Source organism: Protopterus annectens, chromosome 2.part0 (assembly GCF_019279795.1).
Source record: "Protopterus annectens isolate FY-2018-M chromosome 2.part0, PAN1.0, whole genome shotgun sequence".
NCBI classification, from domain to species: domain Eukaryota; kingdom Metazoa; phylum Chordata; order Ceratodontiformes; family Protopteridae; genus Protopterus; species Protopterus annectens.
In genome coordinates, this window is record NC_056728.1 from 869,415,859 (window position 1) to 869,487,947 (window position 72,089).

The following is a 72,089-nucleotide window of genomic DNA, read 5'->3' on the forward strand; positions in this document are numbered from 1 at the left end:
AGACAAGGGGTAAGATCTGGTTCCGCCTTGCTTGTTGATGTACCATACTACTGACATGTTGTCTGGCTGAATTACAATCGTCCCCATAGGTAGAGAGCCCTGGAATGCTGGCAACACCAGACGTACCGCTCTCATTTCTAGGACTTTGATGTGGAAGTGGTACTCGTGTTGTTGCCAAGTTCCTTGAACAGTCTATCCCAGATAATGTCCCCCCACCCTATCTGGGAAGTGTCTGTGGTCACTGTGGCTAATGGTTGGGGAAGCATGAACGGCCTGCTTATCACCTGCGTAGACTGAAGCCACCATTTCAGATCCTTCTTGCAGGTCTCCATGATGAGGATTTCATGTGACATGGGTAGATCTTGCATGGACCATTGAGCAAGCAGGAGCCACTGTAATATCCTCATGTGGAAATGCACCAAGGGAACAAGTGTTATTGCTGCCATCATTGAGCCCAGGACTTTGAGAACAAATCTTGCCTGAATCTTTTTTCTCCCAATTAAGACTGAAACCTGATGTCGAATGGTTGGTGCACTCTCCTGAGGCAATTTTGCTATCATGTCTCTTGTATCTAAATCTGCCCCTATAAATGTAATATATTGACAGGGCAACAAGGCAGATGTTTTTGTAGTTTATAGTGATGCCTAGCTGTGAGCAGAGGTGAATTGTGGTGTCCCTTGCCTCGGTTATTCAATGCTTGGTGGTGGCGGTAAACAGCCAGTCATCTACATATGGAAACACCCGGAATCCTAGATGCCTCAGGTGAGCTGTGACTACTGCCATCCATTTGATAAACACCCTGGAGGCTGTGGTGAGACCAAAGGGCAGAGCTCTGAACTGGTAGTGACTGGCTCCCAGACTGAAGCGTAGATATCTCCTGGATCATCTGTCCATCTTGATATGGTAATACGCATCCTGGAGACTGATGGAGCATATCCAATTGTCCTTTCCCTAGAAAGGGACATATGGACTTCACTGTCACCATCCAGAACTTCTGTCTTCTTGACAAACTTGTTGTGTTTGCTGAGATCCAAAATGGGCCTCCAGTCCCATGTTTTCTTTGGAACTAAAAAGAACCTTGATTAAGTTCTGGATTCAATTTGATCTGCGAGGACTTCTTGGATGACTTGTTTTTCTAGTAACCTTTGAACTTCTAGGGTTGCTTGTTCCCTTAGATTGGGTACCACATCTGGGATGGATTCTTGTTTTCTGGGAAGAGGTGACACGGAGAAAGGAATACTGTATCCCCTGGATATTACTGACTGTACCTATGTGTCTTTTGTGATACTTTGCCAGGCTTCTGGGTACAGTGACAATCTGCCCCTGACTGCCTCCAGAGGTGGACAGGAGGGCCTCCTTTCAGGAGCGTTGGAAGAGCCTACCAGAGAATGTATCTCTGTTGCCCTGACTCTGCGGACCCCCTCTGCCACGAGGACAGCATCTCCCATTACTGTTTCCCCCTGCCCCTGGGGGAAAGTCACCATGTGCATCAGGCAAAGCTCCCTGGGATTTCCAGAACCACATTTGCCTGCCTTTTTGACCTTTGGGATAAGGTCTAGTAGGCACGGAGAAACTTACTCCCATGGCAGAGAGAGTTTTGCCATCTTGCTTGCACCATGTAAGAGTCTCTTTTACCTTGGGCCTGAACAATGACGAGCCATGAAATGGGGCATTGGTAAAGGAGGAATTGAAGGGCTCCATGAACTGACAAAGGCGCATCCAGGAATGTTTCCCTAAGGCGATTCCTGTGCCTGCTGCCCTGCTCGCTCCAGTGGCTGCGTAGGAGATAAGCCACATGGAGGAGTTAACTATGGAAGATAAGGTCACAAACTGGGAAGCAGTCCTGTCTGAAGCTCCCGTAGCTGTAGGATCCTGTAGGGAATCTTCTAGCTCTTTCAGGAGATCCCTCTGGAGATGAGTAAAATGGGACAAATAATTCAGTGACCTAAGGGTAAAGGCTGCTGAAGGAAACATGCGCTTCCTGTACATGTCCATCGTATGAGACTCCTTGTTTGGAGGATGGACAGAAGAAGTTTCTGCTCATTCCTTCTTTGTGCCTGCCGCAACCACCATAGCATCAACTGGCACGTTCTTAGTCAGGAAAGGTTTGTTTTCTGGTGCAGTGATAAACTTATAGAGCCTCCACAGAACTGATTCCATACATTCTGGGGAGCTCCACGCCTTTTGACTTACTACACCTAATAGCAAGTCGAAGGGTGGAGACACCCAAGAGGTGGAGGGTCAGGAACCGAATGCGTCCAGGTACACAGACTTGTCTTCAGAAAGGGAAAGGGATTTCCACCACCCCTCTGCTTGAGGATTTCCAGGATGTATGAAAATGAGACATCCTTGGAGGGGGACCGTGGAGACCCATCTGTGTCCTCCAAGTCTGTGTCTGATGTCAGAGACTCAGGGGAGTCCAAATGCTTCCTCTTACAAGTCCTCTTCCGAGGGGTGCTCTGGAGAGGTTTTGGAAGAGGGGGATCGCCCGAAGGGGCATCCTGGGGCATTGACTCCCTACGCTTGGGGAGGAGGAGGAGTGGTTTGGAGGTAGACACTAGCCTGGAAGGGGAAGGAGCAACTGGAGCCAAGGGTGGAGTGGTCTGAGAGGACGGCACACTCCTCATCACCTCGAAGGCACCACGAACGATAGAGTCTCTCGCTCTGAAGAGCCAGGAAATCTCCCCTGAACAGAGGGTGATGGCTACGAGGCCGATGTAAGCACTGAACTCACCTGTGCTGAAGCTTCTAGTGGAAGAGTAGGATCCGAAAAAGGTCTGATCTCGCTTCCCCCCAGAGCCGATGCAGGATTGTCGGCCCCCAGATCCCTTGAAAGAAGCTGGTATCGATGGGATTGGAGCTGATGTCGGACCTGAAAGAACTGGGGTTTTTGGCTCCGATGGTTCCACCACAATGACCTCCATGCACTCTGGCTCTGAACTCAGGTGAGTCAAAAGAAGCATCGATGACAAAGTAGGTTGGACAGTCGGCTCCACTTCCATATGGGCTGGGCTTGATAAAAGTTTAGCTAAGGCCGGTGTCCTGAGTAGCCTCTTCACCACCCTCTCCACATCATCATTTGAAAGGCCCCTGGCTGATCAAGAGGAATGGGTGGACGATCGGTGACTGCCCACCACAGACTGGAAAAGTGGGGACTGTGGTACGGAATGCACTGGTTCCAAGGAGGGAGACCTGGTTCTTTTATGGCTGCTAGACTGTTCCAAAGACACTGATGGAACCGAAGGAGATACAGCCTGGTCAGACCCGACAGATTTTGAATCCGACGAACCTGAAGGTTTGTCTTTTCCCCTTGACGGTCCCAAGGTTGGAACCAATGAGGATACCAATTTGGAGGGTTTGTCAGCTTTTCCTGCCTGATTCTCTTTTATCGATGTCTCAAAAGACCCTTTAAATTAAAATTAGTTTATTCTTATGCTCCTGCAGGACTCTAGAGCTGAATCCAAGACAAATGGAACAAGAGTGCTGCAGGTGAACAGCTCCCAAACAGTATACACAGCTAGTATGTCCATCGGTCAGAGACATTTTTTGGGTGCAGGAATAGCACTTCTTGAATCCAGAAGGCTTGGATTCTTTCAATGCTTCCTTAGACATATTTATCAACAATAAAAATACCAACAAGATACAATAACAAGGTACAATAACAAGAGTGCAGCTAATAGGAGCAAAAGGAAGAAACACTCAGCCAAAAGACAGCGAAGACGTGTTTTTTTTTTTTTTTAGGAAAGGGAGAGTAGCGGAAGGAGGAGTCTCCAAGTCAAATGACAACTCCTCTAACTGAGGAGATGCCTCTAACTCAAAGGGCTAGCTCCTTAGACCAACAGAAGAGAAGGGGAATAAGGGAAAGCCCTCTAACTTAAACAGGCTGAAAATACAGAATGAATCCTCTAAATTAAATGGATTTGTTAGTTAGGTAGAAGGGGAATATTAAGCCTGAGAGGGGAAGAAAAATGATGGCCTCAACAATAAACAGCAACTAAGAAGGCAGTAGATAGAGGAACAGACAAACAACGGATTCTACTGACCTACCGAGACAACTATGCTATGAAAAAACAATATTTTATATAAAACAAACAGAAAAAACAGTACAGCTTAGCCTGAGCCAGTCACCAGCAATCCTGAAGCTTCAAGCAGCAAACAAGATCTGGGTAACTCTCGCTAGGCATGTTGGGATAGGGTCTAGCCAAGAGCCAGTGGAAGCTCTCGAGCTTTAGAATGCGGCTGAGTTGGAGCCAAGGATCGGCTCTGAACCCAACCAGCAAGAATGAAGGTGAGATAGGGACAACATAACATCAGCCAGTTAAATGAAATTCCTTCAGTTTCTGTGAAGTTGAAGGTGAATGTGCAGTATGTGTGTTAAAAACATCACTGTTTTTCTCTGTGCACGCAATAATGCTGGAGACATACTTAACTCTTCTGGGTAGCAATAAAACAATGCAGTCAACAAGTAATTACACTTCAAAAGTGAGGCCTAAAATACATCACAGGATATTCTGACATTTAGAGCTTCTAGGAGTCTGGTGGCTCCCACTCCCCAAATGGTATAAATGGGTTGACACAAGGACTCAGTGGTGGCCTATGCTGTCAATTGCACCCATTTTAAAACCAGCCCTGCTGTGCACCAAAGTTTGCTGCAGGTTGTGTAGGAGGCTGAGGATGGTGTGGGAATTACTTCTTTAATTTTAAGAATCAAACCTTAGAGGTGTGTACAGGAGGTCATTAAAGTTTTGTTGGAGGTGGGGACAGTGTCATCACTGTTGCTTTTACTTTTCTCACAGACCTTAAAGGTGTCAGAGGTGTACAAAGGTATACTCTTTACTACAGCCTGTGTAGGGGCAGTGTACTATTTAGGAGCAAACTGATATACATTATTGTTCTCATTACTGTTTTCTCTTTCCTGACAATCACATTAGACATGCATCTTGTACTCACTTATCTAGAGGAAAATAGTTTTTTATTCAGGCATGTCCAAGGGTCAGCTCCCAGTGTTCTCTCCTATCTGATGAATCTGGGCATCTTGAGGCAATGTAGAAATTGCCTCATGTACACAGACAACCCTCTCCTCCTACCACCCAACACTACAACCTGTGAGAGATGCACTTATCTAGCCAAACTGGAGGTAAAGCTCTCTCCAACCAAGACTGAACTTGACAGTCATGAGAAGGTAACATTTGTACCACACCTCACTCATCACATAGTCTCACTACATCTACACCACCAAAATCCACACAAAGTAACACAAAAACATTTGCGGAGGCTCTCAATAATAATCTGTCTAAGCAACAGAGACCTCCAAAGCAGAAACGCAAGCAACCTCCATCCCCCAACACAACCCAAATGACACATAGCCCACAGACTCAGTGTGCCACTCAACCACAGCCAATAAGGCAAAACAACATACCCAACACACTAGTCATAGGTGACTCTATAGTCAGGCACACTGATGTCCCACTCACCAGGCTAAACCAGGAGAAGGTTACTGTCAGCTGCCTGTCAGGTGCCAGGATCCGCCACATAACCCATGCACTCAAGTCACTCCACAACAAGTACAAATATGACTCTGTCATTGTCCATGTTGGTGTGAATGACCTGAGATGTACCTCCCTGGACTACATGAAAAGAGACATGGAAGACCTCTCCAATCTTGTAGCCCAGGCAGGTATGACCCTAGTCCTGAGTAGCATTCTGCCATTGCCCAGAATGATACCGCAGTACAAGGACAAAATTATTGACTTCAACAATTGGCTAAGTTTCTGGTGTCATTCTAAGGGGATCCAGTATCTGCCTGCTTGGGATGACATGGTCAACAGTCCATGATTCTTTGCCACAGATGGCCTGCACCTGTCACCCCTGGGATTCCGGATACTGGCTAAGGCTCTTGCTGCCCCATAGTGCCTTTTTTAGGCAAGGTTCAAATAACAAATTCACCACCATAACAGGAACAGACAAGCAAAAACTGAGGGTAATGCTACTCAATGCTAGAAGTCTAAATCTCAAAATGCACTCACTCGAGGCACTCCTTAAAATGGAGAACAACGATGTCTGTGCAGTGACTGAGACCTGGTTCAAGGCTCCAGAGAGCACCCCTGCACTTCCAGGCTATAACTCATACCACATTTTTTGGCCATGTAACCTGGACTGAAACACCAAAGGCGGAGGTGTGTCCATATTCATTAAGGATATCCACACCACCAGGCTAGTTGCACAGCATAATACATCCGAGGTTATCCAAGTGCAACTAACTCTGGGCAAAACTGAAATCCAAATTGTAGCTTGCTACAGATCCCCCACCATGCCCCAGGATTCCCACTCCTCTTTTCTTGATGTACTGGAAAATATTAGGGTTCAACCAAACACCCTAATAATGGGCGACTTCAACTCCCCCACCATTAACTGGGAAAACTACTCATGTAACAACTCCTTAGTTCAATGCTTTCTGGAATTCATAAACTACAATGTCCTGGATCAACTTATCCACACCCCCACCAGGGGCAACAATATCCTAGACCTAGTCATTACCAACATGAGTGACCGGTGTTCCACACCTGAAGTCAATTCCTCGTTTGTCCGATCTGACCATAAGCTAATCACCCTTGATATCCACATCCCGCCCCAACCCCCCATTAAGGAAACCACAGTAATAAATTTCTCCAAAGCCAACTTCATGCTTCTTAAGACAGAAGTGGTGAACTTCATGACACCCATGCAGATGGACAATACAGTTAGAACTGCTGAATCCTACACAAATGCACTCTATAAGCACTTACACGAGTGCATGGGTTGTGCTATCCCAAACAGAACCAAAACGCTATCCTCCAAAAAAAGGAAGCCAATCTGGTGGTCCCCTGCCATAAACAAACTGTAAAACAGAAGGAAGAAACTGTTGCAAAAGAGAGTAAAATCGGAAGAGCTCCCTGGTCAGCCTCAGTAAGAAGCTGAGATCCCTTATAAGATCCTCCAAAGCTAGCTACGAAAATAAAATCGCCACTAATTCCAAGGACAACCACAAAGCATTCTATAGCTATGTCAAGAATCTCAATGGCAACACCCAGATCTGCTCTGAGTTACAGCACAAAGGCACGAAAATTACAGAACCAACTGATATTGCCACCATCGTGGCAGATAGGTTCAGTGCTAACTTTACCCCCCCCTCACCCCCTAAAGGGCCCATATCTATACAGGAAGAATGCAGAGTCCCTGTAATCACAACTACGCAGGTAAAAACTGCACTCTCCAAAGCCAAAAACACAGCATCCATGGGACCAGACAACATCCCAGGCTGCGTTTTACATGAACTTCATAACGAACTGGCTCCCACTTAAGCACCACGTTCAATAATAGCCTTGCATCAGGCTTTGTGCCCACTGAATGGTGCACAGCAACAGTTATCCCACTCCACAAAGGGGGAGCCACCACTGATCCTGGGAACTATCGACCTATTAGCCTGATGAGCCTGGTCTGCAAGGCCATGGAACGTATCATCATGGAACTCATAAACAAAGACATTGGTAACCTCCAAACTCTGGATCCCACCCAGTTCGGGTTTTTAAAAGGCAGATCATGCCTCCTGAACCTGATCGACTTCTTTGAGGCAGTCACCAAAGCCGTAGATGAGGGTAAGGTGGTTCACACAGCCTATCTTGACCTCGCCAAGACTTTCAACACCATCCCCCATTTTGGAATTACAGCTAAACTCACTAAACTAGGTATAAATCCCTACGTCACAAGATGGGTTGCCAACTGGCTCACTGACAGAACCCACACTGTAAAAGTTGCAGACTCCAAATCTGACCTCAAAGCAGTGACAAGTGGAGTACCACAGGGTTCCGTCCTGGGACCTCTCCTGTTTGACATCTACTTCTCTGAAGTACAGGCTAACACAGAAGGCCTCTGGCTAATGAAGTTCGCAGATGGCTGCAAACTAGGAGCCATAGTCAAGTCCCCAAATGATGTGGACATCCTACAGAAGGGCCTTGCTGAGACAGATGCCTGGTGTCAGAGCCATGGCCTCAAGCTCAATGCCAAAAAGTGCAGTGTCAACCCCTTTGGTAAAATCTCTGTACCCATGAACTACCACATAGGCAGCAATCTACTTAATACCGAATGCGTGATAAGAGACCTTGGGACTCAGGTGGACAGTAGTCTCACCTTTGATAGTCACATCGCCACAGTAGTCAGGAAGCCCTTCTATGTGGCACACCTCATCATAAAAGGGTTCTCATCCAGGAAAAAAGAGGTCATTGTTCCCCTCTACTCGACACTCATTAGACCCATTATAGAATACAACGTCCCCTTTAGAATGTACCTCACAAGACATCTGTAGCAGCTGGAAAGGCCACAGAAGTACCTCACAAAGAGGATTACTGGCCTCAAACAAATGCACTACACTGACCACCTCAAAAAAAACTACAGCTTTACTCTGTAGCATATTGCCTACTCCGAGGTGATCTCTGCCTAACATATAAAGCTATGTCAAACCCAGAGATGTTGGACATGCTACACCTAAATAAATCCCAATCCCTCTGAGCTACACGCTCTAGGGACCTACACCTTGTCACCACAATAAACAGGACATGCTGGAGGGATAGATTCCTGTCCCATAGACTTCTCATACTCTGGAACAGGCTATCCATCTATGTCAAGGAAAGTTCTTCATTAGCACTCTTCAAGAAAAATCTTGATGAGTGGATGGGAAATAGGAAATACACCCTGGGGATCAATTCTGTGTCTCTGCTCGACAGTGGCACAGGAAAATAACTTTCTTGGGTGGCGTAAGCCAGGGAACCTTGTTGGCTAGGTCTACGTAGGCCCTTAGGCCGATAGCCTAGTACCTACCTATGAACCTATACAGGTGGCTGCCCTTGGGGTTAGGGGTGTGCAGTGAGGAAGCATGTTATTTACATGCATGTCAGCAGTCACCTGAAATACATGACTATGGTGATCTGAACCTCTGCTTTCATCCCAGTCTAACACCAGATGGATGCAGAGGCAGTAGCTGTCTTTTTTTTTTGGGGGGGGGGGGCAGGCAGTATCCCCAGAAAGTATTTTTGTATCCTCAAAATAATTGTCTTGTTAGTTTATTGTCATCTACTATTTTGTCTGTCTTTGAAAATTAAGCATTGGGTATAACTTATGACTTCCTTGAAATCCCCAGGTTTTTACTTCACGCCAGCCATTTGATTAAAAGATTGGAAAATACTCTAAAATGCATCCATGACATCTATTTCCCTTTGGCTTCTGGGAGCCCCTGTTTAACTGAGTTATTTCCTAAATGGTTACAACTGTGGTAACTTGGTCAGGAAAGTTGTGTTGAAAGGATGCATGGAAAACTAAAGTTGAACAGCAACAATGAATTTCTTTCTTTCTTTTTTCTTTTTTTTTTTTTTGAGATGCAATTCTAATTTTTTTTTCTTTAGAAAAAAACATCTTTATTAAATTATCATGTGTGACACAGACAATCTTACATTTATATAAATGAAAATAAATCATAGTGGCACAATCTCATTTGCAAACATTATGCCATACAAACCATGCTAACACAACTGTAGCTGCAAACATTATACATCACTTTTAATATATCCAGTCATTGTCAAACAGTGCATAGCTCATTCGAATAATGAATTCCTTTCCTTCATCATAATTTCTGTTTAAGTCATCACTGGATGAAAAGTTTGTGCGGATGAAGAGTAAGATAAATTGTGAGAAGAAAAATGTAATGTACATGGTGCGGGGAGCTTGGAATGAGTGCCATTTTTACCCAAGTCAATTATTGTGCATAGAATTGTAGTAAATCAATGTTGCAAATAAATGCAAGTAGCTGTGAATGTTCCTCTGTGAGATGGACCAACATTATCATGGTACACAGGCCTGTCTTAATGTAAGATCACTGTAGCTACATTCACTCTGCTCAAAGTACTCCTAGCAGCGTAACTAAAAGGTTCCTTAGGAGGGGTGGCAGTGACAGGGTGATACTTAGAATGGAAGTTCCCAGGACCCCCCAACTTGATATTTCCAGGGACCCCCAAAATGCTAACATGGGCCCTGATTGGAACAGGAATGCTGGAAAGAGAGGAATGTTTGCTAGATTTCATAGAAAAGAAAAAGACAGAGAATATACTGGAAAGGAAATGGGAGTTTTAAGGTGATCATTTCTTTTAACTGGCTGAGGTATCCTAAGTGAAGGGTAGTATGTAGAAAGAGGGTAGAGAAGGATCAACAAGATCCTGTGCTTGTAGTGGAATAATGTAGACAGTACTATGAAGAATTATATCAGGTGCAGAACAAATGGAGACAGAAAGAACAGTAGCAATTTGGTTTTCATTTCTTATGTGGGCCTACCCAAACTTAGCAATGTTGAAGGTTAGGGTCTGATGGCACAGGTTACTCAAGAAGAACAGGCACAAGGTGTACAGGGAACATACTCAAATGTAAACAGTAGGAAGTGGTCATTTGCCAATTGAATTTTTAAGTTTGCAAATGAGAAATAATAAGTCTAGGCTGATTATGCAAGCAATAATGTACAAATGGATGGATATTTCAAGGAAATAAAATCCTAGATCATCTGTTATTATTTATATATACACAGAGACAAATGCAGAAATGGGTGAGGGGGGACTCTCTCATACAGATATCGTACTGTGATCAAACAAAAAATACACAAATAACAACATCAGTAATTTATCATCTATAAACATGTCATTCAAAGGGGATACAGTGTCTGTCAGCCTGGGATGACATGCTCGACAAGCTACACTGCTTCGCTAGAGACAGCTTGCACCTGTCACCCTTAGGCTTTCGAATACTGGCCAAAGCTCTTGCCACCCCCATACTGCCTTTTTTAGGCAAGGCTCAAAAGACAAACCCACCACCATAAACATCACAAGTAACAAAAAACTGAGGGTAATGCTACACAATGCCAGAAGTCTAAACCTAAAAATGCACGCACTCGAGGCACTCCTCAGTATAGAGGAAATCGATATATGTGCAGTAACAGAAACCATGTTTAAGGCTCCCAGAGAGCACGCCAGCACTACCAGGCTACAACTCATACCATACATTTCGGCCACAAAACCCAGACCGAAATACAAAAGGCGGGGGCGTATCCATATCCATCAAGAATACCCACACCTCCAGGTTAGTGGCACAGCACGATGCTTCAGAAATTATCCACGTGCAATTAACTACGACCAAAACTGCAATTCAAATTATAGCTTGCTACAGATCACCCACCATGTCCCAGGACCCCCATTCTGCATTTCTGGAAACACTGGGAAACACAAAGGTCCTACCAAACACCCTAATATTGGGTGATTTCAATTACCCAAACATTAACTGGGAGAACTACTCAAGTACTAATTCCATTGCCCAACATTTCCTAGAATTATAAACTCAAATGCCCTGGATCAGCTGGTCAACACCCCCACCAGATATGACAACATATTGGACCTGGTCATCACCAACATGGGAGACCAGTGTTCCACACCGGAGGTCAACCCCTCGTTGGTTAGATCTGACCATAAACTAATCACTCTGGATATCCACATTCAGCTCCCACCCCTGGTCAAAGAAACCACTGTGAAAAACTTTTCAAAAGTGAACTTCACGTTACTTAAGACAGAGGTGGAAAGTTTCAAAGCCCCCATGCTAAAGGATAATGCTGTCCAAGCTGCAAAATCCTTTACTAATGCACTCTACGGGCACCTACAAGAATGCATGGATCGTGCTATCCCAAGCAAAACCAAGACTCACTCCTCCAAGAAAAGGAAACCAGTCTGGTGGTCCCCTGCCATAAACAAGTTATACAATAGAAGGAGGAAACTAGTACAGAAAAGAGTAAAATCCCAAGAAGGGAAGACATCCCTGATCAGTATCAGCAAGAAACTACGATCCTTCATAAAATCATCCAAGGCTAGCTTCGAAAGAAAAATTGCCAAAGACTCCAAAGATAACCACAAGGCATTCTTTAGCTATGTCAAGAATCTAAGTAGCAATTCTCAGATCTGCTTGGAGTTAGTGCAGAATGGCACAAAATACACGGAACCGACCGATATCGCCAACATCCTGGCAGACAGATTCTGTGCAAACTTCACCCCCCCTCCCACCCCCAAAAGGGCCCATAACCATACCAGAAGAATGTAGTGCCCCTGAAATCACAGACACTTAGGTTAAAATAGCCCTCTCCAAAGCCAAAAACACAGCATCAATGGGACCGGATGGTGTCCCAGGCTGCTTTCTACACAAGCTCAAAGATGAACTAACACCTCACCAAAACACACTGTTCACACTCAGCCTCTCCACAGGCTACGTGCCCATAGAGTGGGGCACAGCAACGGTTATTCCGCTCCACAAAGGTGGAGCCACAACAGACCCCAGGAACTATCACCCTATAAGCCTGACTAGCTTGGTCTGCATGGCTATGGAGCGCATAATCATGGATCTCATTAACAGAGACATTGGGAACCTTCAAACACTGGAACCTACCCAGTTCAACTTTGTTAAGGGCAGATCATGTCTACTAAACCTGGTGGACTTCTTTGATACAGTTACCAAGGATATAGACGAGGGAAAGGTGGTCCACACACCCTACCTAGACCTCGCAAAGGCCTTTGACACCATTCCCTATTCAGGTATTCTAGACAAGCTCACCAGCCTGAACATAAACCCCTATGTCACGAGTTGGGATGACAACTGGCTCATGGACAGAACCCACATGGTAAGAGTTGCGGGAGCTAGGTCTGACTCTAAACCAGTTACAAGTGGTGTTCTCCAGGGCTCAGTCCTAGGACCACTCCTGTTCGGCATATACTTCGCAAAGATAGAGGCAAGCATAGGAGGACTATGGCTGACTAAGTTCGCAGATGACTGCAAACTTGGGGCTATAACTGACTCTCCGGCTGACACTGACATCCTCCAAAAGGGTCTCACTGAGACAGATACCTGGTGTCAAAACCATGGCCTCAAGCTAAATGCCAAAAAGTGCATAGTCATCCCCTTTGGAAAAAACAAAGTACCCACAAACTACCACATAGTTGGTAGTCCCTTAAATACGGAAGACATACTAAGGGATCTGGGGACCCAAGTAGATAGTAACCTCTCCTTTGATAATCACATTGCCAAAGTGGTTAGAAAATCCTTCTATGTGGCCCACCTAATCACAAAAGGGTTTGCATCTAGATCAAAAGAAGTCTTTGTGCTCTTCTACGCATCACCCATCAGACCCATCATAGAGTACAACGCCCCATTTGGATGTACCTTACAAGACACCTGCAATAGCTGGAAAGACCACAGAAGTACCTGACCAAGAGGATCACTGGCCTCAAACAGATGCCCTATGCAGCTTGACTGAAGAAACTCCAGCTGTACTCGGTTGCATACCGCCTACTCAGAGGAGATCTCTGCCTGACATACAAGACCATGTCCAACACAGAATTGATGGACATGGTCCACCTAAAGAAAACCATATCCCCTCGAGCCACACTCCCTAGGGATTTAAACCTCACCACAACAATAAATAGGATGTGCTGGATGGGGTAGATTCCTGTCCCAGAGACTTTCCATGCTGTAGAACAAGATTCCAATCTACATTAGGCAGAGCTCCTCGCTAACCCTCTTTAAGAGAAACCTTGACAAGTGGATGGGAAACAGAAAGTTTACCCCGGGGATCAATTGCTCTGCTGGACAGAGGCACTGGGAACTAAAATACGGGGATGGCAAAAGCCAACACATTCCGGCTAGGCTTATAAATGCCTTCAGGCAGATAGCCTAGTACCTACCTATGAACCTATACAGTGCAGAGCATTAGAACCCCCTACATACTTAGTTTTGGTGCACACACACGTGTGTGTATATACACATACTCTCTCTCTCTCTCTCTCTCTCTATATATATATATATATATATATATATATATATATAGACACACACAAGTATGTATGTTTGTTTGTGTATGTATTTGTATATATTCTTGTAACTGCTGCTGCAGCTACTTGTGTAGATCCATTTATTTATTTATTTTTCCCCTTCTTAATTATGGTTAAAAGTGTCAGGAAGGGGAAAGGAAAAGGCAAATCCTTGTAACTTCTGCTACAATTACTTGTGTTAGATTGCTTTATTTTTCATCATGCAATAGCCATGACTTTCTAAGAGCATCAGCTAGCAAGGGGGAAATGAAAAGGCAAGTCCATGCAACTTCTTTTAACATTAATTATTTCCTCTTATTAATTGCACCTTTTTTAAGAACCACAGTTCGTGAAGAGAAAGAAACTTATGACTCCTGAATAAGATTTCAGTCTCAAAAGTGGAATTTTGTGTCACATTGGGTGCTCTAGTTTTTTTCTGTACTTTATTTGCACATTAAAAATCTAATGTGGAATGTCGAACATCCAGTAGTGATGACTAATTTTCCAATCCCACTTCCTAAAGTTATTTAACATGATACTGACGGAGAAATCAATGAAGGATTTGTGGAAGGAAGTAGTAGTAACAGTAATATCTAAACAGGGGAAAGTTTAAACACTTCACTTATCATACAGGCCTTTACCAGTGCTAAATGAAGATTTTAATCTGTTTATGACTGCTATAACAGAAAAGAATCACATAGCTAGGCTAAGCTAGCAATGAAGTTAACAGTGATCAATGCAGATATGAAGGAGAGAAAAAGGTGTCTGATAATATACTAAAGATGTCACTGTTCTTTAGAAATGTGGAAAAGGGACAAATACAGCAGGGGTTATAATTCTCAATGCTGAGTAGGCATTCAATAGAGCTAAGTAGTTTCATCTTGTAAAGGCTTTGAGACAGTCCATGTTTCTACAGAACTTTCTTGAATTAATGAGGATAATGTCTAATGTAAACAGTGCTAAAATAACAATATATGCTGCAGTGTCCTTGCCTAAACAGATAAGTAGGAGGAGAAGGAAGTACAGATGTCTTTTGTCACCACCATTGTTTGCACTTTACCTAGCATTAATTAAAAGACATGTGGAGTATGCTTTGCTTTGTATAACTAAATCAGAAATGGCTATAAGGAAAGCATTCTGGGCACTTAATAAAATTATTGAAATATCAGGGTATAATAAAATTAAAGCTAACACTAGGAAGATGAAAATTAATTATGGGCTCATGCTGGGAATGATGAAAAAGAATGTCTATTTATGCAAATATTTGTTTATAGAGTCCTTGAGGATCCATTTAGAATGATCCATTGTTTAAAATATGTAAAGCTTAAAAGTAGACTGAAAGATGGCATACAGACAAGGTAAATGGTTTAGAGAATTAGAAGAGAGGGTCCAGGACTTGCATTTTTTAATACTGACTTTAATTTTATATGCATTCCAGGCACAAAAGGACTTACTTCAGCAGTTATATTGTTGATACAATGGAGACCATGAGACTGTCATCCACAGACAACTTCTACACAAACTATGAAAATTAAATTTCAGTGACACTAGAATAATCTGGCTATCTGGTTATCTTAAAGATAGAATGTTCCATATTTTCTACAATAATATGTTCTCAGATATTACAACCCTCATTCTTGGTATTACCGAGGCTCTGTCCTACGCCCCCTACTATGAAAAACATCTCTTTAGATCTACAAGAGAGTGTAACATTTCTACATATACTGACAGTAAACTTCTGCTTGATTCTAGCAAAACACATCAACCCATCCAGATAAATCTACAAACAAATTTTCATCCCTCTGCCTTATGCTTTAAGTTAATAGTCTACAAGTCATCTCTGCTAAGACCAACATTATGTTTTTTTTTAAGCGTATAAAAATGTCCTTCACCACTAGACATACTACTTAAAGACTTTTGGCAATACTATTCCCAACATAACAAAAAAATACCTAGGGCTAATCACTGGACCCTCTCCTTTGCTTCTCTAATCATACAGAGAAAAATCATTGCAGGTTTTCTCAGTTAAAATTATGTTACCCCCACCTCATGCCCCATGCATTATGCAAAGCTTTAGCCAAAAGTGTATTAATTCCAAAAATATGCCCTATCTCTACTCAACATGCTCACAGCCTACAACTGTCAAAAAAGTACAGTTATGCAAGAACTTAACAGCATATGTCCTAATGATCACATCTGCAGTATTCCAATACTGATGGGTTATCCTGTCTGAGGTGACCTGACATCCATCTGACATACCAAAGCTAAAATCCTGATATACCATACGTCTGGAGCATGACCTCTGTCCGCAGGCATATGGATGGGTACATATGTAGACATATGAGCATTAGATCCTCAGACTGTCTAAAGCCTGGAGATCCTGGAGGAATCTGAATATAAATAATGAAGAATCAGTCCAGTCAAGAAGAGATGAAGGGAAGTGTTTACTCCTTGGTCCACAAGGTATACAGTGGCTGAGAAAAAAAGGGGGGGAGTGGAGAAAGGAGCGATGCAATACTGTAACAGTTATCAATAGGACATTTATTTTTATTTATTTCCAGTTTGATGACCGGGGCAGTCCACTGGGCCTAGTGAGCCTGTTTTCAGTGGAGGCCCGGGGAAAAAAGCTCCAAAATACAAATACAAAAAGAAGAATGTTTACATTATAGTAATAAGAGAAAAATCAATCAAAAATGAGAAAGTTTGAAGGCATGTTGTCAGGGGCATTAGAGCAAGGTTTTATTTTGGAGAGAAGTCTTTTTTATATAGTTGGTTGAGATGGGTTTAAGGTTGAAAATGGGAGGGGATTTGGGGACAGTAGGAGTGGCAGGTGGGTGAAGGAGGAACTAGACTGAGAGTGATTATTGCTGGGAAAGGTTTTGGTGAGTTCAGATATGGAGTTAATAAAGAGAGAGTTAAATAATAAAGCTAATTCTTGATCATGTTTGATGGGATCCAGGCATGGGTTGTTTTTGGTGCCTGAGTTGAGAAGAGCAGTTATGGAGTTCCAGAATTTTTTTTTGGATTGGCTACATGGTTGGACTGGAGTTTGATGTAGTAAGATTTTTTTTGTCTCTAATGATTTGTTTTTTTTTTTTACAAGTTTACAGAGCTGTGTGTATTGTAGTAGGGTTAAAGGGAGTTTGTTCTTTTGGTATAGTTTCCAGGATTTGTTCCTTTGGCACATAAGTTGTTTGGTGTCTTTGGCTACACAGCTATGGTAAGTTCTTACACAACTCTACTACGTCCTTTCTTAGATCACTGTTGCAGTATATAAATACTGATGGCCGATTCCCAAAGCTAGAGGTTAAGGGTGGATGGTTTGGAGGGAGGGGAGCTGTCCTTCAATCCTAGCAGCACAGATCTAGTAAATGAGGTTCTAGATTTAGAAAATGTATCCATTCTGTAGTGTCTAGTAAACATGTGAACAGACAACCATGTGGCTGCCTCTAGACTAGATCTGGAATTAATGACTTTGAAGAAGGCTTCGGATGAGGAGACTGCTCTGGTGGAATGGACCTTCATGAATGAAAGCAGGGATTTACCATGTAGGGAGTAACAAGAAGATGCATTTAGAGATCCAGTTGGAGAAAGTCTGTTTCAAAATAGGGTTACTCATCTTACCCCAGGAAGGAGACAGAGTCAGTCAGTTTTCCTGAAAGCCTTTATTTTGTCCAAGAAGAATCTTAGCTGGCTGTGCACATCCATGGAATGGAGGAGTCTTTTAGCCATGTTCTGTGGATTAGGAAAGAAAGGTAAATGGATAGTCTGTTTCAGTGACAGTTCATTTACTGGTTTTGGCATAAAGGGTGGGTTAGCCCTTAAAAGGACCCTTATCCTTTTGGAAGATAAGGAAGGGGGGAATAGCCATTAGGACTAGAAGCTCAAAAACTACTCTGGCAGAGGTAAAATTGACTAGCAGAACCATTTTCTAGATATAGAATTTTAATGAGGAGGAGTCTGCTGACTCAAACAGTGGTAAATTACTTTTTCTAAAACAAAGTTCAGATCCCAGGGAGGCAGAACAGTGCTCCTGGGTAGGTTCAAGCGAAGGATGTCTTTTAAAAACTGTTTGATATTAATTCTGGAAAGTGAATGGAATTTAAAGGCATGCAGGCAGAAACAGCAGACAAGTATGTCTTGATGGAGGAAGAGACTAGTCCGCTTTTGAGTAACTCACACAAGTAAGACAGAATAAGTAGAATCCCCACCCAAAAGGAGTCCTTATTCTTGAGATAACAGATGGAAAAACCTTTCCACTTGGAGATGTAAGATTTCCTAATGATACATTTTTCTTACCTCCTGGAGCATGTCTTCTGAAAACTGGTGTCTAAAAAGGATTAAAATTCTATCACCCAGAGTCAAGATCAGTGCCTGCAGACTGGAGTGTATCAGGTTGCCCTTTTACTCTGCAAGTACGTCAACTTTGTCGGACAACTTCCCCCCGGCTAGGTGGTGGTGAAGGGGGAACCAGTGCTTCCTAGACTAGAAGGGAGTCGCTAGCAAGATTTCTGGTTTGTTCCTTTGGATCTTCAGGAAAACATTTGGTATGGGGGTGGAGGCATGGAGAGACCCCCCCCCCCAAGGAAGAGGGGATACCATCCATTCTCAAGGCCTGGAGACAAGGGATCATGGAGCAGAACAGCTTGAATTCTTTGTTTTGGGCAGAGGCAAACAGATCTGTTTGAGTAATACTCCATCTGTGGACTATGTCCAGGAAGACCTCTCTGTTCTACATCCATTTAAGAGCGTCCTCCATGGACCTGTTTAGGGAGCCTGCAGGAACATTGTATTTGATGGAATGTAAACAGCCTGGAGGGACAATTTTGATTTTTCTGTTCAGTCCCATGCCAGCAGAAGCTTTTTTGATGTACCACATGACTGTGGTGTTGTCTGTGAAAATCGTAAGGGGGCCTGGATTCCAGAGGTGGGAGAATGCCTAAATGGCCTTCACTTGTTTCACAATGATGTGATCCTTTTCTCTTTGAGGGGCCACATGCCTTGAACTCTTTTGGGACCCTTCCTCATATTCAAAGCAAAATCTGAAGCTTCTGTATAGAGATCCTAAGTGGGTACAGGTGGGTGGAAGGGCAGCCCTAAACTGAGCTGACTTTGAGAGACCCACCATTGAAACTCCTTATTTAGAAAGGGCAAAAAAGGTATTTGGAAGTCCAGTGGGTGACAGTGCTGAGATGAAAAAGACTTCATGTACAACTGGATGTTTTTCATCTTTAATTTGGTGAATGGCTCCGTGGGTACTGTTGCTGCCACTTAGTTCAGAGTTCATAGGATTTCACTTGCTGTGGTTGAGTTCAGAAACATTAAGGACTTGAAGTAGGTGGGACAGGGATAAGACTTTCTCCTGAGGGAGGAAGATCTATCATTGATAAGTTATTCAGTCTGCAATGTAAGGAGGCCAGATCCTGGAAGGGGATGAGTGAAGACTTGAGGCTGAAAGTGAACATTAGATGGTTTGAAACAGGAGCTAAAACTTATATTAAATGGGGTTTTGAGATATAAAGTACAAATTACAAAACCATTAATGTCATTATGATACATTAAAACAAACTTTAAAGTGCAGCAAGTAAAAAAAGAATTATCTAATGATGCTTATGGCTAGCAAAGCAATTACAAAAAAGTGCAAGTCAGAAGAGTTATGCAGTGAGGATATTTTATTATTGATACAACAAAAGCAAGGGAATGTAAAACAGCATGAAAAACATCTTGGAATAAATGTGTGCCAACATGATTAGTACGGAAATGCTGAGAAGGGACTAGGGATTAGGCAGAAAAACAATGGGGGTGAGGGGTTAGATGAACCACAAGGGTAACACCTTTTTTTTTATTGTATGTTTTTTTTTTTTTTAAGCATAAGGAAGATAACCATCTTAAGAAGAGAGTGATTAAAGTCCTGATGAATGCTCAGTAGAAATGAAGAAATGAAGTATTACAGACTTGTTACTTACCTGTTACAGAATTTGGTTTCAAATGTTTGTATTGTTAGCACTTCGTTTTGGATACAAAGTAGTTTGTGTTTGGAGGAAAAAAACATCAATGCATAATGTATTTTTTTTTAATTTTCTCTATAACTAATAGAAACATTCCTATAAATTACAGACATTAATTCACACAAAATGATCTTACTATGTCTAACCCTATTTGTACAGGCAACTTCAGAAATTCTGGTCTCACACACACAAAAAAGAAAACGCTATGAAGTCCATTTCCCGTGACAGTTAAGACAATTTCTCATGTAATGATTTTATATTTGTGTGTCTTCATTGGCAGTTTCCACAGGATAGCCCCCCTCCCAAAAAAGTGACCAGTCATGGAATTTCAACTCAAGTGCTCAAATCTCCTTTTAGTTGCTCTGAAGATGCTGTGATATAATGCAAGATGAAAGCTCCCAGTAGTTTTATTAAAAATTCTTTCAGTAATTCTGTCTCAGTTCCTGTAACAATTTTTAAAACCAAGTCTCAAAGCAGATTAGAAAACCTGCTTGCTTATATTTTTTCAAAGCCAAAATACTTATTGGGCATTAAGGCAGCTAGGTGCTGCGATCTCTAGGACCTATGTTGGAGTGAAGAGATTGCAGCAGTATACATAGTGAATGCTTGGGCATGATGTCAGTTCGCTCCACTGAAGGCTTATACAGTTATCAGGCTTTTTTGGCAGCAAACTACAGATGCTTCTAGCTCAATGAGTAACATTTTTCAAAACAGATACTATGATAAGAATGACCTTGTGCTTCTTGTCCTTTTTGCAGAGATACCAATTAAGCCATTTCTAGACAAAATGCACAGGAACTACAGGCCAGTCCATGTTAGACTGAGACAGCTGAAGTCTTTACAAATGAGGTTCAACTTGAGTGAGGTTTCTACTTCTTTGATTTTACTCAGTGATATGAACCACTGTGTCATTAGTCTTCTTCCCATGTTGGTGGTCAGTGAGAGGTGTGTATGTGTGAGTGGGGGGGGGATTATTCCCTCAGTCTAGCTGTGGGGGCTGGTGGCCTAGGCTTACCTAACAGATGAGGTAAAGTAAATATGACAAGACAAGTGAGTTAAGTTCCTGTGCCAATGGAGTACATTTAAGAGGTGGTACTGCTGTCCTGAAAAGCATGCACAATGCCCAATGGTGGTGCCAAATCATGTTACAGAAGAATACATCCTCATGAAATACAGCTGCCACTTTATATTAAACAGCGGATATATATATATATATATATATATATATATATATATATATATATATATATATATTAAAAGTTATGCACTTACCATAATGGTAGAGATGAGTAAGCAGGTCAATACAGCATCAGGCCTTTAGTCAGCTCCGAGTCTAAAATTTTCTCAAACTGGTAGACACTTCTCTTTCCCTACAATATTTTGCAAGCTGAAGTTCAACACATCTATGTTATGCCATGCTAAGAAGGTGTAGCAACACAAAACAGCTCTCAAGACCATGATAGCAAGGAAGCAGAGGAAATGACAGTGGGTATGCTGACAGTGATGAACCTTCCTAACCCAATCTACCTTTACAATAAGTACATAACACTTCTATTAGGTATGAGGAGGTTCCCTTCCCTCCTCATCAAAATAACACAGTCAGTCCTGGGATGAGCACAGCCCATCCCTAATAATTATGGTATAGAAAAGAGACTAAGATCTAGGGATAACATCAACCTTGTAGTGTCTTATGAAAGCGTTCAGTGAAGCCCATGTAACTCAACAAATACCATGTAAAGTTGCAATGCTATAAAAGGCCTGGAAGATGGCTACTGCCCTGCCTGAGTGAGCTCTAAGCACAGAAGACAAAGGCTTGCTGTGTTTCTCAAAACAGCATTTTGGGCAGTCTACCACCTGGATGAAGACAGTTTCAGTACTTCTATCCAATTTACTTTTAGAATAAACATCGGAGAGCCCTTCCCAATAGATTTTGCTCTGTTCACAAAAAGTCTGAGCTGTATGTGGTCATCTACACAATACAAAAAATATCTGCCTTTGTTGCACTAATTAAAAAAGAATACACTCAGGCGGCTTGACTAAGTTTACCTCAGTGCCTAGCCTAAATATAAATGATGGCTTAAAACCAAAAAACACACTGTGCCAACAGAGGAACAACTCAAACTCCAACAGTGTAGAAAAGTTTAATCACCGCTTTTGTATAAACTTCTTCAGAATGAATACACAGTAAAATCAAAACTGTTTAAATACACTTCATATCAATTAAAAAACACCAATCATTCAATTAATAAAATTTAACAAGATTTGACAAGACCTTGTTATAATGTTAACTTCCTCTCTTCTAACAAACACTTGATATTTATACTTTCATTCAGTCCTGGTGGACTGTCAGCACCCACCCTCGGTTGCCATAAGGTTTCCCTTCTTTCCACCCTATATTTAATATTCCCCCCTCGCAGATCTTTACTAATATACTCTAAAATAGCAAAGGAAAACTTTTTGAACATAATACACTCCAAAGTGTGCCTATATAAAGCGTTATTGCTGTCTTTGGTTTTAATGGCATAACAGTGTTCTTTAATGCGTCTGCTAAGCTGTCTGGTGATCATATCTGTATAAAATGCCGTACAACCAGAGCACAGAGCAATGTATACCACATGAGATGTATTACAAGGAAACCTACCAGGCACAGCAATAGTAATGTATGGCCCTTCATGGATAAACCTGCAAGCAGAACAATTTAAAATTTATAAGTAGGGCCATACATTAGTTTAACACATTTAGATCGCACTAGTAAAGAACTGCGAGGGGGGAATATTAAAAAAGTACAGTTGTGTAGCACTTACCATAAAAGTAGATGCTCGAGTGTATTCACTGTTGCAGTCATCACATTTGGGTTATCTGCTTGCAGTAGCCCTCAGTTGGCCTGATTAACAAAGTCTTGGGTCCTGTGTTGGCTGCTGTCTCTTCTTTCATGACGTTAGGTTGTCAGGGGTATAAAACATTCAGCTAACGCCATTACATCAGTTTTTCTTGCCCCAGATGTCAGGTGCCCCCCTAATGGGATGCAATTAAATCTATAAATATACAAGGTTATACCTCCAACAAAAAAGCAAATACACCAAAAAGCTTTTAAGCATAGTAAAGGAGAGATGAGGTATAGCCAAAAGAAGTCAGGGGGCTGGAGGGAGGGTAACCAGGACTGCAACAGTGAATACACTTGAACATCTACATTTATGGTAAGTGTACACAACTGTACTATGTTCTTCATGTTTCACTGTTGCAGTCATTACATTTGGGTAGATTCCCAAAGCTAAGAATGGGAGGAGGAATTCAGATAGCATTAGGACCAGCTATAAGGCCCTGCAAGACTGCAGTGGCAAAGCCAGTTCTGGAGTTAGAGAAAATTGGCAAATGGTAATGCTCTGTGAATGTATGTACAGAACTCCAGGTAGCAGCTTCTAGGATGTCCCTGGTAAGTACGCCTCTGAGAAAGGTTGTAAAGGTAGTTGCATCCCTGGTTGAATGGGGTCTGATCCCCTGGGGGAAAGGTTTTCCATGGTGCTTATAGCAGAAATAAATGCAATGGCCTATCCATTTAGAAATGGTTTGCTTTGAAATAGCGTTTCCCTGCAGCAAATGCCACCAGCAGTTGTTCAGATGTCCTTTGAGGTTTAGTCCTGTCCAAGTAGAATCTAAGTTGTCTGTGCACATCTAAGGAGTGCAGTATCTGTTCCCCTTTGTTCTGTGGATTAGGAAAGAAGGTTGGCAAATGAATGGACTGATTAAGGGCCACACTGGATACCACCTAGGGCATGAAAGAGGAATTGGTCCTGAGGGACACCCTATCCGCATGAAAGATGATGAAAGGCTCCACTGCCATAAGGGCCTGTAATTCAGATACCCTTCTTGCTGAAGTGATTGCTAAAAGGAAAGCTGTTTTCCAAGAAAGGAATTTTAAATCTACAGTAGCAGCTGGCTCGAAAGGAGGAAGGGTGAGTTTCTCCAATACAAAGTTAAGGTCCCAGGCTGGAGTTGGAGCTCTCCTGGGTGGTCTTAAATTTTTGGTCCCTCTAAGGAACTGCTTGAGCAGTGGAAGGGAGAAGAAGGGAGGTTCTGTGTTATAATGAGCTGAAATGGCTGAGGCGTGAATTTTTATTGAGGAAAAAGACAGGCCCTTGTGAAGCATCTCAGTTAAGTATTGTAAAATCTGAGGTAAATTGGGCACTGCTGTGCTCATCCCTTGAGATTGGTTCCAGGCACAGAATCTTTTCCATTTTTCAGCATAAGATTTTCTAGTACTAGACCTCCATGCCTCCAAAATGATATCCATCACTGGTTTACTGAGGGATGGTAAAGGAGAGATTAGTTAATTAGCCAGGCTGCTAGGTTCAGTGTTTGAAGCTGAGGGTGCAGAATTTGGTTCTCCTGCTGAGACAGCAGGGTAGGAGTCTGAGGCAGGTGCCATGGGGCCAACAGTGACACACTGCGCAAGAGGGGGTACCAGTGCTGGCATGGCTAGTCTGGTGCAATCAAAATCGTCCTTGGTTTGTATTGCTTGATCTTTAGTAGTACCTTGGAGAGCAGAGGCAGACGAGGAAAGGCATAAACTGATAGGTTTTTCCAGCTGAAGGACAGAGCATCCACTTTCCAAGCTTGTCTGTGGGGACTGCTTGTGCAAAATTTGTCCAATTGATTGTTATAGGGGAGGCAAACAGGTCTATATCTGGGCTCCCCCATTTGCTTGTCAACATGTTGAAAATCCTTGGTTCCAGTTTCCACTAGTGTGGGTCCATGAAGTTTCTGCTTAGTTCGTCTGCCAGTGTATTTAGTTTCCCTGGCAGGAATTGAGCCTGTAGATGCACTTGGTATCTCAAGGCTGTGTTCCACAATGCCATGGCTAGTCTGCAGAGGGGGTAAGAATGCATACCCCCCTGCTTGTTTATGTACCACATAGTGGTGTTGTCCATCTTTACCATTAATTGTCCTGGAATAATGTGGTCCTTAAAGGCTGTCAGAGCATTCTGTACAGCTAACATTTCTTTTTGATTGATATGCAGGTGCATTTGACTTGGGTTCCATTTGCCCTGGATGCACTTCCATGCCAGGTGAGCCCCCCCATGCATAGTCTGATGCGTCTGTTGTTAGGGTTTGGACGGCAGCAGGTAGTGTGAATGGTAGTCCCTTGTTTTGGTGGCAGGCCTCTGCCCACCAAAGGAACTCTAAGCGTAGGCAAGGTATGATAGGAATCATTGCTTCTAGATCCTGAGAATGTTGACACCATAGGCTTTTTAGATACCGTTGTAGTTTTCGCATATGCCGTCTTGCATATTGAATTAGAAGAATGCAGGAGGCCATGAACCCCAAGGCTTGTAGTATTTGCCTCGCATATAGCAGGGTTTTTGTGGCCACTTATTTGAAGTAGGTTGTCAAATGAATTTGTTTCTCCGGCATGAGGAAAGCCATCTGGGAAGTTGTATTCAAGCTTGCTCCCAGGAATATAATTTGTTGTCAGGGTACCAGGTGTGATTTCTTTTCGTTTATGGTGTACCCCAGATAAGTTAGCACCCCTTGTACAAAGGCCAGATGTTTCAAAAGTATGTCCTGGCTTTCTGCCTGAATTAGACAATTGTCCAGGTATGGGTATATTTGAATATTTCTTTGCCTGAAAAATGCAATGACTGGAGCTATGCACTTTGTGAATACCCTGGGCACAGTAGATAAGCCAAAGGGCAGTGCAGGGAACTGATAGTGCGTGTAGCCTGCTTTGAAGCATAGGTATCTTCTGCAAGATTCCCTGATTGGGATGTGCAGGTATGCTTCCTTTAAATCTAATGTTGCCAGCCAGGCATCTTTGCCTAGCATAGGAAGCAACTGGTGAAGAGTCAGCATCTTGAATTTTGGAATCACCAAAAAGGTGTTTAGAGTAGACAGGTACAGAATAGGATGCCATGAACTGTCTTTTCTGGGTACAGGAAAAGTCTTGAGTAGAAACCTTGTCCCTTTTCCTCTTCTGGTACCAACTGAATATCCCCTATGCTTAACAGAGAGAGTACTTGCTTTTGGGGCTCTGCCCACTGATTTGGAGGTAGATCCAGCCAACCTTTTGGAGTTGGTGATGTGTGGAAGTGAAATCTGTATCCTTGGGACACTATACTTAAAACCCATTTGCCCTGGGTAATGAGTCCCCAGTTCTTTGCATGAAGTGCAATCTTTCCCCCAAAGGGGCAGACAGTTGAGAAATGCTTGGAAGTTTTTAAAAAGAAGCCATTGAGACAGTTTACCATAGGGGGAGTTTTATTACTACCAGATTTGGAAGTGGAGGCCACCCACTACTTAGTCCTGTGCGTCCCCTGGCACTGAAGCCTGGGTGCTCTGCTGGATCTGGGTTTGGACTGAGAAGGTCTGGAAGAGGCAGGAAAGGGCCAGTTCTTAGAAGACCATTGCCTACTGAATCTTGGAGGTTGTACTTGTAAAAAATCTTAGTTTGCATATATTTGGCCTTTTTCCTCCATCTTTTTAAGAACCTATTCTGCCTTGTTGCCAAACAGGCGGTCCTGATTTGGGGGAGCATCCAGTAATTTTGCTTTAACATGATCTGGCAAGGATTGCTCCTTAAGCCAAGCATGCCTTCTAAGTACAGACCCAGTTACAGCAGCCCTGAAAGATGCCTCTAGTGAATCAAAACCACATTGCAAAGTATGTTTACCAACTTGTTTAGCATAATGCATTAAATCTTGTAAATCCTTATTTTCAGCACAATCAGGAATCAACATCATTTTCTGTTTAAGCAATCCAGTAATATGCTGCTGCTACTTTAACATATGAAACTGACAATTCAAGGCCCTAATGGCCCAAGTTGCAGAAGTGTATACCTTCTTATCCCATCTATCCAGCACTGTCTTAAATTCTACGAAAACAGGAACACATCCACATTGAGTTTGAAAGTTCTTTAATTCTGGTACCTCGGCCTTCGCCTTCTCCTGGAATATCCATCTATCCAGCACCCTGGAGTCTCTATCAGAGGGGGTAGGATTTTTGGCAGTAGTAGTTTTAATGCCCTTGGGTCCCTGTGAAATGGTTTCAGGATCTGCAGCAGGATTTTTGAAAAGGAACTTGTGAGTCAGGAACTTTGTAATATCTATCAGGTTTTCTGGGACCAGGAGGTAGAGAGTCAGTCAGATTCAGAAAAGGCATCATCAACAATTTCCAGTACAGGAGGTATAGCTAAAGGCCTGTGCTGGGGCAGGAGTAAGAAATCCCTAAGCCTCTTTTTAGAATCAGAGAAATCCTAACTTTCCCAACGAAAATGCTCTCAGAGAGTATGCAAGGTTTCACCAAAAGAGAAATCCTCTGACGGGGGGGGGAGCCGAAGGAATAGAGTCCTCAGCATCAGAATCCTCATAGTTAGAGAAGGGTAAATCCTGGTCATCAGAAGAAACAGAAATTACAGAATCATGCTCAGAAGTATCATAAGCAAACTCAGTCCTAGGTCTCTTAGAGGGGGAAGGTTGGCTTTCCCTGATTAAAGTAATAAGGTCTTCAGCCATTCTTATCATTTGTTTTTTTAGGCATAGAGGCCTGAGCATGCAGTCTGGGCGTCAGTTTTCTAGGCATGGTTCGAGTTTTAGGCCTTGAAGAAGGAGATGGTGTCGGTTTAATATGCAAGTCAGTAGGCCTGAATACACCCTCAGAAGCCAGTGCTTGCATAGCGGCTCTGGACCCATCCCAAGTTAGAGACATCTGCAGGTTCCACAGCTGAGGCATCTCGTGGCATACCGGACACTGAATGGGTCTCAGTAGAGGCCTGCAAATTTAAAGTAGTGGGTATCAGGTGCTGCAAAAGCGCCTCACTGAGTACTGGCGAACTGGCGACTGGCTTAGGAGAAGCGTTGGCGGCAGTTTTGGACCTAGGCGGCCTGTCTCTGTCTTTATCTTTGTGTTTTTTCGGAATGTCGGTTGTCGGATGGCTTACCGAAGACATAGGATAATTGAACCGAGCACCAAAATATTTAGAAGCGAAAATATATCGATGATGGATAGTTCATGGTTTAAATAAGGTGCAAAACTGACAGCGAGGTACGTCATGATCACGGCCTAGGCAAGGAATACAGTACGAATTAAAATCTTTGAGGTATTTGCTTTCCACAAGAAATGCAATTATTTACTTTTACTGACATCGGTTTAGAGCATGAAAAAATTTCCCTAACGGGGTACTTAGCTTTTAGTTGAAGACTTCGGTTCTGAAACTTGAAAACGAAAATTTCAGGAGTCGGCCGACCGGCACTTGCGAACTACTTCTGCTTCGGGCACTGCACGGCAAGAAAGACTGATGTAATGGCGTCAACTGCATGTTTTATACCCCTAACGACCTGACGTCGTGGAAGAAGAGGCAGCAACTGACGCAGGATCCAAGACTTTGTTAATCAGGCCGACTGAGGGCTACTGCAAGCAGATAACCCAAATGTGATGACTGCAATAGTGAAACACAAAGAACATTAGGGTTGAAAGAAGGGAAACCTTATGGCAACTGAGACTGGGTGCTGACAGTCCACCAGTACTGAATGAAAGTATAAATATCAAGTGTTTTTTAGAAGAGAGGAAGTTATCTTGTTGAATTTTATTAATTGAATGATTGGTGTTTTTAACTGATATGAAGTGTATTTAAACAGTTTTGATTTTATTGTGTATTCATTCTGAAGAAGTTTATACGAAAGTGGTGATTAAACTTTTGTATGCTATTGGAGTTGTTCCTCTGTTGGCACTGCGTTTTTTGGTTCTTGGTTGTTTTTTGTTACACCCAGTGCCATTTTTGTTTTATAGTTGCTTTGTGAATGGCATGTGCTCCAGAGGACAACCTTTTGGATTTAACTTTACATTCTGTTATGGACTGTCAGCAGCCAGTGTTATCGGCTTTTATTTCTGAATTAAACAAAATTCAGAAATCTTTGGCAGTGTTGGCTTAGAAATTTTGTAACAACGAACTTGACTAATTCTGGAGTCATTCATCCATCTTCATCTCCTTCCTCAATTACTGGAAGCGCACCACCAGCTTTGAACAAAGAGGTGAGTGCTCATAATAGAACAATTCCATATAAAGATGTGGCTTCAGCTTTGAATTATGTTCGAGTCTTTCTCTGCTGTTACACCGTCTGCTGTTGATGGTGGCATGTCGAATAATATCCAACCAACTGGGTGAGTTGGAGAGGGGTCTTAAAAAATATAGAGCATTAATAGTCGAAAACAAATACTCTGACTGCTGCATTTCATCTAAAATTGTACCTAAGGGTGTAAACCGCGATGAGCCCTTTTTTGCAGAACTGACTGACTTCTTTAATCGAGCTGGTCTTGATTTTTTGAAAATTATTAATCAAGCGTAATGAACAGTTGCTTGATCAACTTAGATCTGAGTTAGAGGCTTTGGACAGTAACATCACTGATGCTTTAAGCAGTCATGGGAATTATAAAGAATATGAGCTTGTGTTAGAAACTGTGGACAAACATGAGCAGGCTATTACCCAGAGAAAATCCAAAAAGATAGACCGTGAGATTGCAGCATATAGCAATGGTCAAGCCTTTAACTTCAGTTTCAAAAACACAAACTATAAGTCCTTTTATCACAGAAATTTATAATGGCAATAATGGACTGAATAGACGTGTCGTTGGTTCTTACAGATCTGCTGTTAGAAAGGGTGGTACCCCTTTAAATCAAGACAGAAATAAATCCCAGCCCAGAGCTAGGATACCGGAAGTTGTTTTACAACAGCAATGAGGCGTTTTGAACATGGCGACTGCAGGAACACCACCATCAGCTTCAGACCCCAACAAGTCTGTTCAAACTTTGGAGAACACAAACAGCAGCAACAATAACAATAGTACTGGTTCGAGAAATGCTTCCAAGGCAGCGAGGCAGAATCAGAACAGAGGCAGGAGCCGCTTTAAAAGATAAGTACTCTGTTGGACAATGAAGTGAATTATTTAGTGAAAATATTTAATTTAACTGATATACAGCTTACTGTTGAACAAGAACATCTGTTGTGGTTTGGATTAGGTTTTATACTGAGCAAACAAGCTGATTTAGCTAGCACATTGTTGAATTTAAAACTATACACAAGAAAATTGAATTTAATGTCTGTTCTCAAAGATGTTGAAGTTGTTTCTAACACCATTATTAGGAAACCTTCTGTTTTCAACCCCACATTAAATAACAATATAAAATGCTTGAAATGTACTGTTCTAATGAGATTAGGTCTCTATTGGTTAATAAACCTGTGCATTCTTTTTTTAATTTAACAAAAGAAGAAAGTCAAGCACTAGCTGAGCTGACCAGCAGAACTGATTTGAGATTCATGAAGGCCGATAAGGGGTGTGGTTTGGTGTTGATGTACACAGAGGATTATGCTAAAGCTATGGAAACCCTTTTGAGTAATTCTGAAGAATATCTTGAGGTCAGTTTTGATATTATTGATCGAAGTTATAAGTATATTAAACACACTTTATATGATTCATTTACAAATGATGAACTGGCCTTTGAGTTATATGAATATTTTTCGGTTGAGCATCCTAGAGTAAGTGTTTTATTTGGAATTCCTAAAGTACACAAAAATATTGCCAACCCCCCTTTTCGGCCTATTGTTTCCTCTGCTGGTAGCACCACTGAGGGGATTTCCCTATATTTGGATAAGTTACGTAATCCTTTAGTGCAAAGGTTTGTCTTCATATATAAAGGATCCTTGGTCTTTTTTAGAATCTATTAGATTGTTTCATTTGAAAGAGAACAGTGGTGCTCTTAGTGATAACTTTTTTCTACTAACCGTAGATGTGGTTTCCTTATATACTTCCAAACCTCTTGAAGTGGGGTTGGAATACGTAGCTAATTTTTTAAAACAAATATACTGTATGGTCTGAGAGTCCAGTTAAAACTTGTATTTTGTTGTTAAAACTGATGTTAGAAAACATTTTTTTTGTGTTTAATAGAAAATACTTTCAGCAACGTAGGGGAGTTGCCATGGGGGGCACAGTCGTTTCTGCTTTTGCAGGTTTAGTTATGGACTGGTGGCAAATGAAATGTCGGCCACAAATTTTTTTAGCTAAGGATATTTTGTTTTATTGTTGTTTTATTCATGACCTGTTTTTTATTACTAAGGGATATAAGGACAAGGCAGACATTTTTAGAACAGCTTAACAGAAGCAGTAATTTCTTGAAATTTACGTTAAGCAATTTAGGACACCAGGTCAACTATTTAGATGTGGTCCTCACTTGGAGTACAGTAGATCTTAGTTTTTCTAGCAAGATATATAGGAAAGAGACTTAAGTTAATAATTATTTACACTATCAGAGCAACCGGTGCCTTTATGAGACAGAACATTCTGAAAGGCCAGTACATAAGAGCCACTCGGTTAACCAGTAGGGATGAAGATTTCTTTATTGAAACAGTATTCATCACTGGTTTATTCTTACCAAGAGGATAGCCAGAAGTTTTATTATATAATTTAGTATCCGAGATCTCTAATAGGAGATCTGTAGACTTTTCATCTACTTTGGCTCATGGTTTAACAGGTAGGACAGCAAATGATGATTTAGTTAGAGATATTTTATTTAGTCAGCCTAAATGTGTTGTGGATATGTCTGTAGATAGTATTATGATTAAAAACGTTATCACTGATAATTGGAAAATTATTAGTGGTAACAGTGATTTGTCAAGTATTTTGGGGAAGGTTCCTAGTTTTGTTTATAAAAAATCAGGCAGTTTAAAGAATTTATTACAACATAATAGTACAGCCATCCTTCCCCCTCAGAAAAACCAAAAGGTACTTATAAATGTTTAAATTAATTCTGCTTGCAGGTTTATCCATGAAGGGCCATACATTAGTTTAACACATTTAGATTGCACTATTGCTGTTCCTGGTAGGTTTACTTGTAATACATCTCATGTGGTATACATTGCTCTGTGCTCTGGTTGTACGGCATTTTATACAGATATGATCACCAGACAGCTTAGCAGACGTATTAAAGAACACTGTTACACCATTAAAACCAAAGACAGCAATAATGCCTTATATAGGCACACTTTGGAGTGTACTATGTTCAAAAAACTTTCCTTTGCTATTTTAGAGTATATATTAGTAAAGATCTGCGAGGGGGGAATATTAAATATAGGGTGGAAAGAAGGGAAACCTTATGGCAACTGAGGGTGGGTGCTGACAGTCCACCAGGACTGAATGAAAGTATAAATATCAAGTGTTTGTTAGAAGAGAGGAAGTTAACATTATAACATGGTCTTGTTAAATTTTATTAATTGAATGATTGGTGTTTTTTAATTGATATGAAGTGTACTTAAACAGTTTTGATTTTACTGTGTATTAATTCTGAAGAAGTTTATACGAAAGCGGTGATTAAACTTTCCTACACTATTGGAGTTTGAGTTGTTTCTCTGTTGGCACAGTGTGTTTTTTGGTTCTTGGTTGTTTTTTGTTACACCCAGTGCCATTTTTGTTTTATAAATGATGGCTTACTTTGATGGCACTCCTTCCTTGCACAAAATTAAATGAAGAGGATCAACATACAGAGCCTGCAACTCAAAAACATCTAGCTGAAGTAATAGCTATTAAAAAGAGCATTTTCCAAGATACATACAATCATCTGAACTAACCACTTGAAAATTAATATAAGTTGAATACTCTCAAACCACAAATTCCATGGAGAAATGAGATCCTTGACAATAAGCCAGCTTTGGAAAGTACTGCTAAGGAAGGCTTTGCACACTTTCAAAAAATGCTGACAGACTTAGAACACTGGGAAACTTAGAAATAGTTTAACTCTGTGTCAAGATATGGGAGAGAATGTACCATGGCTCCTACTAAAGCTATGAATGCATCCAAAACTTTAGAAGCAGCCCATACAGAAAACACATCCATTTACTTTTTTAGCCTACCAAGTTAAGGTTGGGGGTAATCCAGAGTACCTCCTTGCAAGACCCTTGCCACCTCCCTTGTTTACCATAACATTTTAACAGTTTTCCCAAACTTGGGGTCATCTGGGGGATGGTGGGAAATAAATGCTTTCTTCATCCTCAATATCTGGTAAGTAGGACTCCTGGGGAGAGTCTGCAAATCTCATCCAGGAGTTTTGCTTCCGATCAGATTTTAGAGGTGATAAGTATGAGGATGACGTGGGAGACAACATTGGTCCAGATATCTAGGTTGGGTACTGCAAAATACATCTGATCCCTTTGTCCTGCTGAGTAAAGCAGTGGATGGTTACAGGGCCGGATAAATATTTCTGAGGCTGCTGATGTAGTAGAAACAGGCACTGAAACAGACATATACCCAAAGGTCTGCACAGTCTATGTATGGTGCAATAACAATGTCAAGACTGTACTTGAAGTCAAGGGCAATGACCCTTGCTGACCCCATCCCAAAGCCGTATTAATCTCAAACTTAACAGCCCACTTTCCAACAATGGGACCAAGCTGAATCTGCAGACATCCATAATATTGTTTCTGAGACTGACCCCAAGTCTTGGTCCGAAATTGAATCAAAATGTCCACAACACTATTGTTTTTCTAACCCCAAGAACACAGCTAACATTTGCTAATCTATTGTCAACACCAGCACCTCATGGTTTGAGACAAACATTATTAAGACGATTGCCTGAATGGGGTTGATGAGCAGAAATATGATGTTCTGGATAAAAAAAATAAGGCAGAGAAGCACCTCCTTTTCAATCCAGAACCAGACTGGAAGAGGGAAAAGACATTTTTGCTAAACATTAATAAAGGCCTCTGCTATCTTTTCATGCTCAGTCTCTATGGGAAGAATGGAGTGACTTAAGACTTTCTCTCATATGATGCCTGGCATAAATGGAAAGCTAACCCTACTCAGCACACTTGACGATACTTCACTTGTCTATACAAACTTGCTAAACAAGCAATATGCCATCATAAAAGACATCTAATGATATCTCATGAGACATCACCTGTAAGTTTTCCAAAAAGATTCTGGAAGAACTGAACTACTTTAACAGGCTTAATAACTTAATATAACTTCAAACACACAATTCCTATCCTCTCAACTTTCTGCCATTGATTTCCTTGATCATTTCGGCCCCCTCCGCAGGCCCTGTACAAACAGCTCACTACAATCTAGACCAAACCTATACTTCTGCCATATACTTCACTTCTCCATTTTAAATAAATTTAAACAAAATATATGCTCAACTCAAACAAATGAAAACTGACTACCCACCAGACACAGACGATTTATCACTGTAAACCACCACCAATACATCTTCAATTTATACTCAACACAAAACATACTGCCAAATATCTGGAAAACAGCAACTGTAAAACTGCTGTCCAAAAAAGCTTAACCCACTGATCCATTTAATTGTTGCCCTACTTCCACACTACCTACCCTAGGCAAAACTTTATAAAAATAATCTGCACCCAGCGCATACACTCCATCAGCCAATACAGACTCCTTTCACAAAAATAAGATGGCGTCTGTTTATGTTGAAGCACATCCACAATACTATGGACTCTCACAAACAACATCCTGCTGAGAGTGGAGAATGGCCTTTTTTCAGGCATCAACTTCACTGATCTTAACAGAGCATTTGACCTTGTTAACTACACTATACCGAGAATGGAACTTGTTCAGATGCTATCTCCTGGTTCCAAAACTACCTCACTAATCATCCCTTTTGTTGCAAAAGAATTCATCACCCTAAAAAACACTCATAAAAGAAGTCTCACAAAGTTCATTTCTGGCCCCTCTACTCTTTTCCATATATATTAAATAAAATTTCTCTGGATCTACGTCATCTACCTTTAATGCTGTACCAGCCACTCTCCCTCTACTACAGCAAGATCTACAATCACTGCATTAACGATAAAAAAAAAAAATTGCTAAACTTCAGAAAAAAACAAAACTGCCATTTTTAGAACTAATTATGAAATTTATAAAATTAATTGCTCACTACAAATTATTGTCCATCTGAAGAATCAAATAAAACCTGTTAAATCAATCAAATAATTGTGGGGCTGGTTAGACACATGCCAAAAACAAGGCCACCATATTCTTATTCTGGGCTAAGAAAATCTCAACATTCCTTCACAGAGCTACTAGAACTGCTACAGGCGAATAAATATTACTAGCCCAACTTGAATATGCTTTTCTTCTACTAGAAGAAGCCTCCAAAAAGAATACAATCACTCAAACAATTTCCAACTTTATCTGCCAGTTTATACTCATCCTTAATCCCCTAGAAATGAACATTGCTGTAAAACTTTAATGAAAGCTAACCTGCTTCCCACCAAACAATACACAGACCTGTTACACAGCAAAAAACTACTCAAATTTCCCAAACACGAGACTTACCTCTCTAGCATCAAATTTAATACATTAAACTTCACTATTTAACCTTACAAATCATAACTACTCTTACCCGCTCCTGCAGACCCATAAAATAAGACTAGACTGCACAGATCACTCCTCTAAACCTTCCATCATATCTTAGAGTACTCCAGTTTCCACATATTCTGCTCACAACTTAAATATCATCTCAAAACCCAGATGAAATATAAATGCACTTCTTCAGTGCATATAATTTAATCTTTCTAACATAGCCTCACCACATCTCATTTCTACCTTTCTTTAAAATAATATTTGCCATGGTTGACCCTAATACACTGTGTGTGTGTGTGAGTGTATACACATATACAAGTACTTGTAAATATTGTACTCAAAACTACATGCATATATATCTATGTAATAAGACTGAAAATTCAAAAAAAAAAAATATATCTAAAACGCAAAGTGTTGAAAGCATTTTTAATACAGGGACAAGACCCCCAGCACCCCACACACCCTGCTAATTAAATATACCAACTCAGAGATCATAACTGTGGAGAAGGGATAAATTCCCATGTTTGATATTTTGAGTTTTAGATATTTTGGTTTTCAGTCTTTTAAACTTTTGATCTTATGATACATTCATATTTGAGTGTAGGACATTCTTATCAAATATACAGTGTCCTGACAGCCTACAGATCGACACCTGAAAGTGTAATGCATGCAGAATTGCATGTTCTGTGCATGCTATGGGGATTACCCTGGTGCAGAGTAAATGAATGGCAACTTTTTCTGTAAGGGGCAAGCACTCCTGCGGCCTGACTTCCCCTGCTACTTATATATACTAACTCAAGAGACTGCACCATCCCCAGGGAAAGAAAACATTCCCCTACCTGGAGAATGTAGCTCTCGTACACCTGTCAACCATTTGGCATTGACCTACAGCGTGTTGAGCCACTGCAAGTTCAATACAGTGTCCGACAACTATATATATATATATACATATATATATATATATATATATATATATATATATATATATATATGAGTCTACTTTGTTTCGTTGAATTTCATTTCACCCCGACCACATTGCTAAAAACACAAATTACTGAAAACTCATTTCACTGAACTTAGTATATAGGCACTGTGTAGAGTACTGTAAGGCAAGTAAAAGGCATATGCCCTTTTCCCCACTGTAGTGCGATCTTGGAGTTATATATATATAGAGAGTTAGGGGGTGCGGGGCATAGCCCCCACCTTGTTTGTTTTATATTTTATTTTTCCAAAAACTTCAAAACAACATATTTTAAACAATAGACATGCATTGCATAGTTACAACACCAATGACTAACTCTCTCCAGGAGACAATATGTACTCAAACTAAGTGGGGGGCAATGCCTCCACCCCCCAAATGTGTGGGGCTGTGCCACCCCCACCCCACTAACTATATATACTAACTCCGGGATCACACTACAGTAGGGAAAGGGGCATATACCTTTTACTTGCCTTACAGTACTTTACACAGTGACATATATACCAAGCTCAGTTCACTGAAATGAGATTCAGTGAAATGAGTTTTCAGTAATTTGAGTTTTCAGCGAAGTGGTCAGGGTGAAATGAAATTCAGTGGAATGAGATTCAACAAAGCAAAGTAGACCTATACATATTTGTGTGTGTGTGTGTATGTATGTATTGTACATAGTGTAAAAAACTTCTCTGTATGGAAGATTTTCAATCCATACATCTTTAGTTAATCACTGTATATTAATTCAATCAGACAATAGTAGTAGAAGTAGTGAACTTAAACTCGTCTTAAGTAAAAAAAAAAAATATATATATATATATATATATATATATATATATATATATATATATATATAATTTGGAAATATTGTACAGAATTAGTAAGTATTAGAAAGTAATACAAGCAGGGCAGGCCGTCTGTTTCCAGTCGAAAATCCTTTAAGTACACAGACAAGCGAGCAAAGTAAAACAAAAATAACAGAGTAACAGTTTACTCACAAGCTTTCTAAATAAATATATATATATATATATATATATATATATATATATATATACACACACATTTTATCAGGCAAGGGGTGGTTTATTGTGTTGTAAAACAAAGTGTTGTTGGTACACATGTTAAATTCACATCCCTTCCCCCATCAGTGTGACATTCGAGTTGGTCCCGCCCTGCTTAGTAGCTGTCATGATAATATAACCCTTATTGTACTTTAAATAAAACTTATAATGATGTGGTACCTCTTATTTAACCAGATTAAGTAGATTATTAAGTCTATGATTTTATCTAAGACAATATACTACATGGCTAGAAATATATAAACCTTATTCCATTTGGCAATCAAAAAATATATATAAATATTGCCAGGAAAACAATTACAAGAAAATGGAATTCTTCATCAGTTCCCTCATTTAAAGAGTTTAGAGGTCTTCTCTTGGAAATATCCAAGTTAGAAATATTAACTATCAAATATAAATCTACAAGGAATACAAAATTATATTACAAATGGGAAAATATACATGAATTATTACTTAAAGAACTAGATAAATGATTGATGCAGTAATCTTTCTTTTTTTTTTATCTTTTATTTCTATTTTTTCTGCTAAAATTAACTTAACTTATCTCGTTTGACATATACTAAACATCATTGTATATAGTTTTTTGTGCTATTATAGTTACTGTATTAATATTTTCTTTTTTAAATATTGTACTTTAAAAATTCAACTTATTACATTTTTTTTTCAAAATATCTGTTCATTATATTAATGTTCTCAATAAAGCGGTTTTAAAATAAATATTATATATATATATATATATATATATATATATATATATATATATATATATATATATATCACATATGCTTTGCATGTAAAAAATCATATTCTATTTTCATAACCTATTGTTAACAAAGATCGCTTTCGTCCTTCTAGACTTCTTCAGGTCGGTGTACAAGAACCCTAAAAACTATCTACAAAAATATTATTGTATAATTAGTTAGTATTGTTATTACACATCATTTTGAATAAAATGGATGTTGTTGTGTCTTTCGGCTTATCCCGGTTAGGGGTCGCCACAGCGAAACTCTGGTCTGCTAATGTTTGGTAGTGGATTTTTACGTGCCGAGTTACCAGCCCTGACGCACAACCTTCAACGAAGGCATGCTCATTCACGCATGCCTCCACACAGAAGACGCTCTAGCTGAGAATCGAATGGGACAACATCTTGCTGTGAGGCGACAATGCTACCCCAGCACCGCTATTTTGAATAAAGTGGATAAAAGAGAAAAAGAAAAACTAGTAAGACAAAATGTATGATGGAAACAAAATATACACTTAAAACTGATTTAACATGGTATTTAAAACCAGCTAGAAGAATAAAATAAAATAAAATTAGTCATGTAAACAATGTGGCAATTTTCTAAGTTCCAGTACACTTTTAATTGAACAGTAGTAGTTTAGTCCAGGGTTCCTAAAAGAGTTCAGCTTTAATTGCCATGAGTTCATGTTTTTCCAGAATATTCAGGATTTCTCCTTCAGGATCACCCATGTCTATGCAATCCAGGATCTGGAACTTAAAACCTGTGTGCCTTTTATGAAGAGAAAGGTGTTTGGCTAGTGCATTATTTTTACATCCAGAGCAGATTTCTGACAGATGACATGAAATCCTACGCTTAAGTTTTACAGTCTTGTCCACAAAGAATGCATCACATCCATTGCACTGTGCCCTGTGAGGAAACTATTACTCTGTTATTTTTGTTTTACTTGGATCGCTTGTCTGTGAACTTAGTAAAGGATTTTCGACTGGAAACAGGCTGCCTGCCCTACTTGTATTACTTTCGAAAACTTAGTAATTCTGTACAATATTTCAAATTTTATATATATATATATATATATATATATATATATATATATATATATATATATATATATACACACACACATTTTTTTTTTTACTTAAGACTAGTTTAAGTTCACTACTTCTACTAGTATTGTCTGATCTGATTAATATACAGTGATTAACTAGAAATATATGGATTGAAAATCTTCCACACAGAGACGTTTCTTGCACTGTTTTGTTTTTGGACCCACTATACTTGTTTGAGACTTTAGGGATACCAAGAAATTACTTGCTTTTTATGTATTGTACATAAATAAATACATATATATATGTATATATATATATATATATATACACATATATATACATATATATATATTTATATATATGTGTGTGTGTGTGTGTGTGTGTGTGTGTGTCATATCTTGTGGTTGTCATTTTTTTATGCTACACTGCCTTTTACTCCCAAGGCTGAGACTGAAATGGGTACATAAGTGTTCAACAGTCAACAAAGTTCAACAATATTTAAAAAAAGAACTTCTGAAGAACCTTTCTGACAATGCTCGATAAGTTGGCGCAAAGCTCTATATTACCTTATAAAATGAGAAAGTACACAATACCAGTATTAAAAATTTTAAACCGCAGACTTTTCAGACAATTTTTTTTAGGAATTTTAGACACTGATAGGAATGTGTAGAGGTTAATTTCTCTTTTGCTCTTGGCTTGTAAGTAACAGAACCTGGATAAAATCTTTCACTTGGCTAGCTTGATATTTTTTTTCTTTCTCTCTCTCTATCGTAAGGCATAGCAAAGTAACCTTACAGCAGCTGTGGGCTACAACCTAGAGGATGATGCAATTGACCTTGAAGCTGTGTTTAAGGCCCAAGACCGTTAGAAAGCAAATGCTGTGCAACAGCAGTTTACTACTACTTGAATGTTTATAATAGTTTATTTCTGTCTTTAGATAGAACAGATGAAATAAATGCCTACCAGATGTTGCAATCAGCAAATGTTCTTCACTGAAGCAAGACACGCAGAAGTATGCCTGCCTTGAGGTGGTACTTTGTGTCCTCATCCGCACTTTAACTTATTCTTTCATTACAATAAATGATGGAAATAAATAGTATGCAACTATGATACCAAAAGAGAAAAGCGGCAAACAGCAGTAATAAACCAGCAACAAAACTGCAAAAGAACAAGACAAATGAACTGCAAGGGTGACATGAAAAAATGTCAAGGCTAAGGCAGAGGAAAGTACGAAGCATTAAGCTATCCAAAATAGAAAAGAAAAACAATCTGAAATGAAAGTCGACCATGTTACAGAAACAATGAAAATGAGCAAAACGTAGTGCTGAAGTTAAATCAACAGTCTTTACTCATAAATAAACCAACTTTTTTGATTTAAGTAGCCAGGGGTCATTTCCCTAATACAGTCTGACACAGAATAAAGAGAGATGTGGAGAAGAGGCCAGTCCGCTGATCATTGTGGGCAAAGGAGTTGCATCTAGTAGTCCTGAACAGCTTCATATACGAAGCTGAAAACCAGTGACTTTAGAATTACTGTTGATTAGAATGATCCCTTCTTATACCATATTGAATACTGGGTCTAATCTTTTGGCTAAAAATGATACTCAAGGACAAGCAGGAATCTTCTCTACCCTAACATGCAAGTCATATGGAGGGGTTGGGGGCGTGCAGACACCCCAGATGCATTCCAAAATGCCTGCCAGGTCTCACTGAGCAGGCTAAACCTCTCACAAGTAGAAGCATACCTCACCACTCATGATGAACACAAGACCATCTTGTTGGTGAACTTAGGAGAAAGATTTGATAATTCCTTACCTCACATTCTCATAGTCTTAGGCCTTTCTTGGCTTGGGAATACACAAAGGGCCATTCAGAGGTCCATGTACAACAGCCAGCCTTGAGGTCATTCCTTTATCTCCATCTCCTGCTGGTGTAACCAGGCTGAAGACACTGTATTTATGATGATGCTGTCTGCTCTCAGGTAGTAGAGAGAGTGCTGGAGAGTACCTTGGCACATGAACTTTTGGCCACAGAACACTTTAAAAGCTATAGTTTTTTAAGGGACTGAATAACCTTCTCCTTACTAAACTATCTAACCTAAACCTATCCCCTTCCTCTCTCAATTGGTTCACCAGCTATCTCTCTAACAGACAACAAGCTGTCAAGTGGAAAAAAGCCATCTCCACTTTCCTTAACACACCCACTGGTGTCCCCCAAGGATCCATCTTGGGCCCTCTCCTTTTCAATATATTCATAAACGATTTTTTCCATTCAATTCCCCATGCTAAACTTATTCAATATGCAGATGATTCTACAATTATCTGTACAGCCAGATCCATCCCCACTCTTTTACATCTAACTCAAGATGCCTTCTCTACCACAGAACAGTGGATGAAGGACAATCATCTAGCGCTTAATGCATCAAAAACCAAACTTATGGTATTTACCCCCTCAAAAACCACAACCTTTGATAGTACACTATTCTCCATCACTAGCCAGAATAATACACCTCTCGAACTAGTATCTGAAACCAAACTACTAGGAGTCCAGATTGATGACCAGCTTAAATTCAAAAGCCACCTACTACTAAACATAAAAAAAAACCACCAAAAACTCAGCATGCTGTACCGTAACAATCAATTCCTCACTACATCTACAAAGATCACTCTTGCTACTACATTTCTCATCCCCTCTCTCCTGTATGGTGCCCCTCTCCTAACAAACCTACAATCATCTCTCAAAACTAAACTGTCCTCCTGTTATAAGATTGCCAAATTTGCCACCAGCCACAAATCATCTACCCATCACTGTACATCTCTGCACAAACTCAATTGGCTAGAGCTTCCTTACTATCTCTCATATACTCAGCTCACTTTTGCTCACAAACTAATTTTTCAACCCTCACTCTGTCCCTCTCTCAACTCTACCTTTAAAATGCACATGCCACAAAGACTCCTAAGATCTAATAACCAAAACCTAATAGAGCTGTACAAACCCCTTCACTCTCCAGGACAAAACCTCCTATCCTATGCCCTGGCACGCATATGGAACTCACTTCCTCCCTCTATCCGTATCACCACCAACCTCCCTGCCTTTAAAAAATCACTGCACTCACATTTAACATCCTCATGGGAATGCTCCTGCACCCACCCCTCATAGCCTATTCCCCACCTCCTATAAACAACTATATCATATATTACAAGACACCAATTTAGCCAACTGTAACAACAGCTTATCATTTGACAATCCCTACAATTCCACTCAAGGAACTATATATTTACACAACAGCAATGCTTGCTCCTATACAAAACTTAACCTAAGAATCTTTATTTCATCTGCTCATATCTTAGTTTTCCTACAAAATAAAACCCATAACTTATCACTGTAACTGCTTAACCTTTGTTTTGTTTTTTCTGTAACCCACAAATGACTGAAATTTTAAACTGCTGTAATCTTTTTGTTACCATTGTTTAAAGATTTGTCTCTAATCTACAAATGATTGAAATTGTAAACTAATGTAATCTTTTTGTAATCTTTGTTTTGGAGCTTTTCTCCCCAGGACTCCATTGAAAATGGGTTCTTTTTGGCCCAATGGACTATCCTGGTAAACCAACTGCAAATAAAATAAATAAATAAAATAAAATAATAACAGAACACTTCCACGATAAACAATTTATCCTGAAGCTTTTCAAGGCCACTAGCTGCTCCACTTTACCCACAATGCTTTGCAGACTAGCTTCACCCTCTCAGCCTTATTCATGACATCATGGTATGAACAGACAGCAGGAATGTGCTCTACCCCTCCCAAAGCCTGGAAGTGAAAGTTCAAAAATGCAGCATAAATGGGGGTCTCAGTATGAAACATCCAAAAAGCTGTTCATTGCAGGAGGCCTTGAAGGTCATTGTCTCCATTTATACAAATATATTTCAGCATATGGCCTCAGAATGCAGGCAGCCCACTGGCACAACTACCTGAACTGTTGCTGCTAGAGAAACAATACGTGAAGTCCAACAATAATGTTAGTATCTGCTGTAAGAGTTACCTCAGGGTAAGCAGCAACAGGTACTGCAGTCTTATTTGAGATTTACATTACATAAAGTACAGTTTTGTACCTACCATAAATGTAGATGTCCGATAGGTATGCAACTGCAGTCATAACATATGGGTTTTCCTGCCTCAGGCAGCCCTCGGTCGGCTGGATTCCAAAGTCTGGGTCCGACGTCGGCTGATGTCGCATTTCTCTCCGACGTCAGAGCGGCAGGAGTATATAAGCATCAGCCGACGCCATCTTCTTCAGTGTTTCTTGCCCCAGATGCCAGGTGCCCTCCAAGGAAGGCTGTAATCAATTTGGAAGACAAAACAGGTTTCCAGACAAATAAATAAGCAATAAACAGATACACCATAACAGATATCCCCAGCTAGGATAACAGGGAGAGGAGTGGACCCAAGGAATAGAGGGGAAGGAGGGAGGGAAAACCCGACTGCAGTTGCATATCTATCGGACATCTACATTTATGGTAGGTACAAAACTGTACTATGTCCTTCAAGAATGCAACTCCAGTCATAACATATGGGTTGAATACCGTAGCTTAGCTGGGGGAGGTGGAAAGCACTAAGGAAAGGGATGGTGTAGCTATCAATCCCTGCAGGACTGCCGAAGCAAAGCCTGCTCTGGATCTGGAAAATAAAGGAAGGTTGTAGTGTTTGGAGAATGTATGCACGGAGCTCCATGTAGCAGCTTCTAGAATGTCTTTTGTAGGCACCCCTCTTAAGAATGCTGTAGAGGTGGCTGTAGCTCTGGTAGAGTGTGGTCTGATATTGGCTGGTACACTCTTTCCATGGAAGGAATAACATAATCTGATGCAATGTCCAATCCATTTTGAGATAGTCTGTTTGGAAATTGCTTTTCCTTGTACTCCAGGGGCGTAAGCTACAAAAAGCTGATCAGACTTCCTATTGGCCTTGGTTCTGTCCAGGTAGTAGCGAAGTTGTCTGTGAATGTCCAAGGTATGCAACAGTCTTTCCCCTTTGTTCTCAGGATTGGGAAAGAAAGTAGGCAGGTGAATTGCTTGATTTAAAGAAACCCTAGATACCACTTTTGGCACACCTGGAATCCTTGACGTCTCAGGTGAGCCGTGACCACTGCCATGCATTTGGTGAACACTCTGGGGGCTGTAGTGAGACCAAAGGGCAGGGCTCTGAACTGGAAATGACTGGATCCCAGCCGAAAGCGGAGAAATCTCCTGGAGCGTCTGTGAATTTTGATGTGATAGTACACATCCTGAAGATCTATTGAGCACATCCAGTTGTCCTTCTGTAAGAAGGGCAGAATTGATTGAAGAGTGACCATTCGGAATCTTGTCTTCCTGACAGACTTGTTGAGTCTGCTGAGATCAATATTGGTCTCCAGTCTCCCGTCTTTTGGGGACCAAAAGAACCTTGAGTAGATTCCGGCTCTGAATGGTCTGTTGTAACTGGCTGAATGGCTCTTTTTGCAGTAGTTTTGAGACTTCTAACTCTGCAATTTCCCTTAGACCGGTGGTACATCTGGAAGGGAATTTGAGGGAAAGGACTTTCCTCGAAAGGAATTATGTAACCCTTGGATATGATCGACTGTACCCATCTGTCTTGAGTGAGGGAATGCCAGGCTTCTGGGTACAGTGATAATCTTCCCCCGACTGCCTCCAAGGAGGGACAGCCGGGCAACATCTCAGGGATCCAGAAAGGGCTTGTCAGAGACCGGCTCTCTGTTTCCCTGGTTTTTTGGACCCCTCTGCCTCTAGAGCGTCTGTTGTTGTTACCCCTCTGCCTCTAGGGGTAAACTGACCACGTGAATCCGGCGTGACTCCTTGGGATTTACGGAACCACATTTTTCCACCTTTCTGTCCTTTGGGGTAAGGTCTAGAAGGGGTGGAAAAACGGACTCCTACAGCAGAAAGAGTCTTGCCGTCCTGCTCACACCTGGTCAAAGTTTCCTTCACCTGAGGGCCAAACAAAGCTGACCCATCAAAGGGAGAATTTGTGAAGGACGCCTTAAAGGGATCTGCAAAGTCACATAGCCGCATCCAGGCTTGGCGTCTAAGAGCCACACCTGTACCTGCGGCCCTACTCGCTCCATCAGCAGCATATGATATTAGCCGCATGGAGGAGTTTGCAATGGAATTAAGGGTTCCTAGCTGCGAAGCAATTTTTTCTTGAGCCCCTGCAGCTGTAGGATCCTGTACTACTTCACCCAGCTCCTTAAGGATATCCCTCTGGAGTCTGGTGAAGTGACATAGGTAATTCAGCGAGCATAGCAAAGGTCGCTGAGGAAAACATCCGCTACCGTACCTATCCATGGTCCTAGAGTCCTTATTAGGAGGATGGACGGCACGGAAGGATCTGCAAGTTCCTTCTTGGTGGCAGCAGCCACCACCATGGCATCAGCGGGGACACCCTTAGTGAGGAATTGCTTGTCACACGCGGCAGTGATAAATTTTGAAGGCCTCCCAGGGACTGGCTCTACAGAGTCAGGAGCAGCCCACGCCTTCGGGCAATAACCTGCATAAGGGGTCGAAGGCGGAGACACCCAGGAGGTGGAGGGCCGAGATCCAAACGCCTCTAGGTATACTGACTCATCCTCAGAGGGATTATTGGTGGGCCAGTTTCCCCTCTGTCTAAGGAGTTCTAGGATGTCTGAGAAGGAGACATCCTCAGAGGGGGATCTTGGGGATCCCTCTGACTCATCAAAGTCAGTATCTGAAGTGATAGACTCGGGCGAGTCTACGTGTTTCCTCTTACAAGTCCTCTTCCTAGGAGGATCTCCCGAAACATCAGGAGAATCCTCGGAAGAGGGGGAAATTCCCAATGGGGAAACCTGAGGCGGAGGATCTCTGGGTCCTGTAGCAAGAGAAGTGGCAGAGATGTCAACAGGCACTATAGAGGGAGGAGCTAAAGGAACAGACTGCTGGCTGATACCAGTGGCCAGCACACTCTTCATCACCTCGAATGCTCCCCTCCCAGGCAGGTCTGAGAGAACCCGTTCCGAAGAGCTAGGAACTCCAGGGACCACCGAAAGGGAAGTCTCCGAGGCAGATGTCGGAGCAGAGCTCACCAAGGCCGAGGCTCCAAGGGGAAGAGCGGGTTCGGACAAGGGTCCGATGCCACTCACCCCCTCGGAGGAGACCATGGAAGCCCGGCCACCGAATCCCTCTAAGGAAGGTCTCGAAGAGGAGATAAGAGTAGAGGCTGAAGGGACAGAAGGGGGTATCCGTCCCTCAGCCGTAGCAGTAACCATTCCCGAAGACTCCAACTCCAAGCTCTGGGGTAGAGTTGAAGGAGGAACTGTAACGGGGTGTGGACCAATAGTCGTCTGTTGAGACGGACTATGTAACATTTGGGCCAGTGCCTGTGACGTAAGTAATCTGCTGACCACTCTCTCTAAGTCATGGTCCGAAAGCCTGGATGACCTTGAAGATCGGCTCCGATGGCTCCGTTCCGAGAGGAGAGGTGAAGCCGGAGCCAAAGTATCGGCTCCAAGGAAGGAGACCTCGACCTCTTCCTCGAAGGAGCCATCGGAACCGATGAAACTATTGAACCTGTCGGAGCCGACAACTTATCGGAGCCGACAGGTAGCCTCGATGCATCGGCTCCAGCCGGAGCCGATACAGCCACAAAAGTAACGGTGTCGGAGCCGATCGGAGCCGACACCGATGCCTGTGCCACATGGTGGTCGGAGCCGATCGGAGCCGACATCGAAGTGGTCGATGCAGAATCGGCACCGATAGCCATCGGTGCCGAAGGCTTGGTTAAGCCAGAATCGGCTCCAGCCGGAGCCGATCTCGACTCAGAACGAGTCGGAGCCGAGGCCGCAGGCTTTGACACAGAAGCCTGGGCCTTGGAAGACTTGGCAGTCTTAGGTGGAGCCGACTTAGCCGGAGAGCCCTCCGGCTTAAGAAGGCCCCTGAGTATTAATTTGTTTCTTCTTTCCTGCAGGACTCTCTGGCTGAAAGAATGACATATAGCACAGGAGTCCTGCAGGTGAAGAGGGCCCAGGCAATAAAGGCAAGAAGTGTAAAGTTTTTTAAATCAATATATAAATCAATATATAACTAATGAATGAAAGTTTTATGTACATTTTTATATACTTTTTTATATATATTTATGAATTTTAGTTTATAGTGAGCGCTTTAAAAGCTAATTAAACTCCTGACCAATTGTAAGCTTTGGAGGGCTATTTAAACAAAAATTCAGTTGTGCTGTTTATAAAGTCTGAAGAAGCCGAAAGGTGAAAGCGCTTACTGTCTGTTGTTATTTCTTCAATAAAAGAGTGTACCAGTTGAGCTGAATAGCGTATGGACTTTTTACTACAATTTTTTACAACTTTTCCACAATTGACAATTCAATTTCGTTTGGGATTATTGTGTATTCTCCCTGAGTTTTGAGCTGTGTGGACTACGTTCTCGTGGCTATAGGTAACAGCGTTACATGGTGATTATTTTCATTTTCTATTATATTTCAACGCTGTTTCCGAGCTCCGTTGGCGTGCTGTGCGGTGTGTTGTTATTTTCGTTTGGCTATTTTTACTTAGCACAGCAGCCTAGGAGGATGGCCGAGACTGAGAATGTGAATATTGAGCTTGCGTATGTGCCGTCAATCATAGAAAGAGCCAGCAAGGGTGCTGAGCGCTTTCAAGCTTGCCTGACCAGTAAAGAAAACTTACTGTTAGACTTCGATTGCCTGACCAGTAAAGAAAACTTACTGTTAGACTTCGAACCAAGTATTGGATTAAACAACACTGAAGAAAGCAATGTTACGAACGGAAACATTACGAAGGATTTACAGGAACTTGAGACTGCATTTATAAAACTGAAGAAATTACAGGTACAACGTCAGTACTTTGAAGCATGTCTTGCTAAAAGGATTGTACCACGTGGGCTGCGCATTTTAAAAATGCCCACGACAGGGGATAGACTTCCCGATTTACTTTTTAAATGGCAGCAGCTCAATCTTGAGCTTAGTTTCAGTTACATGAAACTACTTATTGAGTATCACACACCTGAAGAAAATAATCTAAGGTCTGTAGTGAACAAATGTTATGATGTTTTTAAAAAGAAATATGTAGACATGGATGTCAGTGTTAGACTTGAGAGAGTTTTGGATGATGTTTCTTTGTTTGAAAAAAGACTTGTAGAACAAAAGAAGGTCAAGATTACTAGGGATGTAAGAGACTTTAGTAATAATCAAGTTTTTACTTGGCCTAGGGAGCATTTTAATAACAATTACAGTGGTAATATAAATAATTATAGACGCAGCTATGCTTCTACATTAACCACACTTCCACCTGCGAACTCATTAGTGGATAATACAGTGAGTTCCAATGGTAACGACATTATCAATCAATCATTGATATCCAATGCTATTGATAGAACAGTTACTAGAAATTCGGTGAATGCTGTAGATAAGGTGAATGACTTGGGCACCCATAGTGACAGTGATAGGATTAATGCCACTGAGGGAACAAACTTACTAGGGCAACAAGGACCCAGGGATTCCAGGGAAACACCATCTACCAACCAATATAAGTCAACACCCGCAGAAGTAGTGGTGAGACCAAAAGCAGCACCAGTAGGTAACGTCAATAATATACAAAGGGTGAATACCCCTTTCCCCATAGCCCAGGAGCAATACCAGGGGAGGAAACGTTCTGCCAGCAGGGGCAGGCACAAAAGGAAGGGGTCAATGGAAGATTACAATGGCCCAACCCTGAAGAAAATGTGGGAGAGGACCAGTCATTAGTGGTGAACTTGTCAAGTAGAAATTTGAATGAATATGAATTACAGGTACTCAACAAGGGCCTTAATTTTATACCCTCATGTAGAGATGATATAGTAGATGTCATTGTTGGTACAAAGATGTTCACTAGGAATATACAGCTAAGGTTAGATTTTGGGCAGAGCAATGATACTGCTGGGGCCTGTAAATTTCGTTCTACCAGCACCTACATCCCACAATTGCACCCGGTTGTGGATGTTTTTGGGAGGGTGCTTGAGAATGACATATATAAGTATTTTGACGATAATAGGTACAGGAAACAAAGACAAAATTTGAATTTTAATCAAAGAAGAGCCTTGAATGAGCTGAAGTAAGATGATAGTTTAGTGATTAGGCCAGCGGACAAGGGAGGCCCTGTCGTAATTATGGATTATATTGACTATAAAGATAGGATGACTTCGTTATTAAGTGATGAAAGGTTTTATCAAAAAATAGATATGAAGTCAGTCAAGGAAAAAGTTTTTGAAGTTTATTATATGTTGGATGATCTTGTTTTGTCCTCCGACATTACAGAGGAGTTATATGGTTATTTCAAAGTCAATAATCCAGTGATACCAATAATTCAGGGTTTACCGAAGATCCACAAATCCAGAACAGAGCCTCCGATGAGACCGATAGTTGCTGGTCAGGGGTGGGTTACTGAACCACTCTCAGTTTACACGGAATCACAGTTAAGACCCTTTGTAGATATGAATAGACATATATTAAAGGACAGCAAACAGTTCCTTTTAGACTTGTATACATACAGCAGGCAGTTAGGTGATGATGCACGGTATTACTTAGTAACTTTGGATGTTGTGAGCTTATTTACTGTAATACCCAATGATTTGGGTATAGAATATATCAAGGAATATATAAGTTCACACTCAGACACCTTGAGCAGTAGAATTGATTTGCTCACACTATACTTAGAAACTATTTTGACCAATAATGTATTCATTTTTGGAGAAAACATTTATCTGCAGAAAGATGGCGTAGCTATGGGCACATCTTGTGCCAATAGCTACGCCAATCTTGTAATGGCTGCATGGGAGGATAAGTACCTGTATAACACACTCTTGTTTGACAAGTATGTAGGAATGTACCGTAGATTCGTAGATGACCTCTTTTTTGTATGGTTAGGGGACATTGAGACTCTAAAGAGTTTTGTAACCTACATGGATAATTCAACCGAATTTTTGAAGTTTACCATGAACTATTCAGACAGTAAGATCTCGTACCTGGATGTTGAGGTGTGTAGATTGGGGAATGGAGCTTTGAATACTTCTATTCATAGGAAGCTATGTTATAGGAACACACTACTCCATAGGAACAGCATGCATCCCCAGCACATATTTCACAACATACTAAAAGGACAGTTCATGAGAGCGTCCAGATTTAATCCACTAGAGGATAGTTACATGAAAGAAGTAGAACAAATGAAGAGCAGGTTCATTATAAGAGGCTACGAGGTTGAAACAATAGACAAGGTTATTAAAGAAGTACATGAACTGAGAGCTACTAGAGCAAGACCTTACTTTTCTGAACAGACAGATGCACCGACTAATAATGTAACAATGGAAGGAACAGAGACCAGGGCTTCCCTGTTTTATACCAGGGACACGAGTGAAGTAAAAAATATTATGACTAGGAATTGGAATATTTTACTGTCTGATAGTGAGATATCTAAAGTGGTGGGACCCGACCCTAAAATAGTCTTTAAGAACAAACCCAATCTTAAAAGACTTTTGTGTAAACCCAGAAATTCTAGGAGGTCTATTAGTATGGATAGGAATACTACACCTTGTGGGAGATGCAATCATTGTAGATATATTAATGAAGAGTTAATGTTTGTACACCCTGTTACTAAATACACCTTTTACTTCCACACAGATACCAACTGCGATAGTAAGCATGTGGTTTATTTGGCTAAATGTTTGGTCTGTCCTGCATTTTATAGTGGGAAGACCAATAGAGCCCTTAAAGACCGTATCAGGGAGCACAATTATCACATTCGATTAGGGTCCGAGTTCAATGCCCTGGCCAAGCACTGTAAAGAGATAGGACCTGAACACACCTTTAAGTTCTGTATTATACAGCAGTTACATGAGGGAAATAGAGGGGGTGACATGGTTAACAGGACACTAGAATGTGAAAGTAGGTGGATTGTTAGGTGTAGGGCAGATGAACCCCCGGGCCTGAATGATAAGGTGCATATTAAACCCTTCTTAAAAAATAGGAGGATATATAGACCCAAATAAACTTTGTATAAACCTTGAAAGGTGTCTTCCCATAACTAAATGCTATTGTGCTTATGAATAAATTTTCTGTGCCTATGGGTTAAGTCATTCATGTTCTCTTTTATCAACTTGTAATATATTTATTAAGAAAATTTGATATTTTCTTATTAGTGTTGAAACCCAATGTGTTTTTTAAAAAAGTTTTTTTAAATCAATATATAACTAATGAATGAAAGTTTTATGTACATTTTTATATACTTTTTATATATATTTATGAATTTTAGTTTATAGTGAGCGCTTTAAAAGCTAATTAAACTCCTGACCAATTGTAAGCTTTGGAGGGCTATTTAAACAAAAATTCAGTTGTGCTGTTTATAAAGTCTGAAGAAGCCGAAAGGTGAAAGCGCTTACTGTCTGTTGTTATTTCTTCAATAAAAGAGTGTACCAGTTGAGCTGAATAGCGTATGGACTTTTTACTACAATTTTTTACAACTTTTCCACAATTGACAATTCAATTTCGTTTGGGATTATTGTGTATTCTCCCTGAGTTTTGAGCTGTGTGGACTACGTTCTCGTGGCTATAGGTAACAGCGTTACATGGTGATTATTTTCATTTTCTATTATATTTCAACGCTGTTTCCGAGCTCCGTTGGCGTGCTGTGCGGTGTGTTGTTATTTTCGTTTTGCATAGCAAAGGTCGCTGAGGAAAACATCCGCTTACCGTACCTATCCATGGTCCTAGAGTCCTTATTAGGAGGATGGACGGGTACGGAAGGATCTGCAAGTTCCTTCTTGGTGGCAGCAGCCACCACCATGGCATCAGCGGGGACACCCTTAGTGAGGAATTGCTTGTCACACGGGGCAGTGATAAATTTTGAAGGCCTCCTAGGGACTGGCTCTACAGAGTCAGGAGCAGCCCACGCCTTTCGGGCAATAACCTGCATAAGGGGGTCGAAAGGCGGAGACACCCAGGAGGTGGAGGGCCGAGATCCAAACGCCTCTAGGTATACTGACTCATCCTCAGAGGGATTATTGGTGGGCCAGTTTCCCTCTGTCTAAGGAGTTCTAGGATGTCTGAGAAGGAGACATCCTCAGAGGGGGATCTTGGGGATCCCTCTGACTCATCAAAGTCAGTATCTGAAGTGATAGACTCGGGGGAGTCTACGTGTTTCCTCTTACAAGTCCTCTTCCTAGGAGGATCTCCAAACATCAGGAGAATCCTTGGAAGAGGGGAAATTCCCAATGGGGAAACCTGAGGCGGAGGATCTCTGGGTCCTGTAGCAAGAGAAGTGGCAGAGATGTCAACAGGCACTATAGAGGGAGGAGCTAAAGGAACAGACTGCTGGCTGATACCAGTGGCCAGCACACTCTTCATCACCTCGAATGCTCCCTCCCAGGCAGGTCTGAGAGAACCCGTTCAAGAGCTAGGAACCCAGGGACCACCGAAGGGAAGTCTCCGAGGCAGATGTCGGAGCAGAGCTCACCAAGGCCGAGGCTCCAAGGGAAGAGCGGGTTCGGACAAGGGTCCGATGCCACTCACCCCTCGGAGGAGACCATGGAAGCCCGGCCACGAATCCCTCTAAGGAAGGTCTCAAGAGGAGATAAGAGTAGAGGCTGAAGGGACAGAAGGGGTATCCGTCCCTCAGCCGTAGCAGTAACCATTCGAAGACTCCAACTCCAAGCTCTGGGGTAGAGTTGAAGGAGGAACTGTAACGGGTGTGGACCAATAGTCGCCTGTTGAGACGGACTATGTAACATTTGGGCCAGTGCCTGTGACGTAAGTAATCTGCTGACCACTCTCTAAGTCATGGTCCAAAGCCTGGATGACCTTGAAGATCGGCTCCGATGGCTCCGTTCGAGAGGAGAGGTGAAGCCGAGCCGAAGTATCGGCTCCAAGGAAGGAGACCTCGACCTCTTCCTCGAAGGAGCCATCGGAACCGATGAAACTATTGAACCTGTCGGAGCCGACAACTTATCGGAGCCGACAGGTAGCTCGATGCATCGGCTCCAGCCGGAGCCGATACAGCCAAAAGTAACGGCGTCGCAGCCGCTCCGAGCCGACACCGAAGCCTGTGCAACTTGGTGGTCGGAGCCGATAGGAGTCGACACCGGCGGTCGATGCAGAATCGGCACCGATAGCCATCGGTGCCAAAGGCTTGTTAAGCCAGAATCGGCTGCAGCCGAGCCGATCTCGACTCAGAACGAGTCGGAGCCGAGGCCGCAGGCTTTGACACAGAAGCCTGGGCCTTGGAAGACTTGGCAGTCTTAGGTGGAGCCGACTTAGCCGGAGAGCCCTCCGGCTTAAGAAGGCCCCTGAGTATTAATTTGTTTCTTCTTTCCTGCAGGACTCTCTGGCTGAAAGAATGACATATAGCACAGGAGTCCTGCAGGTGAAGAGGGCCCAGGCAATAAAGGCAAGAAGTGTGACCGTCTGTCAGAGACATCTTCTGACAGCACGAGTCACACTTCTTAAAGCCTGAGACCCTTTCTTTTGACATGGTGTAACACAAGCACACACACACACCAGTCAAAGAATTTAAATTTAAATATACCAAAAGGGTATAACTACAAACACACACACACACCCTAACAGGGGGGGGGGGGATGGGATGGGTAAAGTCTGACTAAAAAAATAATAAGAGACAGACAAATTTCTGTCAGAAACAGATTAAAACTAAATAAAAACTAACAATAAGGGGTTTTTAAGTAAAAAGGGGCTAAATTAGCGAAATAGTAAATCACTTACCAGGAGCTGGTAAAAGGAGGACCTCATAAGCGAAGCGGCAAACGAGATCTGGGTACTTACCACCTTGCATCATGGGATATGGGGCTGCCTCGAGCTGGTAAAAGTGACTCTCGAGCTTAGCAAGTGCCGAGTCGGAGCCGAGGGATCGGCTCCGAACCCATCAAGCAAGAATGAAGGCGAGATTGACAACTTAACATCTAGGGTTGGTTCATAAGGAGACCCTGTCTCTATGAAAGGTAATGAAAGGTGGTATTGTCATTAGGGCCTGCAATTCCGAAACCCTTCTTGCTGAGGTAATTGCCAACAGGAAAGCTGTCTTCCATGAGAGGAATTGTAAGTCCACAGAAGCTGCTGGCTCAAAGGGGGGTAGAGTCAGTTTTTCTAGGACAAAGTTGAGGTCCCAAGCTGGTACTGGGGCCTTTCTTGGTGGCTTGATATTCTTGATTCCTCTAAGAAATTGCCTTAAAGGATGTGAGAACACAGGTGGATCAGTGTTGTATCTAGCTGAAATAGCTGAAGCATGTATTTTTATAGAGGAATATGAGAGTCCATTCTGTAGCATATCTGCCAAGTATTCCAGGATGAGTGGGATGTTCAATAATGATGCATCATGACCCTTGCTGGTATTCCAAATGCTGAATCTCTTCCATTTTGCTGAATAAACCTTTCTGGTGGATGGTCTGTGGGCTTCTGTTAATATCCGCTGAACTTCCTTGGAGAGAGATAGATTGAGGTTATTCATGGAATCTCCCAAGCTGTTAGCTGGAGCGTCTGAATGTTGGGATGTACTGTCTTGAAGTTGTTTTGAGTCAAAAGATGGGGCCATTGTGGAAGGGCCCATTTTTTGTTGTGGCATATGCTCCGTAGTAGTGGATACCAGTGTTGTCTTAGCCAGTCTGGAGCTATTAGGATTCCTTTTGGCTTCTCTGCTTTGATCTTTAGTAGTACTGTGGTCATCAGTGGCAGAGGTGGGAATGCATAAATCTTTAGCAAGTTCCAGTTGAATGAGAGGGCATCTGTTTTCCATGCTTGTGGATGATATGTCCTTGAACAGAACTTTTGTAGTTGATGATTGAGGTGGGAGGCAAATAGGTCTACTTCTGGCCTGCCCCATGTCGAGGTGAGCCTTATGAAGATTTCTGGATGTAACCTCCACTCGTGGGGGTCTAGGAAATTCCTGCTTAGGCTGTCCGCCAGCACATTGTCTTTGCCTGGAACAAACTGGGATTGCAACTGTATGTTTAAGCTCAGAGATTTTTCCCAAAGATTCATTGTCAGTCTGCAAAGGGGGTAAGAATGGGTGCCCCCCTGCTTGTTTATGTACCACATGACAGTGGTGTTGTCTGTCCGTATTAGCAGGTGGCCTTGCTGAAGTTGTTGTCGAAAGGCCTTGATGGCATGCATGACTGCCAGCATTTCTTTTTGGTTGATATGCAGATGAGTTTCCTTTGGAGACCATTGTCCTTGAATACATCTGCCCTCCATGTGCGCCCCCCCATCCAAGGTCTGAGGCGTCTGTGGTCATTGTTTGTGTTATTTCTGGTTTTTTGAATGACATACCTGTGTTTGCCTGGCTTACCGAGGCCCACCATAGAAATTCCTTTTGTAGGCATGGAATGAGCGGTATGGTTGTCTCTAGGTTGTTGCTGTGCTGAGACCATAAACATTTTAGGTACCATTGAAGCTTTCTCATGTGTAGTCTTGCTAGTGGAACCAGGAGAATGCATGATGCCATGTAACCCAGGGCCTGTAGGAATGTCCTTGCAGTCATCTGGGTGATCTTTGCCAAACCTTTAAAATAATGAGTTAACTTCTTTTGCTTGTCTTCTGTCAGGTAAGCCATTTGAGAGGTTGTGTCTAGATTGGCTCCTAAGAAAGTAATTTGCTGGGATGGCTGCAGTCTTGACTTTTGGAAGTTGACTGTGTATCCCACAGCTTGTAGCAATTGAATGACATAATCCAAGTTTTTTGTCAAAATCAGTTTGTCGTCCGCTTGTATGAGGCAGTCGTCCAGGTACGGGTAGATTTGGATCCCCTAAAGCCTGCAATGAGCAATTACTGAAGCCAGGCATTTTGTAAACACTCTGGGCGCAGTAAATAAGCCAAATGGCAATGCTGAGAATTGATAATGCTCTGGCCCTGCAAGAAGTCTGAGGTATCTTCTGCAGCTGTGTCTTATAGGGACATGCAGGTATGCCTCCTTGAGGTCCAGAGTAATCAGCCAAGACCCCTTGCCCAGCATGGGAAGGAGTTGCTGTAAGGTCAGCATTTTGAACTTTGGTACTATGAGAAAGGTGTTTAATGCGGACAAATCCATTATTGGTCTCCATTGTGTTTCTTTTCTTGGAACACGGAACAGTCTTGAGTAAAACCCCTGGCCCTGTTCTTGTTGTGGAACTTTTTCTATTGCATTGATCTGAGCAAGCAGAGAAATTTGCTTGAAAGCCTCTGCCCTCTGGTTTTGCAGTAGGTTTGGCATGCCTTGTTTCCTTGGTAAGGTATGAAAGTGGAACCTGTAGCCTTGGTCTATAATGTCCAAAATCCATTTGTCCTTTGTCAATCTGAGCCAATTGTCTGAAAACAGAGATAATTTTCCGCCCAAGGGAGCTTCAGTTTGCTCTTTGGTAAGCGGAAGTAGAGGAAAGTCATTGGGGTTGTCCCTGTGGGGCAGGAGAAGCCCCTGTGTCACTTCTTTGGTTTGCTGGTTGACATTGTCGTCCCCTGTAGGAACCTCTGTATTGTCCTCTTCCTCGGCCACGCCTGCCTTTGCCCCTTTGAAATCTTTCAGGATTAGGAAAGGACCAGTTTTTTGAAGGCCAATTCCTGCTGAATCTGGGTGGCTGAACCTGGAGGAAATCTTTGACTGTCTGAACTGACTTGGCTTTTTCCTCAATGGTCTTTAATACCTCTTTAGCATTAGTACCAAAAAGCCTGTTCTTTTCCAAGGGTGCATCAAGGAGTTTTGCCTTAACATGATCTGGTAGAGGTTGTTCTTTTAACCATGCATGTCTACGAATGACCGCCCCTGTCATAGCTGCCCTACATGAAGCTTCCAATGCATCATATCCACACTGAAGGAAGTGATTGCTAACTTGCTGAGAGTTGTGTACAGCCTCCTGCAAAGACTTCCTATCTAAAGGATCAGGAGAGGCCAAAGTTGTGTACAGCCTCCTGCAAAGACTTCCTATCTAAAGGATCAGGAGAGGCCAAAGTTTTCTGTAAATCATCTAACAGGAAATCCTGATATTGAAACATATGAAAGAGACAATTGAGAGCTCTCATAGATAAAGTAGTGGAGGTGTAAACCTTCTTCCCCCATCTCTCTAATGACCTAGCTTCCCTGTTGGAAGGCAAAGGATTTTTGGAGGTGGTAGCTGAAACCCCTTTCGGCCCCTGTGAAATAGTTTCTAAATCAACAGCATGGGCCCTAAAGAAATGAGAATGTGTTTCAGGGACTCTATAGTATCTGTCCGGCTTTGCAGGAGCAGGAGGGAGAGTATCAGGGGTAACACTGGAGTCACAAAACATCAAGCACAGGAGGTATAGCTAAGGGCCTGTGCTGGGGCTTTTTAAGGAAGGTACGAAGGCGCTTTCTGGAATCAGAAAATTCCTGGCCTTGCCACTTAAAATGTTCCCTCATGGAATGCAGAACTTCCCCAAAAGAAATATCCTCAGGAGGGGAGGCCGAGGGGATGGAGTCCTCTGCATCTGAGTCCTCATAGGTCTGGAAAGGCTCTTTCTGGCTATCGGAGTGGCCAGAGGCCTCAGAATCTTCATCTGAAGGGAGAGGGTCAGTGGGCTCAACCCTGGGCCTCTTATCAGGAGGAGGCTGGGATCCTCTCTCAGGATGGGCCTGGGAACCTCTGATCATGGAGATTAAGTCTGCTGCCATAGTCATGATTTGTGTTTCAGGAGTAGGCTGAGGTAAGGCTTTAGCAATAAGGTGCTTGGTCTTGCTGGCTGCCTTAGCACGTGTGTAGGCCTTGATAGACATGGACATGGGAGGCCTAGCAGCTCCACGTGCAGGAGTGACCTTATCCACAGCAATGGTCTCGGGCATTTCCTCGGTTTCAGTATCCGGAGGAAAATCAATAACTGGCGTCGGTGTGGTCTCCGGTATCAGAGGAATCGGTAATGCGGTGTCTTCGGTTCGGAGCGGTGAAATAACTGCCTCAGAGGGAACCGGGGCACTTGCGGTATGTTTTGGCGCGGAGTCGGTGGAAGACGCGGGCCGAGGATGGCGGTCCCGGTCTTTACGTTTTTTTATGAGTCTGCGATGTCAGTAATTCCGACGGCATCTTGTAATCGAATTTTTCAATGAAAAACTCTTCAGCGAACTCCGCCCGGCGCCTGAGAGTGCGCTTGTTGAAGCGAGCACAGGCGGCGCAGGCCGAGACGTCGTGGTCTGGGCCAAGGCAAGGAAGGCAGTAAGAGTGGAAATCCTTATGAGGTATTTGTTTACCACAAAACAAACAATTATTCACTTTTTCAGTAATTTCTGACATCGGCTGAGGCAAGAAAAGGTCCCCAATGGGGTACTTAGCTTTTTTGTTGACTTCGGATCGAAGAATGCAGGAGCTGACCGACCGGCACTTGCGAACTGCTTCTGCTTCGGGCACCGCGCGGCAAGAAAGACTGAAGAAGATGGCGTCGGCTGATGCTTATATACTCCTTCCGCTCTGACGTCGGAGAGAAATGCGACATCAGCCGACGTCGGACCCAGACTTTGGAATCCGGCCGACCGAGGGCTGCCTGAGGCAGGACAACCCATGTGTTATGACTGCAGTTGCATTCTTGAAGGACATCTTCATTTATTCTCAGGGGATTTTTACTGATACATTAATTATTGGGGGTTAATGAAAAAAGCAGGGTGGCAAGCTGGATTGCAGGCATTAGATTTTTCAATGGAAGAAGCCCAGTCCTGCCCGAAGCAAAAGGGGAATTCATATTGTGTAAAGTACTTGTTCGTTTAGCTCTTTAATGTCAATGGCACCGATCATGCTGTGGTGTTAATCACACACAGCACAATTAGTCTGTTGACTACTTTGTCCCAATCAAGCTTCTGGGTCTTGAAAAGAATGTCACACACAGCACTTTTGTTCCACAGTAATTAACTGTGTTACTGAATTTGCAGCATTCAGTGCCATGATTGAGCACATTATGTATAAGAAATGTATTTTGGCAGACAAGAAATGAAAAAAAAAGCTTCTTCTCTTGTTCAGCTGAAAAGATTTCTTTGCATATAACTTTCTTTTTACTCTCAGCAGCAATCCAGCCTATCGGCCCATCCAGGATGCTAGACCTAATTAACTAACTTCCAGTAGGCATTTAACAAGTTAAATTTATCTGCATACAGATGATTTTCCACAATACTTTATTGGTTTCCCTGGACTGTGCAGCCCCATTCCTGGTTTAGTGTTAGTGTGAGTCATATACGTGGGTAGCCCTCTATCAGTATGCACAGTAGTGGAAACAGAGAAAATGAACTCATTAGTTATGATTCTCCTAGAGCAAGGTCTGTTTCTGTATTTGACCAGTGACACCTTTTCCCTTGGGTCATATATCTGGAAACCGGTACTGACTTTGTTTCTCTCTTGGGTAAAACAGTTTAAACCAAAGACAATTCAAGATCACAAAAGAAGTGTTCAGAATTTACACAAAGAAAATAACTTTATTTCTGTTCGTATATATGTGTGCATCTAAGATTTATTACATTAAATATGTTACAATCAAGAATTGACTTGTTATTGCAAATTACTGCACAACACAGAAAAAAGATTACTCATTCTGATATTTCATGTCTGTGCAAAGTCAGAACTAGTATCTATAATAATGTAATATTTTATTTAAGCTGCACACAAAATTCAGTCTTATCTATACAGTATTCACAGATTCCAGGACAAATTTACATGCAACAAAAATAGCAATTTTAAAACTTCTACATAATCCTTAATGTAAGGAATATGCTGCCTATGCACCCTAACATCTCTCACGGTTAACTGTACTGAGAAAGGACTCTAACAAGCCAGCTAACATTACTACACTGTAAACTGCAATAATTTAGCTGCAATACATTTTCAAGTCTGTTAAAATGGCCTATGCCTTAATTCTGAGCAACTCTTAAATCCCCTTTCACAAGCTCAGGAGTAAGGGTAAGTGAAATAGACTACTTCAGTAACAGGGACTGATAAAACAAATTGTCCAACTCACATTTAGTGACATCACAGCAATTAATGTTACTGCAAGGTAAATCTACAACAGTAGTAAAACTTAAATGCTTAAAACACGGACGGACACACACACACACACACACACACACACACACACACAAAGGAATCAATGCTGTAGCCATGTGTGGTCAGCAAATGAAAAAAAACAGGCTACTACTGGAGGAAATGATAAAAGCCAAGCTGCAAAAATTTGAATACAGCCAGATGTCAAATCCTTGGAAAGGCATTGCGTTTAGAAGGGATACAAGACAACAAACACGTATGTAAGAATGTGAAGAGTACAACTGGAATGTGACAATAGCGAAGATGTGACAGTGTTTAAGTTTGTAACTTCTCATTAAAGGGAGTCTATCTTGCCATGAATGATCCAAGCCAGTTTAAAGGTTTAAATGGTCTTCAAGGTTAGCTTTACTTTACTTGCTAGTGTCTCTTAATGACAGATGATATTCTAGTGTGCATTCTGACTGTAGCCATGTATATGTATTAACAGGTAGTTCAGTAAGCTACTTCCTAAAACAACATAGAAAGATGCACCACCATTACTTTACAGGAAGGTTATATAAAAAGTTGCACCAGCGTAAACAGCAAAAGTCTTCTGCCTAACTGTAGATGGGACCATAGACAATTCAATAAAGCAGAAAATACAGGAGTGAACATGTAGTGGTTGGAGAAGATTTTACAGATTTAGTGGAAGGATTTGAGACCACAAGCACTAGCTAAACTCTTTCTGCAAAGACTGACTACATGTGGACTTAGGGCTATTATGGCAACAACTTATCCATAAAGCTCTGCTACGCATGATTCCATTTTTCCATCCATGTTTTCACATACAAGATTGACCTTCCCAGTAAAAACAGTTTTTGGAGGTGAAAGACAGAAAAGTGGATGCCTCCACTGGAAGATAAGACTGACATACCAGCAGTGATGCATTTCATATATGCATTTCATCAGACATTTCTGTCTGTCAGTAGTTACAGCTGAGAGTTCCTGTAGTGCACTGCAAAGGATAAAGACAAGACCTAGCTATGGAATACCACTAGAGAGAATAGACTAACCTGGCACAGATGCACCTACATCGTAATATCCCAGTTCATGTGGGAAAACTACTGAAATCCTTTGATCCCTATAATGATCATTGAATGGCCTTCATCACCAGATGACCTTAATTTAGGTGTTATGGGTGTTTGCATATGGACGACTTTTTTCTGTGATTGTGAAGGTGGTACAATATTATGTTAACTAACTTTAAAGTGGTTACTAGACAGAGCATTCCCTATACTACATGTGGTTCCATATTTTTACTCAGCAGTCACGTCAATGGATGTAAATATGCTACTGCTTGACTGCTGCATAGGTATCTCTACTGTTAGCATAAAAGAGCATTACAAAGAAGGGGCTGTGATGGTAGGCTACCTGATCCAGCCAGTTTAGTTAAACCATACTGGCATATGCCTTAAGTCTGACTTTTCCCTTGACATTACAGCATACCTGTTATAGTTATAACTACAAACATGAAAGTGCTGTGAAGAACTGATGTCTTACTATGGCTATGAGGGAACTATTAGCACCCAGTTTGGAATATTTATGTAAATTATTTGTTACTTGAGGCTTAGAAATTAAATTAAAGTCCTTTGGTTTTGCTGGCTAATTTTTAAGTAAAGGCACCGTGGATAGCTTTTGCTACAGACATTGTAGATGTGTAGTTATAGAGTTATTTTTTTTTTTTGTGTACTGACATGAATACAGTAGACTGGGTAATATAACCTAGTCTGTGTGAACAGTTAAGGTGGTTAAGATGAGCACAAATAGAAAATGAAAACAAAACCTTAGTCCTGCAAAGTGTTTTACAATCTGGTCTGTGAGTTCGGTTATTGAAAAAAAAAATCCTACTGGTGCTGGCTGCTCTTTCTTGTTTTGGTATTTAACATACTACAAGTGCACTGTACGAAAATCACTATGGCAGTAAGCTCCTTGGTGCAGCTAGTTCAGGTATATAACTTTAAACCAGGGTGCCATGCAACTTAACCCAAATCCTCCCTCTGTAAAATTAAAACATGGAAGCCTTGCATACTTTAGGTGACCTTTTTAATAGACGTTTGACTACAGTTATGTGCTTTTCTGAGTTTTAGTAGATACAACATAACGGCTGCAGACTTTGTAATGTAGTCTAGTCTGTGTGAATGGTTTAAAAGGTTAACATACAAAATCAGAAAATGTGGACGTAACCTACCTTAGGCCTGCAGTGTGCTTTACAGAAAGTCAAATACTCAAGTCTGGTTATCACTACAAAAATCCTACTGCTGTCAAGGTACTACTCAACTCTATTTAGTACTTGATAACATATTAAAAGTGCACTGTAAGGAAATAACTGTGGTGGTAAGCAACTGGATTTAGCTACCACAGAGCTAATCCAGACTGTCCCTCACTACAATTTCATACCTGTTTTTTGAGAATGGAACAATGCTGTAACAGTAGTCCTGTAATGAGTACAATAGTTGCTTACTGTGGGTATGGCACTGGCACTAAAGAGCATTAGCTCTTTTACTAAAATGCAAATGTATACAGTCCATTATTGTGTGTGTTTTTGACTTGCAATTATTTTTTTTTCCAATTTCTCTAAGAAGGTCAACAATATAAGCCAATGACTGAAGTGGAAGAAAGGACAAATTAAGTGTTGTTTCAATTAATAAAACTACCTGCTATAATGGTATGGGGAAATTAGGAAGTGAAAGGAAAACTCTTAAGAAAAAAAATTTTATGAAGAGCTGTTACATGATAAATTGAAACTTGCTTGCTGGAATGTAAATGTATTAATAGAACCTGTTGTGTTCAAAAGTATAGCACTTTAAGAAAATGAAGCCACATACTGTGATGTTGCCGGACACTCATTTCAACAGTTTTAACAAAAAAAAAAAAGTTTTAGGGAAGGATTCTGTGCAGCATATGAAGGCCAAAGCAGGTAGTTAAGCAAATAGCAAACTGTGTGCGTGTGTGTGTGTGTGTGTGTGTGGGGGGGGGGGGGGTCCAATTATAACTGAAGAGGAACTGAATAAGGAAAAAAAAACACAGAATGAATTAAAAGCAATGCTGGGTGAAAAAGCAGCTTTCCAGCACGGCAAGGATGTATACTGTCAGGGGTGATTAAAACATCACAATAAATATATAAGATGAACATGTGGGCCCCCTGGGCAGTATATGACAGGCAAAGATGGAAGGTTGCTGAAGGCATACATGAAAGTTTTTGGCCTGCTTGACAGAGCAGATGATTCAGGTCCTCCCACATAGATTATATATAAATTTTTCTCAAAAATAGAAGGCTAGAGAGAACACAAGAACCTATTTACATGGCAGAAGCTACACTTCAAAACAGTAATATCAACTCATTTATCCCCTAGTTTTCAGATCCTTACACCCATTAGGGGCTTATATGCCAAGCATTAAAATTTCTTTGCCATTCATTACCCAAGGATTTAGGATTTTCATTAATGGTGTGAGATGAAATTAGTGGCAATGCTGGAAAACTTGTGGAATTCTCTCTCTGATTATATTACTTATTTATTTATTTATTTTATTTAACATTTGTTGACTGGGAAAGTCCGACTAGGTTCCACAGATCCTGTTTTCAGCGGAGGCCCGGGGAGAAATGCTCCAGAAGCATGTCTTTAGAATGTGGGAGGAAACCGGAGTACCCAGAGGAAACCCACGCGAACGCAGGGAGAACATGCAAACTCCACACAGAAGGCACCCCAGCTGAGAATCAAACCAGAGAACCTCTTGCTGTGAGGCGACAGCATTAACCGCTGCACCACTGTGCCGCCCTTACATTATATTACTTTTACAATGGTACAATTTTAAAGAAATCTTAAGAAACGACACACAGGCCAAAGCTAGAGAAGTATGGGAAAATGATAACAAGGCAAACCTAAGGGGTTTAAAAGTGTCAGAAGAACAAAACAAGAAAAAAAATGAAAAAACGATCAAAACGAACAAATGGCAAAGGCAAAAATAAAAGAATACTTTGAACAGTGACAACAATGGGACTAGACATAGGACATTTTGATAGGTCAGAGTTTTACTTAATACTGCTTCAGAGGGACAAGGGATACCACTCTCATGGAAATGATTTTCAGTTATAGCAAGGAAGGCAGAGACCTAACCAAACCTCCACCAGGGCTTATCTCAGACTAAAAGCTATTTATAGGGATCCTGGCAACCACACTAGCCAAAACTTTGCCAAATCTGCTAAACCTTGCCCATTGTGGGTTTATGGAGATAGGTAAACTTTTAATAGCATTACTAAAAGCACTCCTGTTATGAAGGAGGATACTATTAAAGACAGAAAGCAATAACAAAGTTTGATGTAGAAAAACTACAACTGTTCAGGTAGCTTACTATAACAGTAGATGTTCAAACATTTCACTCTTGCAGTATTTCTTAGTACTAAGACTTAGCCGCAAGGTGTCCCCCATATGTCTGGCATTATTTCCAGAGCTCAGGATCCTTTTCTGCGACATATGTTCAACCCCTGGTATACTTGATTTCAGTACAGGGGCATCCAACTATGTCAGCTTAAAGCCTCTTGCCAATAATCCCTAGCAAGGGCCTTAAAGGTAATTAAAAGGCCATGGTGAAGCAGGGCAACTAGGGAGAACAGGCCCATATTCCCTTGAGAGGTCCTGACTATGGAAAGATAGGGTTGGAGTGAGGGAGTACTGCAGTTCTCCCGAACCACTATCCAAAGCACAGCAGACCCAAAGCCACAGAAATATCTGTAAGATGGAGGAAGGATAATACAAGATATGTACGATAAAGGTACACCACCCCAGCCCAATAGGGTACATGTTCAAAAGGAGAACAAAAGGATTGTGGGAGGGAGACAGTACTGCAGCAGAGATTTATGTTAACAGCTACTGTTAGGAAATGTTTCCTATACTATGCTCTCCATTTAGATCACTTTTGCAGTGATCTTTACTAATGGCATGATTCCCAGAGCTTTAAGGAGGATGGGCTGGCTATACAACAGAGATTCAACATGCCCTAACAAGGCTGACCTAGAACCATACAGTGAATATCCAGTCTGTATGCCAATGTCCATGTGGCAGCTTCCAAGATTGCTGGATTATCTATGCCTTTTAAGAATGCCACTGTGCTTACCGTGCCTTTAGTCCTATGAGATTTGACTTGGCCTAAAAGGAAAGTTCCTTGTGACTAGTAACAATACTAGATGCACTGAGAAAGACACTTGGAAATAGTTTGGACACCAATCCCCCCTCTTTTTTTCTTTTCAGCAAAGAAAAGAGAGAGTTGTTTAGATTTTCTGACCATGGGGCTATGAAGGCCATATCTGAGACACCTGTGAACATCCTGGGAATGAAAGATTCTTTCATTCTTAGACTTAAGGATTTGGAAAGAAGACCAGCAACTAAACAGTCTGAGGGTGAATGCTTTGGCCAATTTAAGGCATGAAGGAAGTCTTAGTGGTTCCAACACTGATTCTATTTCTGTGGAACAGCAGAAATAGCTCAGCACACCTCACAGCCTGAAACTGTGACACCCCCTTAGCAGATGTGAATGATACCAGTACAGCAGTTTTCCATGTTAAGTTTATAGAGACAGAGAAGGCCCACTCCAAAAAAAAAAACAGTCTTTGTGCATTTTTCAAGCACATAATTCAAGCCTCTGGGACAGGCTTTTTTTTTTTTCTTTGGTGGTCTGATGTGCAGTACTCCTTTGAGGAACTGCTTTACAGGTCTGAGAGTATGTGGGTGAATCTAGAAGAAAGCAGGCAATATGTGAACTTCGATAGAAATAAATACCAAACCAGCCCCGTCAGATTCTAACACATTGGTGGGATACAGCTACCTTTGGATGCTGTTCTCTTTGCCTTGCCATCAGAAGGGGAACCTTTTCCACTTGGAAATATACAATTTCCCAGAGTCTGGCTACTGTATCGCCCTAATGATGTTGAGCATGTCTAAGAGTACTGCAGCTAGAAATACTTCAAAATGCAATCATCCATACACTGACCTGCAGTGTCAGCGGATTGAGATGCATCAGGAACCCCTTTGTTTGAGTCGAGGTCCACCACTTTTGGCAGCACTCAGTACTCCCCCTGGACACTTCCATGATTAGGGAGACCAAATGCTGTCAAAGCCAAAAGGGTGCACTTAATATTGTCCTGGGCCTCCCGATCTCATTTTTTAGAGCACGCTGGAAAGCAAGGGAAAAGCATAAAGATATAGATCTGTCCAATCGATGGAACAGATATCTTTTGTCTATGTTCTATATAAGGGACTTGAGCAAAACTGCTTTAACTGCTTATTATTTTGCATTAAATACAGGTCTGGGGAATACTCCACCTGTGTACCAGCTGCATCTCTGATCAGAGTCATTGTTAGGGTATGTACACTGACTTGACGTTCTGCCTGCGTTGAACAGCCAGTTCCCAGGCAGGCATTTCCAGTCTCCAGAGACTGGAGAATATTGTACTACATTGCTAGTTGATGTACCACAGGACTGTAGTGCTATTACCAACTGCATGGTACTCTCTTTGTACATCTTACTGAAGGCTCTGAATCCGTTTATCAAGGCAAACATTTCCTTTATGTTAATACGCTCTTTCCTTTGAGGAGTATTCTACTCTCTCTGTACCTCAATGTTCTGTGTAAATGTCCCCAAGATTGAAGCATCTGTTGTGATGGTCTGACTAGGCTTCTCCAGAGTACAGCATACCCCTTGTTGAATTTCCTCTGCAGTGTACACAACAGAACTCTTCTGGCTATGTAAAAAGGAATAGAACTCCAGCAGGTGACTGTTTTTCCATATGGATCCTAAGTATTACTGCAGCTTTTAACCATGGAAATCATAAGAAGGGTGAAGGCCATGTATCCTAAAGTCCTGAGATACTCTCTTGCTGTGATGACTTCAGTTGTAATACATGGAGGTAGTAGAGTAATAGGTTTTCACTTTGCCAACAGGAAACTTTCTGCAATTTGGTGTCTAACAGTGACCCAGAAAGGATATCCTCTGAGATGGATTCAGTAAGGATTTTTGGAGGTCTAGGGTGAACTCTAAACTACAGAGCAGACTCGTGGAAAATTCTAATGCCCAGACTACCTCCTCCTGACAGTCTGCTTGAATAAGGCAGTCTTCCAAGCATAGGAATATATGGATGCCCTTGATTCTTCAAAAGGTAATTACAGAAGCCAGGCATACCATGGATACCCTGGGCCCAGTACATAAATCAAATGGCGAAAAAGATAAATTGATAGTGATATCTCCTTGCACACAGCCTGAGAGATAATCTATGGTCTGTGTGTATGGGGATATGGAGATGGGAATCTATTATATCCTGGGATACCATCAAAGCACTGCAGTACAGGGGAGGTAAAGTAGTAGTAGGTAGCAGGCCTGCGAGGTCAACATCTTACATTTGGATAGTTTCAGAAAGGTAGGCAAACTTGAAAAGTTTCAGGTTAGTCTTCAGAGGTACCTTTATTCCTTGGAACTCAAGAGCCTTGAGTAAAATTCTTTTTCTTGCTTTACTGGGGGAACTGACTGACTTCCTGCTGAAAGAGCTTCACAGTGATGGGTTTAATATCTTTTTTGGTATTCTGGGAACTCAGGATCCATGCTGGATGAGGAAGCTGTTGCCACTGCATCCTGAACTTTTCTCTGATGATCTGTAGAACTTATAAATCCTTGGTGATAGACTGCCATAGGGAGAAAGAGTTGGTCTGCCACATTTGTTGAGAAGTTGGGAGGCAGTGTGCTGAGCTGGAAGTTTATAGTTATGGCTTCGCCATGCTGAAATTAGATCCTAAAGTCTACCATGTTTCCTGTTGATATCCTCCCTGCCAGTTTTTTTAATGCCATTTCTTGCCCTGTTTATTGTTTAAGGATCCAGGTTTGGTAAGGTGATCTCTGTCATATCAGAGCATGCATAGCTGAAAAGCTGTTAGACCACTCACATAACTTTAACACTTTTCTCCACCTTTTGAGGACTTCACAAATTTGGCTCCAAAAGAGCAAATCCTTGTCAAAGTGTATGTGTGTGTGTGTGTGTGTGTGGGGGGGGGGGGGTCACAGAGAAGAGCAGTGCTTTGACATCCTTTAGCAGGGACTGAAACCTCATCCAGGTATGTCTCCTGATACTAGGGTCTGTGACTGCTACCCTGGATACTGCAGTCATGGTACCATAATCACACTTGACAGAGTCCTTTCCCATCAAACTAGCTGTTTGGTTCAGCTATAAGTTTTGCCCTCAGGTTAGCATCAGACACATTCTCTATTTTCTATTTAACAGCTCTAAAAGCCAGGTTTAGCAGATGTGTTAACTTTTCTAACCAAACCATCCAACACCCTACTTCCCTTGTCACTGGGAAAGTTGTTAGCTGCAGGAACCAATCTGAACCATTCTCTGGATCTGTGGACACTCCATCTGGATCTGCCGCTGGATTCCTTTACAGGCAATTGTGGGGGGTCTTGCACCTTGTAAAACTTATCTGCTTTTTTCAGGTGCAAAAAACTGGCAGGTCTGGTTCCTGACAGGCTACTATGAACCTATCCTCCAAAGCTCCTAAGGAGGAGGAATGGCCACTGATTTGGTGCAGGCTCAAAATGTCAAAATACCTTTTGTAAGCCTCAGAAGCTCTGCTGCCTTCCCATTTGAAGTCATGCTTTACCCTGGTACAGGTTTCTCCAAACAGGATCTCCGCAGATGTGTAATCAGGGGAGACAGTGTCCTCAATGTCAGAGTCATAACTGAGCTCCACTTTCCTACGAGTCCATAACCCTACATAGTGATTCATCTTTTAACAAAGGGAAATGCTTGTACTGATAGTTCCTTGCTTGGTTGCAGGGCCTGTAGAGCTTACAAGAGGCCTTGGAACAATTTGAACCACTGTCTGTGGGAACCTAGGAGACAGCAGTAGAAGACCCAATGTACAGGAGTCTGCCAGGAGGTGGGGGAATGTCTGTTTTTTAAATGGAGGTGTCTTTGGTGGAAACCCTATGCTCTGGGTGAGAGAGCCTGTGTTCCATATCAAAACCCTCAATATCCTCTCAACAAAAATGGTAGGAATCCCACATTTCCTCTCAAATTAATATGTGGGTCTCCTCAGAATGCCATGGCATTCAGATGAGAAGGCCTAGTCACCGAACTGGTCCTAGACAGAAATGCCTAATTCCTTAACCTCAATAGACCCCCAAAGGGGATTTCCCAAACAGCTGGAAATGAGCAGGTATTGGATCTGGAACTTGTGAAAGAGCCTCACATGAACTGTCACTCTCTGACCAATCCGGACCACTAAGCATGAGCAAGAAGCCTCTGAGTTACCTTTCTTCTTATTTTTTTCCATTTTGTTCCTTTTTGAGGGGCAGGTCTGAGGAAGATGGCAATCCAGAGGACACCACTGTGGACCTGGCTAAGGCCTCATATCCCTTCCACTCCAGATATATGGATAAATAACAAAGCCTACTTTTAAGCATTCTCATGGCAAAGACTTGGCAAAAGTTGCAGTTTTTGACCTTGTGGTCCGCATTTAAGCAGAAGCCACAGCAGATGCAGCATTCCTCATGTAGAATTTGTCTACCACAACCACTTCTATCTTTTCTTAGACACAAGTTCTACAGAAAAAGCAGTACTAGGTAGTGTTCTCAATAAAATTAGGGTAGGAAAAAGCTCCCCAGTGGGGTACTTATCTGTTCCTGATTTTCAGAAAAAGCAGATTATATAAAGGATGATAAGAATTAAATTGTACATAAAAAGCACATCTGGTGTCTGCATTCGTGAACTGCATCAAGAAAGTTCATTGATGCATAGGTGGATGTCCTTCTTATACTGGCTCACTTGGACGTAACAGGTTTGGATGCACACTACACCAATGATGATAGACCTTGGGATCTGGAAATCATGCCAGATGTATGGTCACAGACACTTGCATCCCAGTAGTAAGGGTACTGTAAAAGTGATCTCACTGACCACTGCCCTTCTGCAACGTACTCTGGTCTTACCTAAACCAAGCTTTGAGGAAATCTGCTTTAACTAATTACCCTGATCTTTAACATATATGACCATATGCCAGAGTGAAAGTAGGGGGTAAACTATGACAAATTTGTTTTGGTAAGGGAGGCTCATTAAGGTTTTCAACTTCCCCTTTTGTTTGCACTGTATCTTGATTCCCTGGCAGCCTAGATTAGAGGTTCTCAAGTGGTAGGGTACAGGTGGGGCAACAATTCTGCCAAGATTGCTTTCTTCTGCAGATGGTGTTCTACTGTACACCAAGCACACGGAGGGAGGTTTACCACAGATACTCCAGACACATTTCATTGCCCAATAGGATCCAAAATAAACAAAGCCAAAACAAAGTTCTACAGTACAGCCACAATTTAAACTGGTGCAAGTTAAAATGAAATACTGGAAATCTGATTGACTAGTGCAATCATGTACTGAGATTTCTTGAAGAAAGTGAAAAAAAAAAATTCAACAGACTGAAAAGGCAGAAATTAGTTACTGTAGACATGCAATGAAACATACAGGCAATAAAAAAGATTCCACTATTTATATAAGTTGGACAAACTCTTCTTTTTTTTTCCCTGGTTACGTTACATAGGTAATGAAGTCTGAACAGCCGCTAGTAACTCTGTACAGCTAAACCTAAAAGATAGCAGGAAAGAAATATAAAATGTAATGAAGAGTGAAGACGTGATGCAACCTGACTTTATTCAATACATGTTACTGGATGGACTCAAGATTTCGATGAAAAAAGTGAATCATGAATCAACATTTACAATTATGTTGGACTAATTTAATGCTTACATAATTGTTACCACTGTTGCAATAAAATTTGCTCATTTCCTTATAGAATATAGAAAAATCAAAGAAATGGAGATCTAAAATGATGCATGTTTAGGAGCAGTACACCACACCATTTGTACTCATTTGAGTAACGCAAACATTTCTGGCAACATGCCCAACTGTGCTCCAGTAGGGTTACTATAGGTACTACCACTTAATGTCCCAGTACTGATGGCATTAACTACAAAAATATAGTCTTTTACTGGAAGTGAAAATACACACACAAAAATGTGCACCTGCACACTACGTAAGAACATTTCTGCTTTCTGGTATGTGATGGAGCACCCAGAGATGAAAGGGGGTCATTAAACATTTATTTTTAAACAGCTTTGGTGATTACGTCCAATAATCACTGCCCAGTCACTGATGAAGCAGGATGTACCAACTGCTAGTGAAATGTACCACTTTAAATAATGCAAGTAGTTGGTAAACCCTGCTTCACCCATGGTCAGATAGTGATTAGTACACCATTCCTAGACTAGACACTGAAATGGGAACATATATACATTCCACATATCTGATACTAAAAAGATGCTTTAATCTGCAAATCCAAACAAATTATACCCAACCACAATCTTTCCAAAAAAGGATGGCGCAGTGGTGGAGCGGTAGCGTTGTCGCCTCACAACAAAAGGTTCTCCGGTTCGATTCTTGGCTGGGGTGCCTTCTTTGTGGAGTCTGCATGTCCTCCCTGCGCTTGTGTAGGTTTCCTCTGGGTGCTCCGATTTCCTCCCATGTTACAAAGACGTGCGTCTGGAGTGTTTCTCCCCGGGCCTCCACTGAAAATTGGCTCGTTTCAAGTCGGACTTTCCCAGTTAACAAATGTTAAATAAAACAAATACTGCCACGGAAGCATGGTTCCTGATTTAACATTCAGTGAGCTAGAAGTGGAGCATATGTAAAAACACGTTTGTGTTAAGGGGAACCTTATGACCTTGGTATGGCTTTCCACAAAATCAAGTACTACATACAGCTCAATCATGCCCAATCTATTTTCCTATGGAGTCCTTGTAAACGCAGTTCCCGACTTATAACATTTACAAATTGAAGACAGAAAAACAACATGGAGAAAGAGGCATCTTATACGGAAGGTT

General features: G+C 41.6%; 1 protein-coding gene across 1 annotated transcript in view; it reads right to left on the reverse strand.

Annotated features, from left to right (window-relative positions):
* Positions 1–71,747: 71,747 nt before the first annotated feature.
* DNAJB14 (DnaJ heat shock protein family (Hsp40) member B14) overlaps positions 71,748–72,089 on the reverse strand; it is a 798,655-nt gene continuing 798,313 nt past the window's right edge. Inside the window, exon 8 of the mRNA XM_044061132.1 lies at positions 71,748–72,089. This exon is cut by the window's right edge and continues 371 nt beyond it. The gene's annotated coding sequence lies outside the window, so the exon portion shown is untranslated.